At 47.1% G+C, this 66441-nt stretch overlaps 4 protein-coding genes and 1 pseudogene across 4 annotated transcripts; 2 read left to right on the forward strand and 3 right to left on the reverse strand.

The window, feature by feature from the left end:
* Positions 1 to 313: 313 nt before the first annotated feature.
* On the forward strand, positions 314 to 7755 carry LOC120698773 (RNA demethylase ALKBH10B-like). The gene is made up of 7 exons (XM_039982505.1): positions 314 to 1096; positions 3914 to 4059; positions 4216 to 4333; positions 5352 to 5453; positions 5605 to 5720; positions 6378 to 6532; positions 6654 to 7755. The coding sequence occupies exons 1-7, from the start codon at positions 490 to 492 to the stop codon at positions 7177 to 7179; spliced, it is 1770 nt and encodes a 589-aa protein (XP_039838439.1). The 5' UTR covers positions 314 to 489; the 3' UTR covers positions 7180 to 7755.
* Positions 7756 to 8355: 600 nt separating this feature from the next.
* Positions 8356 to 12468, reverse strand: LOC120698774. The gene is made up of 7 exons (XM_039982506.1): positions 12035 to 12468; positions 11853 to 11932; positions 11617 to 11677; positions 11007 to 11064; positions 10376 to 10433; positions 10191 to 10263; positions 8356 to 8791 (listed from the first exon to the last, which is right to left on the reverse strand). Exons 1-7 carry the CDS (start codon positions 12338 to 12340, stop codon positions 8699 to 8701), a joined length of 729 nt encoding a protein of 242 aa, XP_039838440.1. The 5' UTR covers positions 12341 to 12468; the 3' UTR covers positions 8356 to 8698.
* Positions 12469 to 13701: 1233 nt separating this feature from the next.
* On the forward strand, positions 13702 to 14945 carry LOC120698775 (UPF0603 protein OsI_019212, chloroplastic-like). The gene is made up of 2 exons (XM_039982507.1): positions 13702 to 14401; positions 14497 to 14945. Exons 1-2 carry the CDS (start codon positions 13795 to 13797, stop codon positions 14742 to 14744), a joined length of 855 nt encoding a protein of 284 aa, XP_039838441.1. The 5' UTR covers positions 13702 to 13794; the 3' UTR covers positions 14745 to 14945.
* A 2477-nt stretch (positions 14946 to 17422) lies between these two features.
* LOC120698776 lies at positions 17423 to 21179 on the reverse strand (annotated as a pseudogene).
* A 412-nt stretch (positions 21180 to 21591) lies between these two features.
* On the reverse strand, positions 21592 to 22322 carry LOC120700791. Its single transcript, XM_039985015.1, has 4 exons — positions 22089 to 22322; positions 21953 to 22009; positions 21795 to 21881; positions 21592 to 21718 (listed from the first exon to the last, which is right to left on the reverse strand). Exons 1-4 carry the CDS (start codon positions 22241 to 22243, stop codon positions 21592 to 21594), a joined length of 426 nt encoding a protein of 141 aa, XP_039840949.1. The 5' UTR covers positions 22244 to 22322.
* Between the last annotated feature and the right edge of the window lie 44119 nt (positions 22323 to 66441).

Below are 66441 nucleotides of genomic sequence, written 5' to 3' on the forward strand. Positions count from 1 at the left end.
ACGGCATGGCTCCCAGGAAGGCCGGTGGGAGTAGCGGCCGAGCCGCGGCGGCCGGGCCGGTGTGGGTGGCGCGCGCGGTCTACACGCGCGCCCCGTAGGCCGAGTCGAGGCTCCCCACCCGATCCGACCCGACCCAGCCCTACCCCCGCAGGGCGCAAGCCGTAAAGCGGACCCGGCCGTAACTAACCGCAATGTGGAGCCTCGTCGCCGGATCCGCGTCTGCGAGGCGCCCCCGGCTCGCCGCCACGTCACCCGGCACGGGCGCCCGCCGAGGTATTTATACGAGCGGGGGGCGGGGCGAGGCAGACCCCCACACCGTCTTCCCCTGCTTCCTTCCCAAGGCCAGCGGGTCGAGTCGCACAAAAGCTGCGAGAGAGGTGGAGAGGCGGAGGAAGGGAAGGCGTGGGGAATTGTGAGGCTGTTAGAAGTGAGTGAGTGAGGGTGGGGGGGGAGGGGAGCGGGGAGCGTAGGCTGGCGATCGCGGGAGCGATGACGACGGCGGCGGCGGCGGGCATGCCGGGGTCGCCGGCGGACTCGGCCGCGGCGGCGGAGGTGGCGGCGAGGGACGCGGTGATCGGGTGGTTCCGCGGGGAGTTCGCGGCGGCCAACGCCATGATCGACGCGCTGTGCGGCCACCTCGCGCAGATCGGCGGCGGCGGGGCCGAGTACGAGGCCGCCTTCGCCGCGCTCCACCGCCGCCGCGCCAACTGGTTCCCCGTCCTCCACATGCAGAAGTTCTACCCCGTCGCCGACGTCGCCGCCGAGCTGCGCCGCGTCGCCGACGCCCGCGCCGCCGCGGCCGCCGCGGCCGGGTCGTGCTGCTACTCCGAGGAGGAGGCCGCGTCCACGGTGATCCACGAGCCCATGGAGGACCTCCCCGCCGAGCCGGAGCCGGAGCCCGAACGAGAGCCCGAGCCCGAGCAGGATCCCGTACAACAGGATCCGGCACCGGCGTCCGAGGAGGCCGACGGCGCCGCCGTCGTCAACCCCACCGCGGACGCTGAGTACCACGAGGCGGACGCTGAGGTAGATTCCTCGGGAGATTCGTCGGAGCGGAAGGCCGCCTCCACGGAAGACGACACCGCCGCTGACGGACGTAAGTACAGTCACCGCCACCCCGGGAATTAATTCCTCCCGTGCTCACGTCAATCAATTGCCTCCTGCATCCCATCCCCTCTTCTGTTCCGGCCGCCGCATTCGAATTCGCCCGAACCCGTCGTCGTTTCCGTTGGGGCCGCAAAATTTCTCAAAATCCATTTCCGCCCGCTTCACGATTCCTGGATCTGGTCGCCAGGTGTGGCTTCCTCCGCAAGTCGTCCCGCGCTAATCTCCGACCTTTTGGGCCTAACTAAAACGGGATTGGGACTAGCATGGGTTTTCCCGGCGATTTTTTTTATCTATTTTCGGATGAGCGAGATTATTTACTACTACTAAGAAGGCTTCCAAATTACGTACGCTTTTATCATGCCGCTATTTTCTTAAAAGCTGCTGCTGCACAGGCACAGCGCACGGCGGCATCGGCTCCGAAGTGAAACGGAGCTGGCTGGCTGGCGTACGGGTCCATTACGCCCGGGTGGTTAGTGGAAAACCGAGGTGCGAGGCCCAATAATTCGCCCTCGTGTCCGACGAGTCGCCATCCTCCCCGGCCGGGTCAATCCTGGCCGTCGGTCGTGGCGGCGGGAGCTGTGGCGCCCGTGAAGCTGGATCACGTCACGGGGGGCAAACAGAAACCCTACCGGCCTTTTTTTCCTCGCCCTCACGCCGTTCGCTGACGACGACCCCTCTCTCTCCTCGCCGTTCTTTCCCGGGCAGCTCGCTCCGCGGCCACCACCCCTTTTTGGTCAGGTGAGAGGGGTGGCCTGGTCCCGATGTAAAGTACTGGTGGCAGTACGGGCGGCCTCTTGGAAATTACGCGACGCGACGCGTTTAGCGGAGCTGCGTGGGCGTGGGGCCATTAATTAATGTTAGTTTACTGCTCCCGCACGCCGCCGCCGCCGGCCGGGGGGACTCGGGCGCCTCCGCCCGCTGGCTGTGCCTTCCTGGCCGAGGGCGGCCGCCGCGCGCCTGCTGCTCGGCTCCCAGCGACCTCGTAACCATCGCGTGGTTGTAGCGAGAGCGCCTGGTGACCCGAGCGCACGCAGGTGGTGCAGCGGCGCTGGGGTTGGCCGTTGCCTTGTCCGCACTGCAGACGGCGCGCGGGCTTCTAGAATGTCGCAGCTGGGGCATGTGTCGGTCTGAGATCGGCCCTCGACGAAACTTGTGACTTCATCGGTCCTCACTTGATGGAGAATTGGGGAGGGGGCGGGCCGTGATGGTGAGCGGCGCGGCCCTTGAACTCGAGCGCCCCGGTGTCGTGTCGCACGCGTGTGCGTGGCCTCTGACGCTGGGAAGGGAGTGAGTGAGCCGAGTAAATGGACCCACATGACCCGCGCCGCGGGGAGACCGACCACCTGGCCCCAGATCACCGGGGCGCCGATCGGATCGCCGCCCCGCCCAGGCCGGGCCGCACACGTGGTCGCGCGCGGGCAACTGCCTCGTGGGACCCCCCGTGCCAATCAGCCAGTTGCTGGGGGGGTACTGTACTGTCACGAGGGCGCAGCCGCTGGGCTTCGCGAAATAACTCCTTTCTCCGTATGGCGCCATCTCGTCGTCGAGGAAAGACACGGCCGGGGGGTTAGTCGTGGCCCGTGGCGGGACTGGCGGCCCCCAGTCGAGTCTTCTCCAGCCGCCTGCGGCCGCCGGGGCCTCAGGGGGGTAGGTGTGCGGAGAGCCTTTTGGACCTTCCTGAATCTCTCCGCACATGCACGATTGAGCTGTGCTGCGGAATTGATTAATAATGGGGTTAGAACAGCGTGGTTGGTGTATGCGCTGTCCATTGATGATGCGATCATGTGTCTAAGCTTTGTCCAGTTGCTGCTATAAAAGTCAGCTGGCCGTTTGTAACCGGTCTGGATTTTAGAAGATTTCAGGCAATCTCCTCCAAATTGACATCCGATGGACCATGGCCTTTTTCTTAAAAAAAAATAGATGCAAGAAAACAAGTCTGGTGGTCTTCTTGTGCGTGCGGCGGAAAATTGCAAAAGGATGGAATAAAAGGCGTGCTTTCAGTAGAGTGGTCTAGTGTATCTTTATACCCGTCTTCACCCAATAATTGAACATGTACCATACTCTGCTGGTCCCTGCTCCCGTTTGGTGCGTGCCCCTGCACTTTTGCCATGTACTAGTAATGCCCGTGTTCGCTTCTTTCAACTTGGTCGAATCTCTTGTCTAGGCGCACTCTTCTCTTTATCACGTTATTATCACGGAAGCCACCTTTTCTTCTCCATTCATGCTGTAGTCCGTAGAAAGTGACACCGAAAAGGGTCCTGCAGGTTGGGATTCCACAAAAAAACGAGATAATTTCTTCCTGCGATATGATGGATATATTTGAAGATCGAAAGGGCGGTAAAGCAGGAGATGTCAGAACGATATGTTAAAATTCGAATGGGCGATAGATTGGACCTGTTGGTGCTGAGTGACCGTGCCCACTAGCAAACTGCCAACAAGTGAAGATCAAAATTATGCCCTGCGTGAAAAGCACAGATCGAATATAGGTTTTATTTTTTGTTTTACTGAAAAGGATTTTTTGTTCTCTAGTCCATGTTCAAGCATAAAAGTGCAAGTGATGTTTTTATGTTTTGCTATCTCCAAATATCTGAAGTCAGTGGTGTACCTGTGAGTGCATTAGTTCAGTTTTATTGCTTCCTTTGGAATTAAAAGTTTTGGTACTCGGTAAAATAGAAGTTATATGTGAAACAAGGTATTTGAGTTATAGAATTTGGTGTCTATTTGTTTTCCTTTTGTTGCAACACGTAGTACATATCCAATTCCAAATAATGGTTGGGAAGCCTCTGAGATATATATTACTTAGCAGATCATACTGATCAAGGATCTCAAGGGGAACACAGCCTACCAGAGAGCTATCCCATCTGCTCTGACCATGAGGAGTGCATTGCCCGTCCTGAGAGGATCAAGATCCAGAAAGGTTTCGTGGCCAAGGAGTCCGTGAAGGGGCACATGGCGAGTTCCAACTTTACACCACTCGGCAATCTTTCTGTACAGAAGGACTAGGAGATGCTGTAGGAAGTAGTAGCACTTCTGTTCATCTTATTAAAGTTCGTTTCTTCTGAAGGCACTCTTTCTTGACTGACGTTCATGACCTTGTGTGATCACCAGGTTAATGTTGTGAAAGGCTTGAAGATATATGAAGATGTGTTTACAACATCGGAGATCATGAAAGTTGCCGATTTCATCACTGAAATTCGTCAGGCTGGCCGAAATGGAGAACTTTCAGGTAAGTTTTTTTTTTTGTTTCAGGAGTTTTCTTGTTGAATGTGTTTACAAGTCTCTAAAATTTAGTGTTTATTTTCATTGGTGTTGTTTAGTTTTTCTTGACCTGTTCTTCTGGTTACTTCTATTGGTATCCCCTAATATGTGGTATGTCTCTAAAAGAAATAAAATATCGTTGGTATCACATGATTGATGCTTTAAGATACCAAAAATGCTCTTACGCATAGCAGCTAACTGTGGTCCTAGTTCAGGCTTCCATTACCTTTTCTACCAGTGGTGATGGTTTTGTCTGATATACTTTCGTGCTAACTGGCTCAGAGATCTACAGGTCCTAGGTCCTAGCAATTATCACCTGTGCTTTATATTATAGAAACAGGAAAAATCTAAGACGTTGAAATTAATGTAACTAGATTACTAGTACTGATCTATCTTTCTATATATATAGCTGCTGGTCATTCTAATCTAGGTAAAGTAGAACTTGAATCTGACAAATAAGTAATGTCATCAACCTAGTGGCTATGACACCAACCGAGTTGATGCCTTACCTTAACTAAAGCTAACTTGAAGTTGACCTCTCTGAATCAAAGCAACAACTTTGAACTGAATATATAATTTAATACTAGTAACGTATTAGATCCTTCTGTTTTATTGGAATAGGTCGTGCCAAGACATGCTAACGTCCGTCCAAAGTCGTGCACTCATGCACAACAGAATGTTGATCCAAGTAAGACCTCAACTTCCCAGACTTCTTAAGTTCCTGAGTATGATTCCTCCTTATGAAACAAACATAGAACTGACAACCTTGGTTTGCTTATTGGGGTTTGGCCGAACATCACATCCAAGTAAGCTGCCTGAACATGAAAATGACTAATTTTCTGGTTATCTCAGGCCAGTGTGCCATCTATTTTATGTCTTGAAATGTGACCTTATGTGAAAACGTTTGGTGAATGACTATATGGTTCTATGCCTGGTCAATTTCTGTGAATCAGCTTGGTGCTTATCATTTTTTTTCTCAAATTTAGGTGAGACTTTCATATTCTTCAACAAGCAGATCAAAGGAAACAAGAGGGAGATCATTCAGCTTGGTGTCCCATTATTTCAACCTACCACAGAGGAATCTAATTGTATGTTCCGAGGACTCATACCTGGTTTTCTTCTACTTGCTTAGTCTGGCAAGAATATGCTTCTGTGGCATAACATATTTTCGCATCTCCAGACAATGAAATGCCCTCGTGAATGATGTCACAACTGTCCTCGTTTTCTCCTTGTCCACAGGCCACATAGAACCAATCCCCCTCGTCCTGCAGGCTGTCATTGACCATCTTGTTCTTTGGCGTTTAATACCAGAAAGCAGGAAACCAAACAGTGTCATCATCAACTTCTTTGATGAGGTAGGTGTTGCTGTTTACTTATAAAATAAGCATGGCAGTCGATGAAACCAAGTGCCCTTTGCTTCTTGTAAAATCATAAAGGTTCTGATCAGATCTTTGCACCACTCACTAAAATTCAGAGCTTTGTACCTGCCGTCACCTTTCAAAAACCAGCTAACTGTACAAAGTTAGAAAATTAAATTGGTGACCTCTAGTAGATCAGTAACCATAACCACTGATTGTACAAAGTTACAAAATTAAATTAGTGACCTCTAGTAGATCATTACCATAGACACTGAGGCCCTGATTGTAAAAATACTTGTTTACCATTCATTGCTAACCCTACGATAGGAGGAAAGAGAAGTGAAAATCGAAATTGCTGTTTACTCAAATGTTACAAAAATAAAAAAAATGGCATCTACTTCCCATGCCTCTACTATCTGATAACTTTTGTGGCCATTCTGAAAGGAGTTGTAAAAATGTAGGGCTTCGATTTCTCAGTTGGCCGAATACCCCCAACCTGTTTGTACACAATCGCTTTCATTGCAGCTCTTGATGTTAGGAACTTAGTTTTATGCATTTGAAATTTAACGCTGCAGAACATGTATCAGTAGGTCAATTTGATAAACTGCAAAATCTTTTCCCTCTAACACATTACTGATTTCCCTTTTTTGGCAGGATGAACACTCGCAACCCTACTTCAAGCCTCCTCATCTGGACAACCCAATTTCAACTCTTCTGCTGTCTGAGACTACAATGGCATTTGGCAGGTCACTCGTCACTGACAGCAACGGCAACTACAAGGGACCCCTCACACTCTCACTAAAGCAAGGGTATGCTTAACACTTGGAATATCTATTTAATCATATCAAGGATGAAATAAAAATCAATTATTTTAGTATTTCCAAACACGTGGTCATGGGTCATGGAATTTACGCTTCCAAAAATCTGCAGGTCCCTCCTAGTCATGCGTGGTAACAGCGCCGACATGGCGCGCCACGTGGTGTGCCCGTCGTCCAACCGGCGCGTGAGCATCACGTTCGCTCGCGTCAGGCCGTCCACGCCGGTGGACCTGAGCCCGCTCCCGTCGCCCACCAAGGCCATGACGCCCTGGCAGCCGCAGCCGGCCGCGGCCGCCCAGGTGGCGGCGCCCGCGTGCTTGGCGCAGAAGGCCCCCGTCAGCGGCGCCATCATCGGGTACGCCCCGGCGCCGCAGGCCGTGCTGGCGCCGGCCGCGTGGGGCATGGCCGTGCGCGCGCCCGTCATGATGGTGGCCGCGGCGCCCGCGAGGCCCATGGTGATGGCCTCCTCGGGCGCCGCCGCCGGCGGCGGCAATGTTGGCAAGCGGATGGGCCGCAGCGGAACCGGCGTGTTCCTGCCGTGGACGGTCGGGCCGAAGCGCTACAACAAGCACCTCCCGCCGCGCATCCAGAAGCGCCGGTTCTCGGCCATGATGTCGCCCATCGAGGCGCAGGGCTGAGAGAGAGCCCGCCCGGCGTCACCTCGCCGGCCGCTGAGCCGATCGAACCGCCGAATAGGAATCAGACAATGACAATGAGCCATCGTTCAATTCGTAGGCGTTCTTGGAGTGTTTTTTTCTTCTTCTCTCGTCTTCGAAGCAAAAAAAAGAAAAAAAAAAGAAAAATGAAAACAAAAAAGAAGGGGCGAAACGCGCGGGTAGTTGAGTTTGATCGGGTCGTGTTGAACGTCCCCCGCCTGTGTATTTTCGGTGACTAGCGTCGCGTCGTCGTCTTTGAAAAGTGGTGCTTTCGTGTGGGTTTTTGGTCTGCCTGTAATTTAGCCGGCTTTGTGGGCTTCTGAATGAGTAGTGGAGTTCAGAGGCCGTAGAAGAGTATTGGGTGTAGGGGTAGGTGAGGTCAGAATCAGGACAGGAGTTTCTTTTTGTTTTTTCATTTCCCCCCCCTTTTCGTGTTCCGAGAAGAACTTGATGGATGTTGCCGTGCATGCATGTCCTGCTGAGTTTGCAGTACTATATAGGTAAAAGATGCATCTTGTGTTGCTCACATGTTGAATGTTCCCGCTGATGTTATGTCAATCTCTTGGCTAGAAATGTTTGTATTCTTTTTTTTATACAAGAAATGTTTGTATTCAGAGATGAAGAAAAGTAACCATGGCTGGTTGGAGCCGAAGAGGACTGAAAACATATAAACGAATGAGGGAGCCGTAACTACAACTATTTGGGTTGTCCCAGAAAGTCATCAGGCTCATGTCTAGAGCCATTCACGAAGGGTCCAGGGCTTATGTGCGTATTTGTTAAATATGTCCGGCCTTAGGATTTCACAATCCAACAAGCTGGTTTGAGTGGATTGCACTTGTCACATGTTAGAACCGGGCCCACAAGTCCTCTTCGTACTAGCAATAAGCACAACTGAACTTGCGCTGGTAATTGGGGGAGACGTTCTCTTGCTAGAAGTGTGAAGTCTGAAATGCAAAGCCATATCTCCAGGAGGAAATCATGGCAAGTTGCCGATTAACAGGCCGCCGATCAGGGAATCTAGCAGACCTTCAGACGCTGATGCAATCCAGATGGAACGGACCATCTGATATCTGAAGATTAACTGAAGGGGATCAAGTGAAAATTATCTTTTTGTGCCACTCCTATGTCAGTATTGAAAAAAAATGTAGAGGCAAACAAGATTTAATAATCAAAACTCAATTATGACAGATGCTATTCGTCATGGCAATATATCTAGTTCCAATTTCGAAATATGTTGTGCAGAGTCTCGCCTACTCTCTCCATCCTAAATTATTAGTCGTTTTGGCTTTTCTAGATACATCGATTTTGCTATGCACGTAAATATGATATATATCTATATGCATAACAAAAATTATGCTTTTGTTGCTGTTGCCGACACTACAACTATTTACCTTCTCTCGATGACTAGGACAGTACAGCTCAGTAACGATCGATCCCTCTATGCATGCTGCTGAACCCGAAGCTGTAGCATAATCCTTTTCGGTGTCCTGTATTTGCAGAATCATGAAACGGACAGAGATACAGCGGCGGAACGTAACTTCACACCATCGTCATCCCATTTTGTCTCTGGAGCGGTAGCACCGGCGATGTATGTCTGTATCCACATGACAACGAAAGTTTAAGAAAACTGAAGCCAAAAAGACCAGAAAGTGCCGAGTAAAGCAATTGTGTAAGGCGATGAGTTGTACCAGAAATGGATACAGATTGGCATACGTCTTTTGTAAGGAAAATTTTAATGCTATACAGAATTTTAATTTGCATTATAGAGGATCAACATTTTTCATTTAACTTCCATCACGTAAAAAAAACTACATGTGCGCGGTATGATCCTTGCTGCTCTCCTAATCTATGGCCTCCGGCGATGCTCATGCTCTTCTGGCATTATTAGATGTCAAGCTGAATGAGCAGAATTACCACATATGGGCATGTACAGTCTGCATGCTACTCAGGGGCATTGGTATGGCATCCCATCTCACTGACAAGGCTCCAGATGAGGATGAGGTTGGCGCAGAGACTGTTGCGGACTGGCGGATGAGTGACGATATGGCCATCTTGTGCCTGAGCGTGGAGGAACCCGTGTGGCTGAGCTTCATTGGTCTCTCGTCGGCTTGAGATATGTGGGAGTATCTTAAGCAGTGCTATGAGCACAACTGGGCACTTAAGTGTCTCTTCTGGAGAGGCATCGTGTGCTGCGGCAGCAGGTCCATCGTCCATGTCCATCCAGGATTTTTACAATGCGTTCACACGCATCACATGGCAGCTGGACTGCATGATGCTGAAGACTTGTTATGCATGTGATTGTTCCGAAGCCAGGGAGAAACTCAATCAGAAGTTCCACTTGATGGACTTCCTCGTGCGCCTTTGTCCAGAGTTTGAGTCTTTCCCAATTGTTCTGATTCAACCAGGACAAGTGATCCAGTTGATCAATGACAAACTCCATATTTGCATGAGTTGTCAGAGTTGATCAAGCACAATAGCTCCTTCAGTCACCACAAATGTAACAATCAGCTATTGCCCTTCACTATGTACCATCTAAGTTTCAAGCTTCTGACATCAATAGTAGGGCTCAGAATTCAAAGCTTGTTTTCGTCTCTCTAAGCTCCACGAGTTCAGACTGTCTTGTCAATTTGGAGATGAGGTGGGTGTTAAAGTATATCATAACTAAGATTTGCATATATATATTGGGCCTATATGGCCCCATTGTATATATATTTATCTTATCTCAAAGGAGATTTTAAGGTCAGAATCCAAACTCCAAAGCCCATAGTAGTATTATAGAAGCGGAGAAAATAGTGATAAAAAATGCATGTAGAAAAGAAACAAATAATAGAAAGCAGCATAACAGACATGGCGTAGATGTAATCCAACTGAAAATGTAAATGCAATCATATGGGAGGAATATATCTCAGAATTAATCAGCTGACATAAAGCAAGACATTTGCAGGACTCAGTACTTGTTTATAAGAATGTAAATAGAAAGGACAACTCAATACCTTCCCACTATTCACGGTAGCCATTAGAGCAACATGTTGCTTGTCCAGACCAAATTCATAGAAGTAATATGTTCTGTCGAAAATTTGCTCAAGAAAAAAGTTACAAGGAATTTCCAAATTTGGATACCATTTATAACTAGGAACAAATATTTTAATTGGTTCTTCGGATAAAGATCAAATATTACCTAATATCCTCCTCGTCCTTAACTTTAATTGTTCGAGCTGAGAACACTTTTGCACCAGCTGCAAAATGAAACAAATATGTCAAATCTCCCCAGATTAGTAAATTGTGTCTATGCTTCAGAATTTAATAACTTCTACTGTAATATTTTCGCTTCATACTTTCTTGTAAATTTTTCCGTGTGTTGGAATTAGAATTAATTTTTCACTCCATATCTCTGTAATGGAAAGAAAACAATTTGACTAAATGAAGTTTAAGGAAATAGCAACATTACATCATCTAAAAATTATATGATGTTAAAGAAAGCTGTGAAAAGCACAATTGAAGCATGCAAAAAACAGGCCTATGCGTGCAACTCATCATGAAAGCAGTAAGTAGTGCATTTTTTGCTAGCTTTTCAAAACCTAGATGCATAGTAAGTCAAAGCTGTGGACATATGTCAAGCAGGCCATAAATGAATAATCAAATTTAGAATGACAAAACTACAATAATCTAGGCCCCACACTTTCATAATTGATACGTGAAAATTTGAACACTTCATGTTCATTGTCATCTCTCTTTTTTTAACAGTGTCCATTTTCATTTGCTTGTAAAGAAAACAGCCCAGCATCTAACTCTAAGATAACAGAAATCACCAGGTACAAATATCTTCGATGCCTCCTTTAGGGTGCCCAAGTCAGTTATGTCTTTTGCCTGCAGAACAATATTTGTGGAACATCATTCAAAATTTGTCATGCACCGATCATATAAAGTTCCTAAATTGTGAGTCTAGATTTAGGTACAGAGCAACGCAATCAGCAGCAGCTCCAGTGTGTCAGGTAATAGAGGCCATATTAATTGATTATTTTCTTTACAAAAAAGTGTTTTGGTCATTCATACCTATTCTGGAGTGCCTTTTTATTGCTCAACATTCAACTCAATAAACTTTGGAAGTTCAGACTAATAGCTCTAAACTGTCTATTGTGGGAGTCCTTGCATCTAAGTTTGAAGAAGTGTAAGCTAGTGAGTCTACAAAACTGCACTTGTTCTGACTCTTTTTCGCAAGGTTGTTCAGGCATAAGGACTTTTTTCAGAATGTTCTCAGCAGATGTGAGAGTGAGAAACGCTCATCACTAGGCCTGCTCTGAAATGACATGCCACTTCTGACTAGATGATGGTGCAGAGACAGGTAAATTCAGGGGCGATTTCAAATGCGGGTACAGTACAAGGAGACAAAAATTAAAATGGCAAAGCTCTTATAAGAACCTCTAGAAATGTGATCTTGAGCTGATTTGACGGCTTAATCACCACGCTTATGAGTTCCTCCCTGCATCAAACGAAGGATAGTACTCTGTGTTTAGCATGCAGTACAACACAGCAACCAGCACTAAAATTCATTCCTGACAAAATCAGTACAAATGCTACCGCAAATCAATGTACAAAACTGGAAATACCAGAGCTGCAGTTCATGGAGCAGAGCGAGGCCTTACCTACCTACCTACCTATCTGGAGACACGAAGCGGGCCGCGTACGCCCGGGGCTTGGCCTTATCGCCGTAGTATGTCATCCCGGCGTTGTAGTCCTGAGACGCGGAAGGAGTCAGCGTTCACCAATTCGGAATCAAACCCTAATCGTGTGAGGAAGAGGAAACCGAGGCGGGGAGGCAGTGGGTCGGGTTGAGCACCTCGGGCTCGAGGATGTCGTCGAAGGACGGCGGCACGCGGATGGAGAAGCCGCTGCCGTAGAACTGCGACCACGACCTCGTGTTCGCGATGCCGCCCAGCACCGGGGACCCCTGCTTGGAGGGAGACGCCTGCGCTGGCGGCGCCTCGGCCTCCGCGGCCGCTGCCGAGGCGGCGGCGGCGGAGGCAATGGCGACGGCGGTGTGGATGGTGAAGCAGCGGCGCGAGGCCCCGCAGCGGGAGAGCTGCCGCCGCTGGTTCGGGTGAAGCGGCGACGGGGCGAGCGGGAGGAGAGCGGCGGCGGGCATGGCGCCGCCCCGAGCCGCGGCGCAGACGATGTCGTCTGGACAGCCGTGGCGAGAGGGAGCACGGGGCGATGTTGGATAAGTGGCAGAGGCTTAGTCCATGACTGGACGCCGAGGCCACTCGTGAAACGGACGGGGGGGCACTCGGAAGTGTGGTTTTTACACATATAATAATCGTGAAAATATTGCTGAACCGCTCCAACTTAATTTGCAACTCCTTAAAAAAGATTAATTCTTAACGTGTAATATGGTGAAGCAAGTTCTCAACTGCCCTAATTTGCAACTCTTATAAAGAAAATTAATTGCAACAAAAAAGCAAGTACACATAGTTTATCATAACTGTCAATTTTATCTAATAGTTTATCATAACTGTCAATTTTATCTAACTCAAAATTCTTTTTATGTGTGACTTCTATATGTGTTCACTGCCAGTAATATATTCACCTACTGCTAATTTTTACAATGGTAACCCATTTTATTATGCTTTCTTGCCATCTTCATCGCTCATTCGCTCACACTGTTGATCCTTTCAACTTTATGACGGATGACAGCCGATCGTCCGGTCTGCTGATATCTTATTAGCATAGGGGCACAGAGACACCTCCTGGACCCAACAAACCCTCCCTACCACAAATATTACTGTACCTATTTACAAATTAGTTTTCATCTCACTATTTATTGCTCAAGGATGATCTCCCAAAAGGATAATCTAGGCAACCATTTGGGGAAGAGAATGGAAATTAGCAATGGAGGTTGACTTAAGATATGGATTTGGTTTTTAGTCCTAATCCTTTTTTATTGGTTCGTGAAGAGGATTAAGAGACCTTAAGAGAGAATTCTTATACATCATTTGAGAATTGATTGGTGGGAGGATAGATGTTTTGTGTTGAAATGGTGGGAGAGCGGGAGTTGCTCTTCTGGTCCTCTAAACTTTCATTTCCTGTGCCACCGAAATTTCCTAGCTAGGCTCCCAGTACTAATCACACTGAAAGGAATGCATGTTTGTTTCATGGTGATAGTGTAAATATTTTTGTGCCATAACATGTGGCTTGTCATGATTGTTATGCTGGACAAAATGTCCACCATAACTACGATAAATTTTGTCAAGGAAATTAACATGCCGATGAACTCCGTTATGATAGATGAGTCTGCTGCTAGAAACAGAGAAAGTTTGCCACGAGAAAGTCTGCTGCGTCCGGTTGGGTCCTTCACTTGCACAGTGAGACGCTGTGACCGTGGCGCATGTCAGCCTGACACGTGGACACACTAGTCATGTTTTCTGACATCCAGACAAGCATTATTGTCCAAGCTGGCACCTCACCTTATCCGGCTCCAGAATCCCAGCCACCCAATCACAATCCAGACCAAACGGCCGCAGCAGAACCCCTCCAGCGATCTCAGCCCGCACAAGCCAGCGCGATTCCTCCCCTCCTCCCCCGAGAGCTCCCGCGGCAGCCATGGAGACCCTCCTCTCCCCCTCCACATTGTTCGCCCCGCTCCGCGGCTCCAGGAGGCCGGCCCTCGCCGCTACCGCCACCGTCTCGTCGAGGCCCGCCGCCGTCTCCTGCGCGCTCAAGAAGCCGCAGGCGGGTGCGGGTCTCGCCGCCGCCGGCAGGAGCTCGGTGTCGTTCCTGCACCACGGCCTGGCGGCCGCCGCGCTGTCGCTGGCCATCAGCCTGTCGCCCGCGCCCGTGCCGGCGGCGGCGTCGGAGTTCGACGTGCTGAACGACGGGCCCCCCGTGGACTCGTACGTGGTGGACGACGCCGGCGTGCTGAGCCGCGTGACCAAGTCGGACGTCAAGCGTCTGGCGCGCGACCTCGAGGCCCGCAAGAACATCCGCCTCAACTTCATCACCGTCCGCAAGCTCACCAGCAAAGCCGACGCGTTCGAGTACGCGGACCAGGTGCTGGAGAAGTGGTACCCGACGATCGAGGAGGGCGGCAACAAGGGCATCGTCGTGCTCGTCACCAGCCAGAAGGAGGGCGCCGTCACCGGCGGCCCGGCCTTCATCCAGGCCGTTGGCGAGCAGGTCCTCGACGCCACCGTGTCGGAGAACCTCCCAGGTGCGCACGTGTAGGCGGCCGCCGACGAGCTACTTAGCTAGATCACCTCCCAGGTACGAATCATTAAACAAGCTGCTGCTGCCGTGGCGCCGCAGTGCTGGCGACGGAGGAGAAGTACAACGAGGCGATCGTCAGCACGGCGAGGCGGCTGGCGGCGGCGATCGACGGGCTGCCGGACACGGGCGGCCCGGCGTTCAAGGAGAACAAGCGGGAGTCCAACTTCAAGACGAAGGAGGAGACGGAGGAGAAGCGCGGGCAGTTCACGCTCGTCGTCGGCGGCCTGCTCGTCATCGCCTTCGTCGTGCCCATGGCGCAGTACTACGCCTACGTGTCCAAGAAGTGAGTTGTGAGCCATGGCGCGCTTCTGTACAGTAACTTTACACCGATCCAAGAGGAAGATGACTTCGTCGTCTCTCCCAGGATGAGCATCTTCGATCTGTTGGAGGAATTCTTAGAGGTGAACAGAGAATGGTTAATACAAGTGCACACCTGTGCACTCTTCTCTATTAATTAATACAAGTCCGGCAATGTGAAAATCTTAAAACTCTTACTAGACAACTTGGGCAATGCGATGAAATCACTGAAGTTGGATAACTCTAACAGGGATCTCAAAAAAAAAGATAACTCTAACAGGCAACTGAAACCAAGCTATATATGTGATTTTTTTTTCCACTACAGACTGTGCATGTTTGCCGGCAAAGTCCGGTTTACATTCGGCAAAGTGTTTGCCAAGTGTAACACACGATAAATAGCTCACGGCATACAACGGCCGGCAAAAAGCTTGTTTGCAGTGTGCTACATTTCGAGCACACGGCAAATACTTTACCGAGTGTAATTCTGGGCACACGGCAAAATAAAGTGTATCGGTGGCAAACCCGTTGAATAGGTTGTTTGCCGTGTGCCGTAACGGCTCGGCACACGGCAAACACAAACTGTTTGCCGTGTGCCCTGGCCCTGCACACTCGGCAAACATTATTAGGAAACATAAAAAAAAATCAAAAAAAGAGGGGCCGGCCGCCGCCGCCAGCTCGCCACCGCTGCTCTGGTCTGCGCCGCTCGCCCGCACGCGCCGCTGGCTGCTCTGCCGATGCCGACAGCGAGGCCCTTGCGTCCCAACCCTTCCTCAACCTCCTCGACGCCGGCTTCAACGACGACGTGCCCGCCGCGCTCTGGTCCGCACCGCTGCTCTGGTCCGTGCCGGCCGGCCGCCACTGCCGCCACCAGCTCGCCCACGCTGCTCTGGTCCGCGCCGCTGGCCCCTCCGCCGACGTCGACGCCGACGGCGAGGCCCCCGCGTCCCACCCCTTCCTCGACGCCGGCTTCAATGATGATGCGCCCGCCACGCTCCGTCCGTGCGCACCAGCCCCTCGTCCGCGCCGCTCGCCCGCACGCGCCCACACGCTTTGCACCCACGCGCCGCCGCCGCTCCTCTTCCGCTCGCCCGTCGCTGCGCCGCGAGCTGCTCTGCTGCTGCTAGCTGGCCGCGGCCGCCGCTCCTCGCCCCGCCACCCCTCCTCACCGGTCGATCTATTCCAGTGAGGGGTGAGCGGAGGGGGGAGGAGAGGAGCAGCGAGAGGGAGGTGGTCGGGGAAGAGCTGTCGCTGGCCGTCGCTGCCGCTCGCATCGCCGTTGTTGCCGCTCGCATCGCCGTCGTTGCCGCTCGCATCGCCGTCGTTGAGGAGGCCGAGAGCGAGAGAGAGCGTGAATGATAGAGATGAGAGAGATAGAGGAGGAGGAAGCCGCCAGTTTTGACTTCGGAAAGGGAGGGGGATGATCCGGCTCCAAATGTTTGGACCAATGGGAGAGCTTTATTTTGAAGTCTTGTATTGATGACGTGGCGTGTGTTTCTTTAATGGCCTTTCAATGCATTTTAATACAAGCAAATGAGTTCAAATGAAAAAGTTGTAAACTACAAATTTTTAAATATCGTCGAGCTCTACAACTTTGGTATAGAACTTATTTACATCCGAAGTCATTTGGAAATTTTAACATTTATAATTTCAAATTAGATAAATTATAATGACATTTTAAAGTATTAAACAATCTCAAATTAGATAACTTATAATTTTGGCATTAAGGAATCTAAATACCATATTGCATATAGAAATTTTTTTAATGTGAAAATCCATCTCGACCATCACTTTCACTTGAAATATGAGCGATCCCGTTCTGAACCACTATGAATCTTCTCCTCATATGCTTCGGTTATTAAGGAGTGTACGTCAAACATGCGAGAAATCTACTCAACTTTTTACCATAGCCTAAGCACAAGAAATTATTCTATCATGAAAATTTTTACAATTTCCAGACTTCATATGCTATTTATAAAATTTTAAAATGATTCGGCCTCATGTTACCGGTCAAGGTTCGGGATAAAGGGTAGTAGATATTGCCTCTGATTTTATGGATATTGCCTCAGATTAGACTCAACAACAAGAATATGATTTTTGGATGATTTTTTCTACATTGCTCAAGTCACTAGCAGTACAAATATGACTTAAATCTAAGAAATGTGGTTAATGAATTTAAATGATTAAATATAGCAAAGAGAATTGGAAAAATACCAGATGTTAACATCACGGTCCATACACAATAAGTGTATTCCTGAAAAATTTGGGAGTGCTAATTTCACATTTTTATTAATAGTTTGCCGTGTGCTACGGCCAAGACTCACGGCAAACAAGAAAAACACACGGCAAAAGTGTCTGTTTGCCGAGTGCCAAGGGGCGGCACACAGCAAACTTTTTTCCCGTTATGTGTTCCAAATGTTTGCCGAGTGTTTAAATTTTGCCGTGGGTTTAATCCGTAAGCACACGGCAAAGGTGGGACAGGTGTAGCGGAATTGAAAATTTTGCTGTGTGTCTTTTTAAACTACACACGGCAAACACACCTTTTACCGTGTGCCCTATGTTTGCCGTGTGCTTAATATGCGGCACACGGCAAACAATACTTTTGCCGTGTGCCCGACATTGGACACACGGCAAATATTATGGCGCACGGCAAATGTGATCTTTCCCGTAGTGTTCCCTTTTGAGATAGAGCTACATATGATTATTAACAAGTAATAAATACATCGTATCCGCAACCAATGCCGTTAAAGTGGTTGATCAAAGAGAAAACAAGTGTATGCTGCTACTTAGAATCTAGGTTTTATGACGAATGGCATCTTGTCGATGAATGGAGGGTCAGTATTTCCCGGTCAGTATCTGAGATGCAATGTGGAAATTTGCAGCTTCCGTGTAATGTATCCCATCCCAATTGACGAATTCAGTAGTGTCGCTGCACCCTTTTGCGGTCACCAATTTACCATTCAAAGACACTGTCTGTCCACATGGCACGTTACCATCATAGTTCAGGGGTGGACCACCATATCCGCAGCATGCTTGGGTGGCATGCTCAAACCCTGTCAAGAAGGAAAAGCAGATATTAATTAGAGTTGTTTCTTCAGTTATTGTTCACGAAAACAGCTGCTTTAATTTCTTGATGAGCTAGCAGCAGGCTGACAACACTAACATTTGAGTGAAATGTCACAATCCACAAAACAAAAGTCAACAACGGACAATAGTGCATATGTGTGAACAGAGCGATGCAAAATGCCCAAAAAACTAAAGCATCTTTATTTCCACCTGTTATAGTGGGGTTTATTATTGCAAGCACTTGTTCAGGATTGATAGTGCCACTTCATTATAAGACTTCTCTTTGAAGCATGCATAACACTCGAGAGATCTTTTTCATAGTGCTGCAGTATGACGACAAATCTTGTTGAATGATTTGGATGCATGATAATCACACAAAATAGAAGTGTATGCTGCATACCAAATCGAGAGTAGTTGGCGATCAAGTTGTATTTGATAGTGTGGATGTCCACGTAAGTGATGCTGGCTCCGGCGAATTCACCTCTCAACTTTGTGCAAAGTGCATGCAGCTGTAAGTTGAAAAGTTTTGCAGCACGGTTGTGCTTTGCTACACAGTGCAGCTCATCTAGCTGGGATGGGTCTTTACCAAACAAGGCTATGTTTTGAGGTAAGCAGCCAAGAGGGCCTGTGTTGTGAATCCAGAACTTCCTAGCACCTTGGTCATATAGTTTCTGAAATTAACAAGGAACAAAGAAAAAGAGTTAGATGTGAAGCACTTTCTTATCCAAAACAGCATATAGAAAGAAGGCAATGTACAGAATGAAAATGCAGAACTTTAGAACCTAAGTGGATTATATCAGAATCCAGCCTTGTACAGAATTATTAACAAAACTGGAAAAAGAAGGATGGAAAGCTGCAAGGATGAAAGTGTATATATTTTATAAACCTTAAGCCCAGTTTCAAATTCCAACAAAATTGTTGGAATGGATGCAATGACTTGATCCTCTGTTTTTTTAATAGAATTCACCAGCAAGATCATTTTGCCCAATATCAAACATGTAGAGTCCTTCTGAAAAGTAATCTTCCTGAGGAATGTATCGCCTGTACATATCTCCTGCAAAAGTAAAATAAGAAGTTACTTTCACCAACATTTGGTATCAATGAGATTTGAATTCTTAAATCTCCAGTTGATATATATTAATTCAAAAGCAATTAACATGATGGAACTATGGAAGGCTGTCACAAACCATTCAGATAGCCTAATCCTAGACCTATTACAACACCATGGAGTAAGATAATTAGTATTATGTTAAGTATAATATTCAAATGTGTAACTCTTTCCACGTTTTATTGGATTGCCTCATTTACTCTGATGAAATAACAGAAGCTTCTTTGGTCTTTTGACATATCTGAAGAATTGTTGTTTCTTTGTAAATACTCTACATTATGTTTGCTTATTTATAGTGACGATGCCCATTGCTTTGCTGAGAAGGTTATAATGTTGTATGCTTGTGAGATAGCAGAAGATATTACTATCTTGCTTTGCAATTCACAGTTCAGAAAGTGAAGCCTAAGAGGCAAACTGCCATACCTTCAGACAGGAGCTTAGTAACTTTGTCCTTGAAGGCAAAGGATTGCTTAATCTGAAGACCAAATGAAAACGGGCTGACAGATGTTGGTTTTGCTGGTGTGATTGAACACCCAGCTTGAGCAAAGTTAACACCAGTCAGGAAGTTTGGTGCACCAAGAGAATTCAAATATGCATTGAGGAGCGGCATATCCATTAGCCTACCCCAACTTGCTTGGGAAAAAAGGCTATGTTGTTGTTGTTGTTGTTGTTGTTGTTGAGCGGCATATCCATTGCCTCCACTGCAGAAGTTTATGAACAAGAATGAGATTGCAGACAGCAAAATTCTATGAAATGAAAAGGGAGAGCTGAAAACTTGGTGCTGATATTAAAGAACATTGATGCTTATAATGGAACGCTCTCAGCAAACTCAAATTTCTGCAAAGGGTAATGCATTAGCCCATCAAGCCCTTCGTAATATGAGTAGGCCAACTTATTCTGTTTGTAAACTATATACAGCTCTGAAAAGTTTTTTTTTGGCTAACAAAACTGATACTGCACTAACTGAGCGGCCAGCAACTCAACCTTTTGATGCTATCTGTACAGAAATCACTTTGTATGCCATTTCTGTACAATTAATATGCAGATGAAATTCTTTGCTTCTTGGTTACCCACTTACCCCTCGGAATCCTACAATTTATCAATGATTTCAGAATCAATGTAAAGCAGCTGTCAGCCATGGTCCGTTTCAAGTTTTTTGATGGAACAGGAGGGGCAAGCCCCTATGGTTCGTTTCAAGTTGCTTAAATGCAAGCACATGTGAGGGCTAATTCAGTAGACCCATGAAAGAAGGCAGCCTATGACAAACTAGTAAATCTCACCAGAAATTAAGCAGAAACCAACAGCAATTCTTTATAATTGCGACACTCGCTTTCCTGCAGATCTACCGAATCGTACGAAAATGTCGCGACGAACAGCAATTCCCCGTAATGGCAGGAACTGGACCACATACAACAAGCACAGTTCCTCAACCGGCGTTAGAACAGAGCATACAGCCACCAGGGAGGCAAGGACCATTTACAAGTTGCAATGATGCCTCAATGTCCACTTCTAACCACCGCACGGGGACGCACTTGTCGTGTCCGGCCACAGACCATCCTAACTAAATCGCCCTTTTCCCAACAACCGCCCCCGGACGAAATGGCCGCGATGTCATCAAGAATCAACGACAGGCCATATCGTTCGTACACCGACAAATTACTTGCTGCCAAGAACTGAACATGAACAGCGCAGCTTCAAGAATCAATGCCGCGTAACGACTGTATTCAGGCAATTCAAGTAGAATCCAACCTCCCGTGCACCGATTCTTTCGGGCGCAGTTCCAGATGGTTACATTTAATAGAATTAACGAGCTAATTCAGGAACATGGAGTTGGGGAGAGAATGGAAGCGAGAGGGGAGCATACTGAGGAAGTCGAGGATGAGGCGGCCGTCGCAGAAGCGGCCGGCGGGGCCGCCGAAGAAGGTGGAGCCGTAGGGCGGGAGGATGGACTCGAACCCCGCCGCCACGCGGCCGCCGGTGTCGGAGTTGGAGTCCCCGAAGTTGAACACCGCCGGGAAGTTGAAGTCCGTGGACGCCGCCACGAGGCGCCCGCCGCCGCCGCCAAGGCAGAGCAGGGCCACGACGAGGAGCACCACCGAGAGACGCATGGCCGCGGCGGGGACGGGGACGGTGGCTGGGGCTCCCTTGCCCAGCTCCCTACTCCACTCCACTCCGCTCCGCTCCGCCGTGTTGTGTTGCAGCTTGCTACTACTCCAAGTAGTGAGGAGGGAAAATTGGCTGCCGGACACCATTCAATTGTGGCTTTTGCCATAGGACATTAAGAAAGAAGGGTTTTCCCAAAACACATTGCTCAAACATGTCAATTTGCTGCTGGACATTATAGCTGGTATAATAACATATTTCACTCAAACAGGTAAGAAAACAACATTTCTGGACAAGAATACCCTTGCCTCTTCAAATAAACATTTGAACACCATAACAGGAGAATATTTGAACAACATAACATGACAATATGATAGAGCAATTCAACAGTATTTTATCTTAGAATAATATGACAGGTTAATGGAAGTAGCAGGTCCAACAAAATATCATGCTCCAGTCATATTAGGCTATCTAGTACAGTACCAGATCCAAACATTACAAGGCCACATATTACAAGGTCATGCTTTGAACAGCAACACTACATGAACATATCACTACATAGCTTATGTTTTCTTGAATCTGACAACCTTCAGCTTTTTTGGCTTTTCTTTATCGTTGATAGGAACTGGAGATAAAGCAAGACATTGAACAGGCTCTATAGTGTCTTCAAGTTCAAGTATCCTCTTACGGCTGTAAATGTAAATAGAGTTGTGTGAAATAAATATAGATAAAAAGCATAATGGTATAGAGAATGAAGCTGCAGTACCTTCTTGTGACAGGGCTTGGTGTAGAAACTAGTGTCATGGCTCTAGTTGGTGTACATAAGTCATATTCCAGCATTTTTCTTGACATACTACATATAGGTAGAAATCATGTAAAACTGTAGCTATGACAGTAATACCAACGATCAGGAAAATGCAATACCTCCTTGTCACTGGACTTGGTGTAGAAACAGTGGAGATTGCTCTAGATGGTGTAGCACTGTGAAATGTATATATATATATATGAGATATGTGCAAGCTAAGTCAAACACCATAAAGTTTGAGTGAAAAAATCTTACAATGGGTCAGAAAATGATGGTTGTTGCTGTGTTGGTTCAGCAGTACTAGATGGCACTACTGTGACATTTTTCTTGCCTCTCTTTCTCTTTGGTTTTGGAGGGGCAGGAGGTGGTGCATCAGATTCATAAACATACTCGTTACATGTTTTTTCCATGTGTCCAAGCTGCTTGCACCTTTTGCATCTTGTGGTTCTTTTTCCAGAGCCCCCTTCCGCTACTGATTTGTATCTTCTCACTCTTGGTCTCCCAACTGCCCTTTTGAGAATTGGAGGCCACAACTTGAACCCTGGGTTAACTTGAGGCCATTGTTTCCTATCTGTCATTGGCTTTACAGATTTTCCATAGGCTTTCTTGAACTTTGCCACAAAATAATATTAATGAACATAGTCTTCAATATTATAACCCCGAATTGAGGTTATAATACACAAAGCGTGTGTGCATGGCAGACCAGTGATTTGCCAACGCCTACAGGTGCACTTCCCCTCATGGAGATCAACAGTATGCCTCCAATGAACTAGATTCTTTGTAACACCTTCAACTTCACCTAACATCTCACCTTCTTTACCACCTTCTTTGTGTGAATACCTCCAGATATATTTTGTAACACCCCTGTGTTAATCGTCTCGCTAATCAAGAGTTAACTCGCTAATTGGGGACTCAAATTTGTCGTTAACGCTAATCGCGTTCGCGCAATAAACATCTACTTAGCTGTGTTCGATCTCGTTTTTGTCCTTGACCTCCGCGCGCACGCCGCCGGACCTCCCTGGGCGCCACCCCTCGCCCCTACCGTGCGCCCCTAGGCCGCTTGGCCTCCCTGGACCTCGCGCCGCCCCACCCCGTGACCGCCCTGCGCCGCCGCCGGCGGAACGCCGCCGCCGACGCGTGCCGCCGCCCTGCTCCGAGTGCGCTGCCGCCCTGTTTCCCCACGCGCGCCCTGCGCTCTGCCCCGCGCGCGCCCCGCATCCCGCGCGCCCCACAGCCGCCGGCCCCCACACGTCGCTACCCCGCCGCCTGGACGCCGCCTCCGCTGCCGGCCGGGCCGGAACGGCCACGCGCCGCCGTGCCCTGCCTCCGCACCGCCGCGGGCCGCGCTGAGTGCGTGCCCTGTTGCGCCGCCGCGGGCGCCGGCTCCGCCGGGCTACCTGGGCCGCGGTCGGGCCAGGCCGCGTCGCTGGCGAGCCGCGAGCGGGCCAGGCCGCCGCCGCCGCCGCGGTGTCTGGCCGCCCCGCCAGCCACGTCCTGGAGCGCGGGGAGCAGAGGAAGGGGGGCGGGCCGGGCTCGCTGACGGGTGGGCCCCGGCTGTCAGCCCCCCTCTTTTATGTTTTTCAATTTGTTTAATTATTCTATTTTCGGCTGAAAGTTTATAATTGCGTAGAAAATCACAGAAAAATGCAAAAAATGCCAAACAAATTTTGTTAGGTTTATATAATTATGATCTTCAGAGGAAAAATACATAAGCATGCATTTTATCACTTTTGCTCCAGGGAAAATTCAAATTGTGTTTAACCTAGTCTATTTTGTACCACTTGTTCTATAACTCTAAAAATTATGAAAAATTCGCAGTGGCTTACTCATTTCATGTGTAGTCCACTGTAAAAGTTTCATGGACTGTTGCTATGCTCTTTTGGGTAGATCTATTTATACTTCGTTTACTTGCTAGGGTTAGTTAATTGTTTCATGCATGCAAAGCAAACTCCTGTTAATCCATGCTAACCTAAGTCGTTTTAGTAGTTGTTTTCATTGGAAACACTTCAGGCTAAATGTTTGAACTTTGTTTTCGCATCGTAAGCACTTATGCATTGCTCTGTGTCCTATCTGTTGCATGACATATTTTTATTCGTGTAGACGCCACGAACGACGCTGTCCACGAGCTAGTTGCTGAGCCGGTCCAGGAGCCACGAGCAGGAGCGCAGTAGGAGGACGCCATTGAGCACGCCCCCGGAGACCTAGTTAACCCCGCTGACCTGCAAGGCAAGCCCCGGAGCATAACCTTATTTTAATTATTCAATGTTTATTTAAGTATTGTGCATTTATGTTCTAGGAGTTGAATGGAACCATAGTATGCATGTTTCCCTAGGTACCGTGGGCCTATACTAGTATGCAGGTGTCGATAGAAATGCTTTGCTAAATCGGATTTCGGTAGAAGTCGAGTGATTACTGTCACTCGCGAGTTTAGGATCTTGATCCCTTAGCTTTGGCTTTGAAATGAATTGTTGAGTAAAGAGAAATGGAGACCGGGCGGAAATGAGTTGGTTTTGGTATGGAATGGATGGAAAGTAAGCTCCGCTTGTGTCGATTGAGGACCGTTCCGTTGTTGGCAGTGCTGATCGAGGATTGAACAGTACTAACCACATACCAGAAGTAGGAGGTAGTCGAAACCGGTAAGCTATGTACCACCTTACAACGGTGATTTGAATTCCGCCATGCTACACTGGGCGTGGGAGTTGGCGGGTGTTGGATAGGATGCCGCCTCCGGGTTCTCCGGGAGTTCACTGCGAGGGGCCCATCACCTGGGTTTTAGCAAGCGTAGTTCAGATGCCGTGGTAATGTGGAAACAGTTGACGCGCGTGGCCCGACGGGGCTTACATGTGTCGTGTGAGATAGGTCCACCTTGCAAGGTTAAATCGGATCGATTCGCCGTGACTCGCGGTTATGAGAGCCTTGATCTCTTTGTCACATCGTAGTAAGAAAGTGGAACGAAAACGGATTGGAAAAGACTGGTTTGGAAGTTACTAAAAGATAATCTGTTCCACCATGTGTGTTTTAGATGAATAGGCGAACTTAGTAATACTTGGTATACTAAATGGAGCTAAAATATTGAAAGTAAGGATTCACTTCTAGCAGCTTTTCAGCAAAAGAACTCCAGAGCCAAAAAGCCTTGCATGTCTAGGTAATGGGCAAAGTATACCCAAGGTCGGGTAAGCCTTGCTGAGTATTAGTATACTCAGGGTTGTTGTTGTAACCCTTCTGAGCAGGTTGTGTCCCTGCGGACTTCGAGGAGATCTGTGCGTCCTGGATTGGACAGCCGCTTTCTCCAGGTTGGACCGTCGAGTGGGCCTCATCTTCCCCGTGAAGATTGGGCAGGTTGGCGTCACATCGGTGGGCAGGATGTGGAGCTCACCTTTTATCGTCGTCGTAGCTATCGTATTGTATTTCAAACTCAGTTTTAAACTTCCGCTGTGCGTTTGAACTCTGTTGTTTGTGTTTAAGACTTTTATGTAAAACTGGTGTTGTAAATTAATTTGAAGATTTCTGTATGCTGGTAACACCTGTGCTCGTCTTTGTACGGGTCTAAGTGCAATTGTGATCCTGGAGTACAGTAGTTTAATCGGGATTTACCCGACAGCCTGTCAGGTTACACCATTTTAAGTGCACAGTAACTTGATTAAGTATTAAGATGATGGTTGGTGCATTTAAGCCGGTTTAATTTGGACGGTGCTGCTACAGCTGGCATCAGAGCTCTAAATTGCACTAGGGTGATTACCTTGCAACGATTTCGGGTTTTCGAAAAGTTGACGCTAGATGCGCTAAGGAATAGAATAGATAGTTCGTATGCCCTAATTATGTTATATAAGTTAGGTGGCAACTAAGTATCTATTTTATTCCAGCACTTTCAGCTTTTACTTTTTGTTAAACCTTACTTCTGTAACGACGCACCTACGTTGAGGTAAGCAAGGTAAGCATTCTGGTAGTCCTTAGAATAGCCCACGTGTTTCATACGTGCGCGGGTCCCGTATGTTGAGCATACGAGGAGGTGATAAGGCTCAATTCAAATGAGCCTGTCGCTATCTGCCGCCTGATATGGAGTGCGGATTTCATGCCGTGTGATTGTGATCACGGCCATTTCCTAAGGCAATGTTACGAAATGTAAACCTGTCATGCGGTGGGCCATGACCGTGACCCTTGGGACACGTCTACCCTTGGATGTCCCGTAAGGCGAGTGTACGGGAAGTGAATACGTTGTTATGACGTATGCAGCGCTGCCCATTCAGCGTCGAACGTCTGGGTGCCATCTCTATAGTGGATGGTAATGTATGTGTGAATATGTGGGAAACTGCATATGCGTTACCCGTGTGGCGTAGGACACATGGGGGCCGTTCGTGTGTGCTGGCACGAAGGGTCCAGAAATAGATATTTATATCTGTCTCTGTGTTCTTCTGCAGGAAACTAACTCCGTAAGCGCGTTATAAATCCTTGATCGTAGGAACGACTAGTCTATATATATAGGGAGAGAACGTAATTGTGCCACCGAATATTCTCGTATACCATATTTTGGTACTTGTTTGGGTGAGAAACGGTAGAATGTGGCATGCATCTTGCTTACCCAAGTTGTGTGTTTGTTTTGTTACCTTCGGTTGCGCTTCACAAAAATTTATTTGGATCACCATGTTTTTACTATGTGTTCTTAAAAATTTATTTGTGTTGCGTTACCAAGTTTAAACCTGTTTCTTTTGAAAACTGTGACTTATGTTAGTGCTATGTGTTCTTACAGATGGCTAGCTTCACGCACGTGATCGTGGACGCTGAGGGTTGGGCGCACTCCAATGCCCTCCACACCGGCCACTTTCCTCGTCTGCTGTGGCAGATGCTCAGGGCGTTTGACTACACTGAGCCCCCACAGTACTCCGGACGCGAGTCTAGCTTGCTGGGCACCGAGCGCTGTCAGATGATTGTGAAGATTCCTGCTTGCCCCACTCGCTTGGATTGGGACTCGTGGCAGCTCACTGTCTATGGTAGGAAGCTGGCAGACTCCTGGGAGATTGCAGCTAGGAAGGCTATTGAGGAGTTCTCAGAGAAGCATAATGCAGAGGTGATAGATACTCCTTACAGTGTGTTTCCTCTGAGGGATGAGACTACTCAGGCCTATACAGATCGGGTGAACCGCAACCTGAACTACATGATGCCCGACTACAATGTCAGGACAGCACTCTCGTTCAGCTACTCCTCAGCTTTGAGCAACATGTATGAGCAGCTTCGCGAGGAGAATGCGATATGCATGAGCAAGGCTCGAGAGGCTCACCTCCATGAGCAGCACATGATTGGTACCCAGGACAAGATCAAGACCCTGAAGGCCAAGTCTAGAGCAAGGAAGATCAGGATTCAAGAGTTGCAGGAGGAGTTAGAGAACATGACTCAGATGGTGCAGCACCTTGAGGGGCAGCTTCAGCAGGCCCAGGAGTGGATTGAGGACGCCCAGGCTCAGGTGCAGGCAGCAGCAGAGATGGAGGCTGATGCAGCAGAGGAGGAGCCAGAAGAAGAAGAAGAGGAAGAGGACCCTGAGGAGATCGAGGGAGTGTCTGGAGTCGAGTCGGGACCTGGGACTCCGTGAGGACGCAGCGGGATAGTGTTGATTCTCCCCTTGCAGTGTAGCCTAACTGTAGGATAGTTGGGTAGGATCACCAACATAGTGTTTTAGGCTAACCTTGGGTTGAGAATTCTTTTGTGGCTCAGTAGTTCGAGTCATGTAGGATAACCCCTCGCTAGTGTGGTGTGTAGCCGGGTCATGTAAGACCCCGTAGTGGTGTGTTGTAGGGTCGTTTGTGAACCCTTCTCCCATGTTAGTTTGTTGCCGTAGCACGGCTTGGTTGTATGAACCTTGTTCCAGCTGAAGCAGCGTGGCTGCTTAATGTAAATTTTACTCCCGTAATGATCTTTTCTGTCACTGTGTGAAATTTCAGCCATGAGTTGCGCTTCGACCGTCTTCAAATCTGAAATTTTGTTGAGCGATGTTTAGTTTTGCATGCGTAGAACTACTCTGGGCGAAACGTGTTGAGTTGAGGCGGTGTCAATCGAAACAAGCCATTTTAATTCCCTTGGTGAACCATATCGCGAGAGAAATGATTCATGCCGTGTGTTCATATTATATATGCACATTCTTTACTTGCATGGATTAGTCTTGCTAGCGAAATGGCTAACCAGGGGAATGATTATTTTGCAGATGGGTGATAATCATGACAATGACAATCACGAGGCACTGCCCCAACAACCTCCATCTTTGGCTCAAGCTGTTGCAGCTCTTATCGCGGACCGCAACGAGCAGACGGAGTTGATAAGGTAATTGGTGCAAGCCCAGGTCAATGCCGGCAGAGGTCGACATGCTCCCCCACTAGCACCAGCAGAAACTGACTATGTCGGTTTTCTGGCCACCCAGCCACCTCTGTTCCATAAGGCCGATGATCCCCTTGAGGCTGATGCCTGGATTCGCACCATTGAGGATAAGTTCAGCATCCTCAATTGCACAGAGTTGGACAAAGCCGCCTTTGCAGCGCAACAGCTGCGAGGACCTGTGAAAATATGGTGGGTCAATCACAAGGCTCTACTTCCCGCTGGTATACGTCTCACCTGGGATGAGTTTTTGGCAGCTTTTAAAGCCCACCACATCCCGACAAGCTTGATGAGGAGAAAGATGGCAGAGTTCTTAGCTCTGAAGCAAGGGAACAACACCGTGCTCCAATATGCTCAGACCTTTAACCAGCTATCCCTGTATGGTGGTTTTCATGTGGACACTGATGAGAAGAAACAAGATTGCTTCAGAAGGGGACTTAGCACAAAGCTTCAGGACAAGCTAGCTCTCACCACGTGCAACAACTTTACCGATCTGGTTAATAAAGCTATCACTCAGGAAGATGCCACACTGGCACACAAAGCTGATAAGAAGAGAAAAGCACCTGCTGGATCCTCCAGCAATGCACCCCAGAGGTACAAGTTGGTTCAGACCGGGAATCAGCAGGCTTCAAACCGTCCTCCACAGCAGGGCCGTTGGGTCGCTAGACCACCCCAGCAACAGCAGCAGTGGGCACCCCGTTTTCTGATACAGCAGCAGAGGCCCTAATGCTACAAGCTCCACGCCCCAACAACTACCCCTGTTACAATTGTGGTAACCTGGGGCACTTTGCGCGTGACTGTCGTCTGCCACCTCGACAGAATAACTACAAGACTCCTACGCTGAGTCAAGGTTCCAGCCAGAAGGATCAGAAAAAGAAGGTTGTACCTGCCAAGACTGGTCGTGTGAACTACACTACTCTGGAGGAAGTTCCGGAGGGCACCCAAGTGATGACGGGTACGATCTCCGTTAATCACTGCCCTGTTACTGTGCTATTTGATTCTGGAGCATCTCATAATTTTATCAGTGAAGCATGTGTGGCACGACTTCACTTACAAGTAACATGCCTAGAGAGACCCTACATTATTCAAACACCTGGCACCCGGTTAAATGCTGGCCAAGTAGTTCGAAATGTTCCCCTTACCTTGGGTGGGAAAAATTTTCCACTCACTCCCATTGTTCTTCCAAGTCAAGGCATAGATATCATACTTGGAATGAATTGGATGAAGAAGCATGGCGTTATCATCAATACCTCTTCTCGTATCCTTCAGTTCAACTCTTCCATGTATGGTTCTATGGACATTCATCTTTCCCAGCATGTAATTCCAGCCACTGTCATATACCATCTGGAGGGGAAAGTTCTAGAAGTAATTCCGGTGGTTTGTGAATACCCCGATGTGTTTCCGGAGGACTTGCCTGGCATGCCTCCCGATCAGGATATTGAGTTTGTCATTGAGTTACAGCCTGGTACAGCGCCCATATCTCGAAGGCCATATAGAATGACTCCCAGTGAGTTAGCTGAATTAAAAATCTAGTTACAAGAGTTGCTGGATAAAGGCTATATCCGACCGAGCACCTCACCTTGGGGTTGCCCGGCTCTGTTCGTAAAGAAGAAAGATCACGGACTGAGGCTATGTGTGGATTATCGACCGCTGAATGCAGTCACCATCAAAAACAAATATCCACTTCCTCGTATTGATATTCTTTTTGATCAACTAGCCGGAGCTAAGGTATTCTCAAAAATAGATCTACGATCTGGTTATCATCAAATCAAAATCAGACCAGTGGATATACCAAAAACAACTTTCTCTACTCGTTATGGTTTATACGAGTATTTGGTGATGTCCTTTGGATTAACCAATGCCCCCGCTTACTTCATGTACCTCATGAATTCGGTATTCATGCCGGAGTTAGACAAGTTTGTCGTGGTATTCATTGATGATATCTTGATCTACTCCAAGAATGAGGAAGAACATGCTCATCATCTTCACATAGTACTTCAGCGTCTGAGAGAGCACCAGCTTTATGCCAAATTCAGCAAGTGTGACTTCTGGCTGAAAGAAGTGCCATTCCTCGGTCATGTCATATCTGCTGAGGGCATCTCTATGGATCCCAGTAAAGTGCAGGATGTACTCGATTGGGAAGCCCCAACTTCAGTTCCTGAAATCCGCAGTTTCTTGGGTTTAGCTGGGTATTATCGACGATTCATCCCCGAATTCTCCAGAATTGCGAAGCCGATGACTGAACTTCTTAAGAAGGGGGTTAAGTTCTATTGGAGTAATCAATATGAGGAAGCTTTCCAGAAATTGAAAACACTTCTCACTTCTGCTCCAATCTTGGCCCAGCCAGATACTACAAAACCTTTCGATGTCTACTGTGATGCCTCGGGCACAGGACTCGGCTGTGTTCTGATGCAAGAAAACAGAGTGATTGCTTATGCTTCTCGATCACTCAAGAGGCATGAAGAAAACTATCCCACTCATGATCTTGAATTAGCAGCTGTGGTCCATTCACTGAAGATCTGGCGACACTATCTTTTAGGTTCATTGTGCAACATCTATACGGATCACAAGAGCCTCAAATATCTTTTCACTCAAGCTGATTTGAACATGCATCAAAGAAGATGGCTTGAATTGATTAAAGATTATGAACTCGAAGTGCATTATCATCCTGGCAAGGCGAATGTAGTTGCCGATGCGCTGAGTCGCAAAGCTCACTGTCATTGCATCTCAGCTATACCATTAAGCGAATCTCTTTGCTTTGAAATGGAAAAGCTGAATTTAAGTATTGTACCACATGGCACATTGGCTCATCTAGAGCTTACTCCTACTCTTCGCGATCTCATCATAGCGGCACAAAAGCAAGATAAAGGGGTGAAGGAAATTCAAAGAAGACTAATAGAGGGAGATCCTAAAGTGAATTGCTTCCACCAGGATACGGAGAATGTGTTATGGTTCAAGCACTGATTAGTGGTGCCTAAGAATTTTGAGCTCAGAAAACAAATTCTGGACGAAGCCCATACTTCACGACTATCAATTCATCTGGGTAGCAACAAGATGTACCAAGACCTGAAGCAACGATTTTGGTGGACTCGGATGAAAAGAGAAATTGCCAAGTATGTGTCAGAGTGTGATATCTGTCGAAGGGTTAAAGCCAGTCATCTCAGATCAGCTGGGACTCTTCAACCGTTGAATATTCCAGAATGGAAATGGGAAGATATAAGTATGGATTTCATCGTCGGCTTACCTCGAACTCAAAAGGGTTACAACTCTATTTGGGTTGTAGTGGATAGATTAACCAAGTCGGCACATTTCCTCCCAGTTAAGACGACGTACTTGACTAAGCAATATGCGGAATTGTACATGGATCGCATACTATGTTTACATGGTGTGCCAAAGACTATCATCTCTGATCGTGGAACTCAGTTCGTTGCTCATTTTTGGGAGCAATTACATGCTTGCTTGGGAACGCATCTTATTCGCAGCTCTGCATATCACCCTCAAACAGACGGCCAAACCGAGAGGATAAATCAAATTTTGGAAGATATGCTCCGTGCTTGCGTCTTGACCTATCCACAGAAATGGGATCAATGTTTGCCATTAGCTGAATTCTCCTATAACAATAGTTATCAAGAGAGCATCAAAATGGCACCATTTGAAGCATTATACGGTTGTCGATGCCGTACACCTCTCAATTGGTCTGAAACCGGAGAAAGAACTATCTTTGGACCCGACATGGTTCAAGAGGCCGAAGAACAAGTCCGTCTTATTCAAGCCAACTTAAAGATTGCACAATCTCGACAGAAGAGCTATGCAGATAAAAGAAGAGATCCACTCGTCTTTAAGGTCGGTGACCACGTCTATCTAAAAGTATCACCTTGGAAAGGCGTGCAAAGGTTTGGAGAAAAAGGGAAGTTAGCTCCTCGCTACATCGGTCCATATCAAATTGTGGAACGATGCGGTCCTGTGACTTATTGGTTGGATCTTCCGGCAAACCTTTCTGCAGTTCATAACATCTTCCATGTATCGCAACTCAGATTGTGCCTTAGAGTTCCGACTGAAGCTGTGGCAAGTGACTCGATTCAATTAGAATCTGATCTCACTTATTCTGAGCATCCTATCAAGATTATCGATCGCAAGGATCGAGTTACTCGTCGCACAACCAACCGATTCTACAAAGTTCAATGGAGTAATCACTCCGAAGATGAAGCGACTTGGGAGAAGGAGGAATTCCTGAAATCCAAGTATCCGGAGTTTTTAAATGCTCATCCAGGTACTACAACTTCGAACCCTTTCCGCCTGTCTTTATTCCTTTGTGCTTGAATCTCGGGACGAGATTCTTTTAAGGGGGGAAGGCTGTAACACCCCTGTGTTAATCGTCTCGCTAATCAAGAGTTAACTCGCTAATCGGGGACTCAAATTTGTCATTAACGCTAATCGCGTTCGCGCAATAAACATCTACTTAGCTGTGTTCGATCTCGTTTTTGTCCTTGATCCGAGCTCCAAATCAATTTTCGCCCAAAACGAAAGTTGTAGATCTTTTCTTCCTCTACAACTTTTATTTTGGCCAAATTTCAAGTTTCTATATGAAAATTTGAGTTTTAACTGGTCAAACTCGGACAAAAATCATTTAAACGAAGAAACAGTGCATCTCCTGCTCGGCACTGTGACGCTCGCCGGCCATACCGGCGACTGTGCTCGTCGGCGCTGCTCCACGCGTCGTCAATCGCGCCCGACCTCGGCGTCGGCGCCCTTATCCTCGCGAACTCCTCGAAGGTTCCTGTCTCGCCCCGTTCCTCCCTTCTCCTTCCTCGGAGCAGCGAGCGGAGGCGAGCAGAGCTCGACGTCAAAGTTTCACTGGCCGAGCTCCGCCCCTCTCCGCCGACGACCTTCCTCCGGCCTTCCTTCGCGCAAAACGAGCCCCCGGTGAGATTCCCCGCGACCTCCTCTTGCTCCCCGTCCGTTTCCCCTTTCGATTCGGGCGCTATCGCCGCCGCAGCACCGCCGCGCCACCGTGGACGCGCCGCCGCCTCCGCGCGCACGCCGCCGGACCTCCCTGGGCGCCGCCCCTCGCCCCTACCATGCGCCCCTAGGCCGCTTGGCCTCCCTGGACCTCGCGCCGCCCCACCCCGTGACCGCCCTGCACCGCCGCCGGCGGAACGCCGCCGCCGACGCGTGCCGCCGCCCTACTCCGAGTGCGCTGCCGCCCTGTTTCCCCACGCGCGCCCTGCGCTCTGCCCCGCGCGCGCCCCGCATCCCGCGCGCCCCACAGCCACCGGCCCCCACAGGTCGCTACCCCGCCGCCTGGACGCCGCCTCCGCTGCCGGCCGGGCCGGAACGGCCACGCGCCGCCGTGCCCTGCCTCCGCACCGCCGCGGGCCGCGCTGAGCGCGTGCCCTGCCGCGCCGCCGCGGGCGCCGGCTCCGCCGGGCTGCCTGGGCCGCGGTCGGGCCAGGCCGCGCCGCTGGCGAGCCGCGAGCGGGCCAGGCCGCCGCCGCCGCCGCGGTGTCTGGCCGCCCCGCCGGACACGGCCTGGAGCGCGGGGAGCAGAGGAAGGGGGGCGGGCCGGGCTCGCTGACGGGTGGGCCCCGGCTGTCAGCCCCCCCTCTTTTATGTTTTTCAATTTGTTTAATTATTCTATTTTCGGCTGAAAGTTTATAATTGCGTAGAAAATTACAGAAAAATGCAAAAAATGCTAAACAAATTTTGTTAGGTTTATATAATTATGATCTTCAGAGGAAAAATACATAAGCATGCATTTTATCACTTTTGCTCTAGGGAAAATTCAAATTGTGTTTAACCTAGTCTATTTTGTACCACTTGTTCTATAACTCTAAAAATTATGAAAAATTCGCAGTGGCTTACTCATTTCATGTGTAGTCCACTGTAAAAGTTTCATGGCCTGTTGCTATGATCTTTTGGGTAGATCTATTTATACTTCGTTTACTTGCTAGGGTTAGTTAATTGTTTCATGCATGCAAAGCAAACTCCTGTTAATCCATGCTAACCTAAGTCGTTTTAGTAGTTGTTTTCGTTGGAAACACTTCAGGCTAAATGTTTGAACTTTGTTTTCGCATCGTAAGCACTTATGCATTGCTCTGTGTCCTATCTGTTGCATGACATATTTTTATTCGTGTAGACGCCACGAACGACGCTGTCCACGAGCTAGTTGCTGAGCCGGTCCAGGAGCCACGAGCAGGAGCGCAGCAGGAGGACGCCGTTGAGCACGCCCCCGGAGACCTAGTTAACCCCGCTGACCTGCAAGGCAAGCCCCGGAGCATAACCTTATTTTAATTATTCAATGTTTATTTAAGTATTGTGCATTTATGTTCTAGGAGTTGAATGGAACCATAGTATGCATGTTTCTCTAGGTACCGTGGGCCTATACTAGTATGCAGGTCCACCTTGCAAGGTTAAATCGGATCGATTCTCCGTGACTCGCGGTTATGAGAGCCTTGATCTCTTTGTCACATCGTAGTAAGAAAGTGGAACGAAAACGGATTGGAAAAGACTGGTTTGGAAGTTACTAAAAGATAATCTGTTCCACCATGTGTGTTTTAGATGAATAGGCGAACTTAGTAATACTTGGTATACTAAATGAAGCTAAAATATTGAAAGTAAGGATTCACTTCTAGCAGCTTTTCAGCAAAAGAACTCCAGAGCCAAAAAGCCTTGCATGTCTAGGTAATGGGCTAAGTATACCCAAGGTCGGGTAAGCCTTGCTGAGTATTAGTATACTCAGGGTTGTTGTTGTAACCCTTCTGAGCAGGTTGTGTCCCTGCGGACTTCGAGGAGATCTGTGCGTCCTGGATTGGACAGCCGCTTCCTCCAGGTTAGACCATCGAGTGGGCCCCGTCTTCCCCGTGAAGATTGGGCAGGTTGGCGTCACATCGGTGGGCAGGATGTGGAGCTCACCTTTTATCGTCGTCGTAGCTATCGTATTGTATTTCAAACTCAGTTTTAAACTTCCGCTGTGCGTTTGAACTCTGTTGTTTGTATTTAAGACTTTTATGTAAAACTGGTGTTGTAAATTAATTTGAAGATTTCTGTATGCTAGTAACACCTGTGCTCGTCTTTGTACGGGTCTAAGTGCAATTGTGATCCTGGAGTACAATAGTTTAATCGGGATTTACCCGACAGCCTGTCAGGTTACACCGTTTTAAGTGCACAGTTACTTGATTAAGTATTAAGATGATGGTTGGTGCATTTAAGCCGGTTTAATTTGGACGGTGCTGCTACATATTTCAAGCCTCGACTCCTTGCAAAGAGGTCCTTCATGACATTAGGCAGTATCTTATCTTTAAGCTTCATAGCAATTTTTCTTCTCAAGAACATTTTTTGCATGCATAATTGTCTTATCCTATCCATAAGATCAACCACATGCAAGGATTTTTCATTCCTAATCCAGCTATTAAATGTCTCAGCTATGTTATTTGTGACATAATCACACTTGCTTGCTTCTGAAAACAAGTGCCTTGTCCAGAGGTGCTTGTGGTTATCATGTATCCACTTCATTGCTTCAGGGCAAGCTTCATACATGAAATTATAGTGCTCTTCAAATCTATGTATCTGGTAAGCTCTACATGCTGGCCATAAGTGCTTCTCAAAGACTTCACCTCGATACCGCTTCTGAAAGTTTGCAACTAAGTGCCTCATGCACTCTCTATGCTCAACCCCATTTTTGAAGATGTGAGTAACAGCAGAATCAATTCCTTTTCCTGCATCTGTTGAGATCACTAGGCCTCGAGGTGAGCCAATAGCTTGATGAAGTCTGCTAAAAAACCATGACCAATTTTCAGTTGTCTCTGATCCAAATACCCCATAACACACAGGAAACATCCAATTATGCCCATCAATAGCAGTAGCCGATGCAAGTTGACCATTCCATTTTCCAGTCAAGTGGGTGGAGTCCACACCAAGAAAAGGCCTACAACCATGTAGAAAACCATCCACACATGCACTTAGGGCAACAAACATTCTAGTAAATCTCTTCTTCTTCCCAACTTGCTCAAATTCAATGTCCACCAAACTCCCAGGATTTGTCTTCTCAACCTCTGCCTTGAAACTGAAAATGTGCTCGAAACTGTCATCCCACTTTCCTTTGAGTTGTTCCAAAGCCATATTTCTTCCATCCCACACTACCCAGTATGACAACTGCAGGTGATACTGCTCTTCTAATCTTGTCTTTAGTGCTTTAGCTCCAATTGTAGAGTCCTTTGCAAGCCAATCGAGAACCCTATCCCTCACCCAATGATTGCTTGCCATGCTATTTTTTCAACTTTCCCTGTGCTTTGACAAGTGTGTGGATAAGGTATTTTCTTTATCTGCAGAAAAAGAACAAAAAAATCAGTGCACAAACAAAAATGCAATTTGTTCATGCAAATTAATCAAATTTCTGCAATACCTTCCATGTCCTTTCATCCTGCAACCGTGAAGCATGTATCCGCCACTTGCACCGTTCCGCTTTGCAATACCCTCTATACCTTGTTGACTCAGAATAGGGAGCTGCAATTTCGAATTCACCCTTAATTGCATATTGCCTAATTGCTTTCTTAAAAGTATCACCATCCCCAAAAGTTACACCAACTGCTATTGTCGGGTTCTCTAAATCCGTTGCATGTATAAATGTTTCACAACCCAATGCATCATCCACAACTAATTCATCGTCCAAGCCAACACACTCGACATCATCCTCCAAGTCAACACACTCTAAAACATCATCCAACCCATCACATTCAGAATCAGAAAGTAATGTTTTGAAAGGATACTCATCATCCAGACCAACATACTCTACATCATCGTCCACCAAAGCTACTTCAACACTTTCCTGAACTAGAGGCTCCAAAAGGGATGGTGCAGTTTCAGATGAAGGTACCGCAATAATCTGGGCATCTGAGGTTTCTGTGCTTCCCTGCAATACACAAGGCATGTTTTGCTTCCGCCCAATTTCATGCACAGAATCTGAATCATCCTTTTTCATAACACATACTTACAATGAAAGCCTTCTTATCTCCCAATACATGTCAATTGCATCAATTAATTTCTGGTCAGAACTAACCTCCTCATAGCTACGATTTATTTTGTCCCAATATGTGACACGCAACTTGTTGTTAGGTCCTAGATTAATTTCTGTAGCAATATCAACTACCAAATCTTTCCAATTGGTGCGATCCCTATCTAAAACCTTTGGAATATTACATGCATCACAATAAACACGGTTGCCATCATCAGTCAATTTCACATAAGCACCGACATGCACAGCAAGCCTGTAGGACGAATTGGGATCCATCCTATACACAAATATTGACACAAATTGAAGCAGAATCAACACATGTTTTGGTCTACTGCGCAAAATCGAGGTCAAAGTTAAAACTAACCCTAGGGGAAATTGGAAGAAGACTTACCCATCGGGAACCCATGAAAGATCGGTCTGATCCTGCGGGAAAATCTCGCTGAGAAATCGTGGGACCTCCATCTTCTCCCGACTGCCGCTGGAGGGGCCGCGCTGTGGCTCTGGTTGGCCAAGATCGCGCCCTAGGAGGCGCTTCCCCTGGGTGCCGTCGCCCGTCGGGCACGACCCCGCGCCGCGAGTGGGGTGGGTAGGGGGAGGAGAGCCGCCAGAGGGGCTGCGCGCCGGCATCGAGGGTGGCGCAGCCTGGGATGCAGCGGCGTGCTACCACCGCCGCTTGTATCGCCGGTGCAGCCAGCCACCGAGAAAGCAAGAAGCGATTGAGTTGGGAGGGGAACGATGCGTGCGTCTCGATCTGAAAAGGCAACAGGGGTAAAACTGTCATTTCGGGTGCCTTTACAATTTAATTAAGTAAAATATAGAGTCCAGTGTCTAGCAGCAAAAGGCGCGTTTGAGGAGTGTGTCCAGCCCAAACTGTTTTTTCTTAGTGGGCTGCAGCAAAAGCTCCCATCGAACGGTGTCCACGAGCTAATTTTGCCTAGTGAGGAAGGCTGGAGGGAGGTGAAGAGGAAGGAGGTGGAGGTCGCTGATGCTTGAAGCTGAAGCTTTGGAGCTGGGGCAGGGCAAAGGCAGATTTGATTTGAGTCTGGGGTGTCAAGGGGAGACCATAAATGATTATGGCCCTCTTTGGTAGAGCTCCGGCTCCGGCTCCAAAACGGGCTCCAGCCGGAGCTCTGCCAAATCGTGTATTTTGCACCAGCTCCTAGCGTGGAGCTACCCCAGGAGCCCCTCGCGGCTTCCACACGCGAGGAGGAGCCCCAAAACGTAGCTCCGCGTGGCTCCTCCGGCTGCTTCATCGCGACTGTCATCTTTGCCCCCGGTTTCGCTGCGCTCGCCTCCTCCTGCGTTACCCCGGTCACTTCGCACGATCCGCTTCCTCAAGGCGCTGCGGCTGCGGCAAGCTGGGTGGCGGATGGCACGGGCGGCTGTCGGAGGCCGCGTGGCGGCGGGCAGGGCGAGCTGCGGGAGGCGTGCGCGACGGGCGAGGCCAGTTGCGGGCGGCAGATGGCGCAGCCGGCTGCCGAGGCCGCGCGGCGGATGGCGAGGCCAGCTGCGGCCTGTGCGAGAGGCGCGCGGGGCAGCTGCCATGGAGGCGGCTTGCGGGCTCCGAGGAGGCCGGAGACGAGCATGGAGGCTGGTGCGGCGAGTTCGGGCGGCAGGGGGTGCAGGGAATCAGGAGGTGACTGTGAGCCCGTGAAGAAGGATAAGGTGGAGAGAGAAAGGAAGGAGAAAAATAGGAAGAAAATAGAAAAAAAGAGAAGAGGGTATTATGGTCATTTCATATTTCTTTTATATTTTAAAAGGTAGATGGAGCTGTTTTGTCAAACGTTTTTCCAAAACAGCTTCAGCTCCACCATAAAAGGCGCTCCACCAACGGAGCCAGAGTTGTTTTTGAAGGAGCCGAAGTCCTACCAAACAGGTCCTATAAGGTGCCTACCTTTTTGTGTGGTTGTATTGCTTTTGCATCTTGGACCTTGTCGTATTGAGATATTATGGATGTGGCCGTGTGGAGGATTTGGGTAGTAATTTGGATATTTGTTGGGGAGCATGTGGGGAAAGTTTTCTTTATACTCCCTTCGTTCCAAATTATAAGTCATTCCAAAAATTTTGAAGAGTCAAAATTTTTAAAGTTTGACCAAATTTATATGACAAGATAATAATATTTATGATATCAATTAAGTATCATTAGATTCTTTGTTAGATATATTTTCATAGTGCACCTATTTGATGTCATAAATTTTTATATTTTTCTCTATAATTTTAGTCAAACTTTAAGATGGTTTGACTCTCCAAATTTTTTGGAATGACTTATAATTTGGAACGGAGGGAGTATAATAATGTAGGAGAGAAAAAAGTTGGGTTCTCGGTCCCGAAGCTAGGACATCTGCTTTGCAAAGAGATGCAACTACGTCTTGCGTTTGCCTCCCAATTTAACATAAGATATCATCAAACTGAATCGTTTTAAATCTGTAGTATTTCCTCCGTTCTAATTATTAGTTATACGGAGGGAATACGTTCATAGTGTGGAGTTGACGATACTAGAACTGCGGCCGTTTGCCGCAAGCCAAAGGTATCGTATTTGGTGAGCCAGCCACTAGGTAGTTACCATTATCTTCCTTCTAATGGTTGGGCTACCTTAGGTCAGTCTTAATAGACATGAAGGATTTCATGGCATTAAATATCATCACTTTTGTTGACATAATAAGAAGAGAGAATGGTAGAGTTTCATGAGATGTGAGGAGAGTTTCATCACCATAAAACCCATTTGACACAGTTACCTGCTCATGAAACTCCCATTGAGGCTGGTCTAAGAAACATCACCCCTCTTTGCCTTGAAAAAAAAATAGAGAAACAAATTTCACATAAATTCCACGCGGCAGAACAGAAGAAATCACGCTCATGGCCAAATCAATTACCACATCTTGTTTCATGTGTAGGGAGTTCTCGCGCAGAGGCTGGCCGAAAGATGCGGTTGAAACATCACCTCGAGGCCAAAAAAAAGAAGAAAAAACTTCGTCCTGTTCATCGGTTCGAGAAAATCAGGTACCGGACCACACCGAACCCAGTTGAGACCGTCATCCTGGGTGCGTGAGCGGGTTGGATTGGAACGGTTTCAAACCCGGACATATTTGCACAGAGTAGATGGTCTGCGGTTTCGACCCGTTGAACCGGTTGAAACCTGCCTTCTTCCTGCGTCCTTCGCCAGCCACGCGTATCACAGCCTGCGAGGCTGCGACTGCGAGTGGCTCCCTGCTTGCTAGCACGGTGGCGAGCGGTGCGCACGTGCTAGCGTGGCGTGGCCATATTGCTGGTGCCTATAGCTAGCTGCAGGTTATCCATATTCATTAGGAGCTTCAGTGCATTGCATGCTTGCCTGTTGGCGGTAGTCTCTCGTGTGCGGGGTCGAGCGCGTCTTGTAAAGCGAACTGCTGCCGGTGAAACCAGCTGCCCAAACCAACCCAACATATTAATTAAGCCGTTACAAACCCGTCCAAATCCAGCCCGCACCGGACCATCATAATTATCTTGGTTTGGGTTGGAAATAAACCAGAAACCATTAAAACCGAACCATGAACAGGGTGGAAAAAACTGGTAACGAACACGTAAGGATGAGTGGCCGGGCCACAGATTTCACGGTTGCAATTGGGCCGGGCGACAAGAGCGTCAGGAAACAGCGGTAATTTCCCTAAAAAAAAAAGGAAACAGCGGTAATTTAAGCGGCGTCGGCGAGTGGTTCGCCAGGCGCGAGTGATTTGAGATCTGCTTTGACCACGCCAGACCCCACGCCGGTCTTGATTATCCCTGACGGGCGACGGCGTCGTCTTCCGCGCCCAACCACATGGCCCGCCGGGGTGCTGCTGTACCGGGACCAGCCGGTGATACAGGTGAAAACACTCAGAAAATAGCGGCTATTTATATACATACATATATACAAATATCTATTTTTTTGTGGTTTCTGTCTGTGACAAATGCAGGTTTTGTTAGGCCCGAGTGAGAGAGACAGGAACCGGGTGCAGAAAATGGTTAGGAATATGTCAGGAACGGTAAAAGAGACTAGCAAGCATAACGTCCTGCAATCATTATTACTCCTTCCATTTCAAATGCAAATCATTCCGAGAGTCAAACTATTTTTATATTTAACCAAAATTATATTTAATAAAGAATCTAATAATACTTTAAACTTGAAATATTTTAACTTTCTAAGAAATTTGAAATGATTTACAATTTGGTGGAGGGAGTAGTTTATTCGGTTATCATGCGTACAGTTCTACATTATTCAACGATCTACGATATGGTAGGTCACCAGCGAGGATCTCGCAAGCCGAAATCCGCAAAACAACATACACTGAATCAAATAGTGACACAGATCACTCTTACAGAAAGAAAAAAAAATGGTCATTAGCTAACCTTTACATACACATGAAGATACATCACTGTCCTGCATTCTAGATTTTCTCAATTATTTACAAGTAATTTTGAAGAAAATCCCTAACTGTCATGTATCCTCTAGAGATTTTTGGGCTATTTTTTTCTTCCTTAAAATTTAAAAGTTATGTTCATGTATAAGTATACACACTTACACAAACTTCAAAGATCTAGCTACACCTGGCAAAGAAGATTGCTCAGCCTCTCAAACAGAGACGAGGCGTGCTTTCCATCCCCTTCTTTTCCCGTTTTCTTACAAGCGGTGAGGCGGACATGTGGCGATGAGGTGTGCCCATTACTTTGTTTAGTTCACAAAAATATTTAAATTTTGATACTTTAAGACTTTTGTTGTCATTTGAAAATTAATATTTAATTATAGACTAATTAGGTTTAAAAATTTTGTCTCATTATTTACAACTAAATTATATAATTAATTATTTTTTCAACTGCACTTAATGCTTCGTGCATATGCTCAAATATTTGATGTGATAGGTACTATTGGAAAATTTTTGGGAACCATCAACCGGAGCTTCTGGAGTTGGGCCGGGGCAGGGCAAGGCAGATTTTATTTCAGTCTGGGGTGTCACGGGAGAGACCATTAATGATTAAAATGGGTGCCTACCTTTCTGAGTTGTTGTATTGTTTTTGCATCATGGACCTTGCAGTATTTAGGGTGTGTTTAGTTCATTTGGTGTAATGTTTTTGAGTATACGGAAACACAATTAAAATATTATATATAGGCTAATAACAAAACAAATTTCGCTTGTAAACTGCGAGACAAATTTATTAAGTCTAATTAATATGTTATTAGCAAATGTTTACTATACCATTATATTGTCAAATCATGACGCAATTAGGCTCAAAAAATCATCTCGTATTTATATGCAAATTGTGCAATTGGTTTTCTTGTCCATATTTAATGCTTCATGCATGTGTCAAAACATTTGATATGATGTTTTTTACCAAAATTTTTTGGGATCTAAACAAGGTAAGATATTACGAATGTGGGTGTGTGTGTGGAGGATTGAGCAGTAATTTGGATATTTTTTTTTTGATTTCTGATAATACGTCAAAGGAGTACAACGATCCAGAAAAGACCCAAAATACAAAGGATAAAAGAAGAAGAACAAGGTCTTGGATTCTATCCTCATCAAAGCTACACGCGGAGAAACACCATCCTTGCCCCTGGACCGTTCGTTGATGGAAGAAAGCAGCTCGAAGATGAAGATCTGCTTCACGCAATGCAGGAGCACGAACTCGCCAAACATGGCTACGATAGCCGAGGCAACTAGAACAGCCGACGACCTTAACTATTTGCCGGCGGCGTGGCACCATAGCCACCCCCGGAGTTTGTTCCTCCACGCGCATCGTCGACGGTGAGGAAAATAAAGATCTAGATATTAAACTACCTAATCTATTCAAAGCCGCACGATGATTTTCTGTTCCTTTTCCATCTTCGGCGCGGAACAGGCCACTGGACAAGGAAGGGATCGGCAGTAATTTGGATATTTGTTGGGGAGCTTGTAGGGAAGTTTTCTTTTAACAATTGGAGAGATAAAAAAAGTTGGGCCCTCAATACGGTCCCCAAACTATACATGGCCAAACAGGCAGCCGGATGGGCCGCACAGGACATGTCAATAAAAAACATGACAAACATTACCCGACACGTCAGTGCCAGCATGATATGACCGTAGTGTCGTGCATGGACTGAAATGTCGGCATACATGCCGGCACGAGCACGACATGATTAATGAACTGGCACGATCCGGCCTGTCAATAGCCATAAATTATTCATATATATAATCCCCACTTCCTCACCCTAATCCCTATTCTCACCCTCTCTCACGCGCGCCTCTCTTCCTCCTGGCCCTTTCTCACGCACGCCAGACGATCGATGTCTCTCTTCCTTACACGATGCATCCCATCGTTGCCACCCCCGCCGGCCTTCCTGCATCCCTCGTCGTTGTGGCCTCCCCCGTGCGCCCTTCTCAGTCAGCCCTTCCTCCTCGCGTCGCGCTCCGCAGCCCTTCCGCCTGTCACACCCGGTTTTCAGAGCAAAACCGAATGTATCTCATATGTGCGCTAGGATTAAGTTTACACACATACATAGACATAATAAATAAATATATCAAAAGACAGTATCCAAAACATAAGTAAGAAAGAGTAAATAGCTTTATTACACTCCGATAAATAGACACGAAGGTCTTTAATAGTTTCACCGATATCCTAAACTAGTACAGTAGCAGCTTCCTCCACAGGCAGTTGACTAGTGAATGCACGCCTAGAACTCCTCGAAGTCATCGTAGTTCTCCACTTCATTGCTCTCTTCTGAGCAGCAATTAGGCAAGGGTGAGTACTTTTATGGATGGTACTCAGCAAGTGGGAGAAGAATGCAAGGCCATCCAAGAGAGGCTAGGGTTTATAGCGGTTAGCATTTTAAGTTGATCATATTTTTTAGCAAGCACCTATTAACTAGGTAAAAGTTTATACCAACCCACTTAAGCATAAAAGATGCATCATCATAACAAAACATAAAAACACAGATTAAATTATTCTTCAAGTTCGATTATCATGTGAGGGTCCAAGCCGCTCATAACCATGAGCATGACTGATATATCAGTTTTCACTCTGTAGAGGTTGTACATTTTCCCCACAATTTGTGTCTTCCGATTTGCCCGAGGTAGCTAGCCTTTTAAACACTTCCTTAGGTCAGTGGCAAAGGATCCACTACGAAGCCTTTACAACGACACATGAAAAACTATGGCCCGCTAGAGTTTCAGTAGCGGAGTGGACCATAGCCCTCTTTTATAGTCAGCACTTCAGCAAAGGCCGCTACCCCAAGAGGATCGGGCTATACCCCATCACCGACCCCCTCCTTGCTCTTTCGGTAAGGCCACTAGTCAACCACATGCCTAATTATTCCGCTAAAGTCAGAGCCATGTGACATTGTAGTTGTATTGTTTTCTTGAGTAGTTCTTCATGTTCCAATTAAACATCATGATCTTGTAAATTAACAAAGTATAACAACATAAAGCATGTTTATCATTCTCAAAAAGTTCATTATATTACCATCCCAACATAATCCATCTATGCATTTCTACACAACATATTAAACTCGGTGTTCAAGTTTTCAGGAGTAAAAGACTAAGTAAATCCTCAATAGGTGTCAGTCAAGTTTATGCAAGGAATAAGTCATAAAGTAAACTGGATTATCATGCTATTATTGGAACAAAGTAGAATATGCAGGGGGAGAAGTCCACTTGCCTTCTTTGCCAAACTGATGTGTCTCTTCCTCGTACTGTTGCTCTTGATTTCCCTCGAAAGACGCATTATCTACACGATCACACAAGAAAAACATGCACAAAAAATAAGGAACAGTACAAAAATAGTATAAACAAAACCAAAAAGGATGAAAAAGGTGTAGAGCATATTGCAAGGATCGTGTGAGCACGAGAATCGATGAAAACGGAGTTAGAACGAGAAAGATATGGCTAAAACAAGGTTTTAGGGGCTTATTTGCGAGAGATTTAAACTTCCAGGGGATAGATCTGAAGAAACCAAGGACTAGAACATATTTAAACATATATACAAAGGGTCCAAGGTGTAAAACAAGGGTCCAAGGATGGTGGGTTGAATTTTACAAGAACTCAGGGGATTAAAACGGAAGAAAAAGGACCTTTCTGGAATTACTTTTGAACTGAAATGTACTGTAGGTTGATTTCGACAAAACACAGGGGCTCCTTTGCAAAGAGACGTAGCTAAGCATTTGCCTCCCAATTTAAGATAAGAGATCACCGAACTGAATCGTTTTAAATCTATAGTACGTGCTAGTGTGGAGTTGACGAAACTAGAACTCGGGCCGTCTGCCACAAGACCCAAAGGAACCGTACTTGGTGAGCCAACCACTAGCTAGTTGCCATCATCTTCCTGCTAAAGCATCTCCAAGAACCTCTGTAAAACTAGTTGATGATGTAAAAATTGCAAAACTAGACTCAAAACTTCATCCAACAGACTCTTTTTTCCTCAACTAGCTATCTCACAAGCCAAATCGCCCCCCTCCCTTGGCTTTCTTTGACTAGCGAGTGCAGCTCGCAACCTTGATTCGCGCCCCTCCCCCCTCTGCTCTGTGCCTCTCCCTCGCCTATGGCCACGTCGCTCCTCTCCCCACCGGTGACGCCCGTCCTCCGGCCGTCGCGCCGCCGGCGCACTGGGCTCGCCCGCCAGGACCCCACGCGCAGGGCCCCTGCTCGTCCGCCGCCGGGGCTGGAGGCGGCGGCGAGGCCGAATCAACGACGCGGCGGCGCTAGATGCGGCAGGGCGGGCATAATCGACGGTGCGGCGGCGCTGGATGCGGCGGGCCGGGCCGGGCCGGGCCGAATCGGCAGCGGCGACAGCGAGCTCGGCGATGAGGCGGGCATTGGCGGCGAGCTCGGCATGGAGGCGGGCGGCGAGAATGAGCGGCATGCGGTGGAGGCCGCGACCAAAGGCGAGGAGGAAGGATGCCGACGGCGGCGAGCTGTCGGAGGGAGATGCGGTGGCCGGTGGTGGGCTGTTGGTGGGGGCGAAGCGGATGGACTTGGCCCACTGGTTAGCGGGAGAAGGTGATGGAGTAGAGGGGAATGTATAGAGAAACTGTTGGATTTCTCACCTTTTGGATAGTTAAATGGCTAGCTAGATAGCTAGCTAAATGGGATTTGGCTAGTATGATTTGAAGAGGCTTTTGGGGATGCTCTAAGGGTTGGCCAACCACTAGCTTCAGACTCGGGAGGGGGCGCCGGAGGCAGAGGGGTTGCGAGAGGAGGGGAGGGTAAGACCTGGCGGCGGACAAGGCAGATGAGAGAGAGAGAGAGAATGGGGTGGGAGAGCGTGGTGTGAGGGAAAAAAGAAAAAAACTAAAATATAGGTCCCACTTCCTGGTAGTTGGTATAGAGTAGAGATATAGAAGATGGATGAGTGCGGGAAAACTGGATGCAGAGAAGAGAATATCAAACGAAATATTTCTTTTAGAGGATGAATTTAGAGTATGACGAGTGAGTATAACCTAAAAGAGGCTTGCAAGCGTAATGTCATGCAACAATTATTAGTTCATTCGGTTATCATGCCTACAAGTTTCGCTTTTTTCAATGATCTACCGTATGGTAGGTCATAAGACTCTACACACTTACTCTATTTTTATCCTGAATAAGGAATATTCTGTTATGGTCATTGAGATTCTCTTCTCTGTACTATATTTTCCCGCACCCATCATACTGTATATCTCATTCTCTATGCTAACTACCACGAGTGTGGGCCATCTGCTAGTTTTTTTTCTTTTTTTCCTCTATTTTCTTCTCTCCTTTTTCTTTCCCCTGTCTTCGTTCACTCCGCCTCCCCCTCTCTCCACGCCACACCACCCCCACGCCTCCTCCCTCCGCCAGTGAGCCGCGCTGCCCCCACGCTTGCTCCCTCTGTCGGCGAGCCGTCTCCTCGTGCACCTCCTACTCCGTCGGCCGGTGAGGCTCTCTCCACGCTGCGCCGCCCCCTCCCCTGTTCCCTCCACCGGCGAGCCACCTCCTATCGCACCTCCTGCTCCCTCCACCGACGAGCCTCTCTCCACGCCACACCGCCCCTCCTCTGCTCCCTCCGCCAGCGAGCCTCTCTCCATGCCACCATGCCCCTCCCCTGCTCCCTCCGCCGATGAACCTCTCTCCACGCCGCACCACCCCCTCCCCTTCTCCCTCCGCCAGCGACCCGCTCTTCCGTCCCACCGGCCAGATCCGCACGCCGCTGCTCAAGTCCGGCGAGATGTCGCATGTCCCGCCTGCTTGAGCTCCGCCGACCCCTCCCCCCATGGTGGCGGCACTAGCAGAGGCACGACTTCCTCCAGCGCAGCTTTGGCGTATGCGGCGGCCAAAGTGGAGCAGGACCTCAGCTTCCTGGCGACGACGGCGAGCGCGGGGCAGCAACGTCCGAGCCAAGCCCCACGCCACATCCATAGGGCTCCTAGATTCTGCTCGATTTGGCGGATGGGGAGTGTTGACGCAAAATCTGGTCACACACTCGAACGCGCTAGAACGTGCAGCAAGATCGTCAAAACGATCAACACCAGCAGCCTCCCTGTGCCGACCAGTGAGACCGGTATAGCAGACCGGTCAGACCGGTACTCCAGGAAGACGGCGAAGACCTAGAACCAAGAGCTCGGGAGGGACCCTGTCGGAGTTCGTGGATCTAGGGTTGCTCTGAGGTCGGCAGGCCACTCAGAACATCCTCGAACGTCGTAGAGATGAGCGAAGAACAGTAGATGAGATTGAAAAAGTTAGGGCTTGGAGGTAAAAAGTAAAAGATAAATGTGTGAATCAATTGGGATTACCTCAATCAGCCTTAGCCTTTATATTTATAGGCCGGGGAAGTCGTACCCCTCTCCAAGTCGGTTTATACAAGAATTTCCAAAATAAAATGAAGCTACTCGGATTACAACCGGTCTGACCGGTCGGCCTGACCGGTCAGACCGGTCGGCCTCTTAACTGCCAGAATTGGCTGTCAACATATGCCCCCCTGTTTTTTGGTGGGTTTCACAAGCCAAAAAGCAAGAACAATCCTGATGTACATGTTTTACACAGAGCATACAAGTCTAAAAAATAAAACTAAGGGCGATATCCAATACCGGCCATCTTCGTCCTCATACACTTTGTCATACATTAGGATAGAACTTCAAGTACCTCCCATTGATAGCCCTTGGTAGACGCTCACCTTGCACCGTCTTCACCATATACAAATTACCGGAGATAATTTTGATAATCTTGTATGGACCCTCCCAACTTGGCGACCATTTGCCAAACTTATTGCTTTTCATCCCAAGAGGCAAAATTGTCTTCCAAACCAGATCCCCAACCTGAAAAGATTTAAGTTTTACCTTTTTGTTGTAAGCTCTGGCCACCCGAAGCTTGTCTTTCTCAATCTCCTTCAAAGCCTTCAAACGCTTGTCGGTCACCTCATCAATATTATCCATCATCAAATCATGGTAATCAACAGCAGAGAGGTCATTTTGCTTTGCCAATCTATATGCATCCAGATTTACCTCAACGGGTAAAACGGCCTCTTGACCATACACAAGCTCAAAAGGAGTAACCTTAGTAGCACCATGTCTAGATATACGATGAGCCCACAATGCTTCAGATAACACTTCATGCCACCTCTTAGGATTTTCTTCTATCTTCTTCTTGACAAGTTTGATCAAAATCTTATTACTAGACTCGGCCTGCCCATTGGCCTGAGCATAGTATGGAGATGAATTGAGCAACTTAATCTTATAAAATTCGGCAAAGGCACGCACCTCTTTTGATATAAATGCTGAACCTTGATCCGTTGTCAAAGTTTGTGGAATGCCGAATCTATGAATAATATGCTCAGTAATAAACTCAATTACCTCCTTATGTGTCATATTCTTCAAAGGAACCGCTTCGGTCCATTTAGTGAAATAATCCGTAGCAACCAATACGAAGCGATGCCCCTTTGAATATGGAGGATTAATTTGTCCAATGAAATCCAACCCCCAACCTCGGTACGGCCATGGTTTAATAATAGGATGCATTAACGTAGCAGGCACCAATTGCAAATCACCAAACCGCTGACATTCTTCACACCCTTTATAGTATTTGAAACAATCGGATAGCATGGTGGGCCAATAGAAACCGGCCCTTCTAAGTAACCACTTCATTTTGGGTGCCGATTGATGAGTACCACAAATACCTTCATGAACCTCAACCATAGCAACCCGGGCATGATCCGATTCTAAACACTTGAGAAGCAAATCTTCGGCAGTTCGACGATAAAGCTCATCATCAATGAAAATATACTTAAAAGCCAAATGCCGAATATTTCTCTCCACTCCACGACCAGGATCTCTCAAATATGATATAAGAGGGACCCTCCAATCCTGAGCTTCGGCCGAGACAATTGAATCGTCTTTCTTGGCCGAATCAGAACCAACAGCTGCATTACCAATCAGACCGGTCTCGCTAACCGGTCGGACCGGTGCATCCAAAACTAGACACTCGGCTTTCTTTTGCATCGGCTTGTGAATGTTGAAATATTTTTTCGTAATATTATAGCCAGATGCTTGCTGAGCCAGAGTATTTGCCTTTCCATTCTCTTCCCTCGGAATATGTTTGATAATAAATTCATCGAAAGAAGAAATAATATCGAGGCATTTATCAAGATATGCATTTAGAGAACCATTATAGCACTGGCATACCTTAGATACTTGCTGCACCACCAGAAGAGAATCACCAAAGGCTTCAACATGTTTCACGCCCGTAGATTGCAAAAATTCCAAGCCAAATAAGAGGGCTTAATACTCAACTTGATTATTTATGCAATCCTCCTTTGATCGGTTTGAGAACTCAGAATACCACCACTTGGAGAAATCAAGACAACACCAATTCTTTGACCATCATCACAAACCGATCTATCAAAATATAATTCCGTGGTGTGCAAGTAACATAGCCGATTCCCAAAGCATGCTTATCATTAATCCGATGCTCAACAATGAAATCCACTATGATTTGGCCTCTCATAGATTCCAAAGATTCACAAGTCAAATCATATTCAACTAAAGCATAAGCCCACTCGCCGATTCTATCACTTAAAATCGGCTTTTGTAACATGCGCTTGAGCACATTGGTTTGACATACTACTATACAAGTACTAGATAGTAGATAATGCTTCAATTTGGTACAAGCATAATAGATAGACAAACATAACTTCTCGGTAAGAGTATACCTTGTCTCCACATCAATAAGTCGTCGGCTTATATAAGTGATGACATACTCCTTGTCTTCGGTTTCTTGAGTCAAAACAACCACAATGATCTTGTCTGCACCTGTAGAAGAGTCTGGACTCTCTGTCCGCCGCCAAGGACCGTGGCATGCCCAATATATAAATATTGGATGCACGGCATACTGTAAACTTATCACACCATCAATCAACAAATTCTACTTTTTCAGCACTTTATTATTCGGCAACTTCACCTTGCATTAGTTGAAGTCGATTTTCTCTTTCTCTTGACGAATCCTTCGATCCATGCAGGGCTGCATCGCTTGACCTCCAGCTTTCTCGTAAGTTCTTTTGTCAACTTTTATCGGGTGCTCTCTAGGCTTTAACTACCGGACGTATCGCTGTGGTTTCGTCTAGATTTCCTAAGAGTTATCGAGTAAATTACGTCTTTGATCTAGTTTATTCACCATTTATCGATATTTGCTAGCTCCATAGGTTTTACCTGTTGTTTTAGCTTTTATGAAAATCTATTTAGCTTGGAATACATTTAATCGGCAGCTTATCGTGCTATTTTATTCAAAACATCATATAGTCGATTAGATCTATTCTAGTGATTAGATCTATTCTAGGTGATTGTCTGCTAGCCCTGTTTAGGTTACACATTCGTAGCCTTTACACTACTCCTTGTGCACATCGGCCGACCTAGCTGATCGTCTGGTTCAAGTCGGTTGACCTAGCCAATTTTGCCGCTTTTTGTGTCGGCATCGCCTGCCGATACAGCCAGTGAGGGATCTTTGGAACTCCAGCTGATACTCCCTCGAATTTAACATTTTCCTTGTTTCCTTGTCAATCAACAGGTCAGATTGACTGGCACGCTTGGTCTATATTCTGAAGCTTGGCGAACGGTGCCTTCAGATTCCAGTGTGTTGATTTTTTGCATCAACAGACTCAAAATTAATCACTGCCCACATCAACAAAGCCAACAGAGCATTGAAACCTGAGTTGGCAAAGTACCTAGCAGCAATCCGAAGCATGGAAAAGTATTTCCTGGGGTTCAGCATACATAGCTTCCTAAGATCACAGAACAAGCATGCTGATCAATTGGTGAAAGCAGTAGCACAAAATGACCCCCTGCCACCAGACGTTTTCTTTGAAACACTAAAGCAAGGCTCCGTCAACTGTGCCAAAGAGTGATATGCACACGCCTATGCGACGCGTGCAGTAAGTTGTGTGGCCCGATCTTCTCGTAGGATCCGCGAACTTGATAACTTGTCGCTTCGTGACCTGGTGAAGAGGCTGTGCACCGCGAGGCTGTCCACGCGACAAACTACCGAAACAATCACCCTTCCATGTACCGACGAACAGCCCACGCAATCATGCCCTGTAGACGTGAAGGCACGAACTGGGTGAACCGCAGTTCGGGGTTCTACAATTCCCTCAGGGATCGAAAGAACAAGTGTTGTAAGCCTCTCAAGACTCACGCATAAACAAAACACCACGACTTTGTGTATTCTGAGTTCCGTCAATCAAAAATCTGTCTTTTCATTATCTAGTACAAGATATATATAGAAATAGGGGCGTTCAGGTTTGAGTGAATGGCAGCAGGCGCATGCACTAGTGGATTTCGTGGCTGGTTCGCGTGTCTTTTCAGCTCCTGGCAGCAGTTACTAAAATGAGCATAACTCTTTAGTGGGAAGTCCAAATAATGAGCCATTTGATGGGTTGGAAAGTAAACTTGAAGATGCTTCCATCCACATATAGAACACAGTCTAACTCTTTGTATTCTGTCCATGGTGAAGCTTGGAATTCGTACCATGTGTCAGTCATCTAGCTTCTAGTTGCATCACCATGCAAAAGTGATGAACTACCATTTTATTCTTGCACACCATAGGCTTCTTGGTTCAGATGTCCAGAGGCTTGAATCCATCTTCATCCCATGCTAGTTCATATACTCCATCATTCCTAAGAATATTGGAACAAGAACTCAAAAGCATAGATTCATTCAACATAAATTGATTATTAAACATAAGGTTAGCATTCACCTGAGAATGAATTTCCTTCTCCAATTATTTAGCTCTACTCCTTGTAATTGGACCAGCTATATCAAGTGTAGTTTCATTTGGAGATGAGTGAATGCTAGGAATTGTCCCCATTAAAGAGCCCCCTCTTGAGAAGGAGTCGTCCTCGACTCAGGCTTACCAGCAAATGGAAGCAAGTCTTTGACATTGAATGTGGTACTCACATTGGAATATTCAGGTGGCAGTTCAAATTTGTAAGCATTATCATTTATCTGTTGGAGAACCTTGAACGGACCATCACCCCGAGGAGATAACTTACTCTTACGCTGTTGGGGAAAGCGATCCTTGCGTAGACGCAACCATACAAAATCTCCTGGCTGATATGTAACCTTCTTCTTACCTTTGTTTGCTTGCTTTGCATATTGTGCTGATTTCTTCTCAATATTCTTTCTTGTCTCCACATGTAACCGCTTGATAAAATCTGATCTTTTCGTGGCATCCAAGTTAACTTGTTCCTATAATGGTAAAGGCAAAAGATCCATGGGAGTATGCGGTTTAAACCCATAAACAATTTCAAATGGACAAGAGTTTGTTGTAGAATGGACTGCCCTGTTATAAGCAAATTCAACATGTGGAAGGCAGTCCTCCCAGAGCTTCAAATTCTTTTTCAACACAGCACGCAACATGGTTGACAAGGTATGGTTGACAACTTCAGTTTGCCCATCCATTTATGGATGACAAGTGGTTGAAAATAACAACTTTGTGCCAAGCTTAGCCCACAATGTCTTCCAAAAGTAGCTGAGAAATTTTGTATCCCGATCTGAAACAATAGTCTTTGGAATTCCATGTAAGCGAACGATCTCCCTGAAAAACAAATCAGCAACGTGTGAAGCATCATCGCTCTTATGACATGGGATAAAATGTGCCATTTTAGAAAAGCGATCTACAACAACAAATATAGAATCCCTCCCCCTCTGAGACCGAGGTAACCTCAGAACAAAGTCCATAGATATATCTTCCCAAGGTACATGTGGAATAGGTAATGGAGTATATAAACCATGGGGATTGAGGCGGATGCAGCACCCAACATGCCACTGGACATCACGTCGCATATGTGGCCAAAAGAAATGATCAGAGAGCATCTCCAACGTCTTTTTGACACCAAAATGACCAGCTAGTCCACCTGCATGTGCTTCCTGCAAAAGAACTTGACGAATCGAACAAGCTGGAATGCATATTTTGTTAGTCCGAAACAAGAAGCCATCATGCACATAATATTTATCCCAATCTTTTCCATCAATGCAACAAGAGAAAGGTTCTTTAAAATCAGCATCAGCAGCATAAAGTGTTTTAATGGATTCCAAACCGAGCACTTTTGTATCTAGTTGTGTAATCAATACACATCTTCTAGACAAGACATCGGCAACAATGTTATCTTTACCACGCTTATGTTTGACAACATAGGGAAGCATTTCAATGAACTCAATCCATTTCGCATGTCGACGGTTCAGTTTGCCTTGGATTTTGAGATATTTCAAAGCTTCATGATCAGAATGGATTACAAATCCTTTAGGTAATAAATAATGTTGCCAAACTTCCAAAATGCGGACTAAGACATAAAGCTCTTTGTCATATACAGAGTAATTCAGATGTGGACCATTTAACTTTTCAGAAAAGTAGGCAACATGTTTACCTTCTTGAAGAGCACACCTCCTATGCCAATACCACTTGCATCACACTCAATCTCAAAGGTCTTACCAAAATCTGGTAGTTGTAGCAGCGGTGCTTCGCAAAGCTTTATTTTCAACTCGTTGAAAGCTTGGTCTTGTTCATCTCCCCACTTGAATGGAACATCCTTCTTTGTGAGATTGTTAAGGGGTGCAGCGATGGTGCTGAAATCTTTAACAAATCGCCGGTAGAAACCTGCAAGACCATGGAAACTCCGAACTTGGCTCACATTTTGAGGTGTAGGCCAATACTTAATTGCTTTAATCTTCTCTTCATCAACCTGAATGCCATCTGCAGTCACAACAAAACCAAGAAAAACAACGCGATCTGTGCAAAAGGTGCACTTAGCAATATTTCCATACAATTTCTCTGCTCTCAAAATAGCAAGAACTTCACGGATATGATCAAGATGTTCATCAAATGAATTACTATAGATCAAGATATCATCAAAATAAACAACCACAAATTTTCCAATGAAAGATCTTAAAACATGATTCATTAAACACATAAAAGTTGAAGGAGCATTTGTCAAACCAAAGGGCATCACAAGCCATTCATATAAACCAAACTTAGTCTTGAATGTTGTCTTCCATTCATCACCAATTTTCATGCAAATTTGGTGATAGCCGCTACGTAAGTCAATCTTGGTAAAAATAGTTGAGCCGCTCAATTCATCTAAATGTCATCAAGTCTTGGAATGGGATGGCAATATCTAACAGTTATAGCGTTGATAGCACGACAGTCAACACACATGCGCCAAGACCCATCTTTTTTTTGGGGACCAAAAGAACTAGAACAGCACATGGTGATAGGGATTCACGAACATACCCTTTGTCCAAAAGTTCTTTTACCTGTCGCTGAATTTCCTTTGTCTCTTCGGGATTGGTGCGGTAGGCTGGACGATTTGGAAGAGAAGCACCTGGTACCAAATCAATTTGAGGCTCAATTCCACGGAGTGGAGGAAGTCCAGCTGGTATCTCATCAGGAAAAACATCTTCGAAGTCCTGTAAGAGATCAAGAACAACACTAGGCAGTGATGAAAGTCAATCGTTAGTTGAAAGTAGGACCTCCTTGTGCAAGAGAACAAAGAATGGGACTGTGGTGTTGCTCACTTCTCTCAAATCACTCTTGCTCACAAAGAGACACTCAGTGTGGCGTGGCTGTTTAGCATTGGCACGAGGCTTTATGTGGCTGGATGGGTTAGAACTCTCAACCTTACTTGGGTTGGGGATCTCACTCAATTTTCTTTTGTCAGATTCCTCTCTTTTCTTGCGAGCCATATCTGAATTATGTATCTCCTCTGGAGATAATGGAACAAGATCCATCTTCTTGTCATTGTGAATGAAAGTGTGTTTGTTAGACCGTCCAAAATGCACCGAGTCCACATCAAATTGCCAGGGCCGACCAAGCAGCAAATGGCATGCTTGCATGGGGACAATATCACAATCAACCTCTCCATGATAATCACCAATGAAAAATGACAAACAAATCATGGCTGAAACCTTAACCGTCCCAGAATTATTCAACCATTGAATATGGTATGGATGTGGATGGCGATGTGGCTGCAAACCAAGCTTCTCAACAAGCAAAGTACTAACAATATTATTGCAGCTCCCACCATCTATGATGAAACGACACACTTGTCCTTTCACTTTGCATCGGGATTGAAACAAATTATGGCTTGTCCTTGTTCAGCAGCAACAAATTGAGTGGAAAGAACTCGCCTAACCACCAAAGAAGGAGATGGTGCGTTCATTATAGAAGGCTTCAAATCAGGAAAATCAGCAAGCAACTCATCAAAATCAGCACTACTAATCTCATCGGAAGATGGAGAGACTACATTGTGTAATATGTCATTGTGAGCAAAAGTTGGAATAGGTTGAATGGCTAAACAATTCAGACCTAGCTCAAATATACCATCCTCTACTAAATACTCACAAGTGTCAAGATTAAGATCTGCAAATACATTGTTGAACTCGTCCTCCTCTTCACTTTGTGAATCATAAGAACCATCAGCAAGTGCAATAATTGTACAACGATTGGGACATTCAACTTGCTTATGCCCATGACCACCACACTTAAAACACTCAATCGTGCTTGTCTTGCGTTGGGTGGCTGCAGTAGAAGAAGTTGGCTGATTTGAACTCACAGCTTTACCTTTCACATCCAATTGTTTGGAAGAAGTTGGAATAGATCTATTTGCTCCACGAGATGAGGATTTGGGCGTTGCAGCTCCTTGCTGTTGGAATTGAGGCATGACATCCCATTGCTGTTGGGAATGACACCATGAAGCATTGTATTTGTAAGCCATAGCAATTTGCCTTTCAGCCTTCTATGCAAAATGAACCAACTCGGTGAGACATGTGTAATTTGTCATATCCACTTTGTCAGCAACGGGTTTATTGAGGCCAATCAGAAACCGAGCCATTGTTGATTCCTCATCCTCAGTTATTCCTCATCCTCAGTTGTTGCATTCCTTGCATCAATTGACGCATTTGTTCACGCACCTCCTGAATCTCTTGAGCAGAAACAATATGGGAAGAAGAGCCTTCATCACCAGCCATATTAGTAATAAGGAGACAAAAATAATAGGACAATGAATATGTGGAATCACTCCCTCACCACTTACAAAACTAGTTCTTTCTCTCCCTGAAAAGAGGAAGAACCGTGGCTGCAATCTATAGTGGAAGAGTGATTGTAACAGCGACGACGGTGCAACAACTCACGGTGCTTGTAAGTGGAGCTTGGTGGGATAATATGTAAGTGGAATGCGCTGAAATGTAGTGATGCAAAACCGAATAATAATCCAAGAACACAAGTCTAAGTTGCTGAATATAAAGGAAAACAAGGGAGTGGAAACAAGATGTAGGAAGTGGATAGATGAACACCAATTGCACCAACCGAAAATTGTTGCTGCCCAAACCCCTTTGGGTGTGCTTAACACAATTCTCTCTTTTTTTTCTTTTATTTTTCTTTTCTTTTTTTTTGAGCAAGAACTCGTTGTTTTCAGTCTTTCTTTTGACCCTTTGTGATAAACGCAGCACAACTTTCAACTAAAGGGGCTCATAAGGATCAACTAAGATGGATGGCGCAACACAAAAACAAGAAACTCGGGTGGGGAATTATTGGCGTGTAGAAAACAAGGGTGAGATGGGTGGGTACTTGCAGCAAGCGATTTGATGATTAGAACAAAGATAACAACTAGAACGATGTGGAAAAGAAAAAAAAATTCAGCAACTAGTCAAATCTTAAAGGATTAAAACTCAATAAAGCAAACTACCGAAACAATCACCCTTCCACGTACCGACGAACAGCCCACGCGATCACGCCCTATAGACATGAAGGCACGAACTGGGTGAACTGCAGTTCAGCGTTCTACAATTCCCTCAGGAATCGACAGAACAAGTGTTGTAAGCCTCTCAAGACTCACGCATAAACAAAACTCCACGAGTTTGTGTATTCTGAGTTCAGTCAATCAAAAATCTGTCTTTTCATTGTCTAGTACAAGATATATATAGAAATAGGGGCGTTCAGCTTTGAGTGAATGGCAGCAGGCGCATGCACTAGTGGATTTCGTGGCTGGTTCGCGCATCTTTTCAGCTCCTGGAAGCAGTTACTAAAATGAGCATAACTCTTTAGTGGGAAGTCCAAATAATGAGCCGTTTGACGGGTTGGAAAGTAGACTTGAAGATGCTTCCATCCACATATATAACACCGTCTAACTCTTTGTATTCCATCCGCGGTGAAGCTTGGAATTCGTACCATGTGTCAGTCATCTGGCTTCTAGTTGCATAACCATGCAAAAGTGATGAACTACCATTTTATTCATGCACACCATAGGCTTCTTGGTTCAGATGTCCAGAGGCTTGAATCCATCTTCATCCCATGCTGGTTCATATACTCCATCATTCCTAAGGACATTGGAACAAGAACTCAAAAGCATAGACTCATTCAACATAAATTGATTATTAAACATAAGGTTAGTGTTCACCTGAGAATGAATTTCCTTCTCCAATTGTTTAGCTCTACTTCTTGTAATTGGACCAGCTATATCAAGTGCAGTTTCATTTGGAGATGAGTGAATGCTAGGAATGTCCTCACTAAAGAGCCTGCGAAGTTTGTCAGTGCGATAACCAGCGAAGACTGGAGAGCAACCATCATGGCCTACCTTTGCGGACACTTCATCCCGGAGGACGAGAAGGAAGAAAAGAGAATGACACATCACACCCGAAACTACAAGATTATTAATGAAGACCTTTATCGAGGGGGAGTTTGCGCGCCTCTCCTCAAGTGCATTTCTCGCGACGTAGGCAAGCAGTTGCTGGAAGAAATACAAGCAGGGATGTGCTCATCGCACATCGGAACAAGAGTGCTGGTTGGCAAAGCCTTCCGTGAAGGTTTTTATTGGCCTTCGGCGGTAGCCGATGTGCATGATGTTTCGCACGTGGCCAAACTGCCAATGGCACACACCTTACAGCAAATTTCCCCCAGACGAAGCGCAATTGTTGCCTCTGGTATGGCCCCTCGCACGGTGGGGCATCGACATCATAGGCTCAATCCCCACAGCACCAGGAAACTACAAGTACACTGCAGTTGTAGTAGAATACTTTTCAAAGTGGATCGAAGCCAAGGCACTTCGGGACATCACCGCCGGAGCCTTGCAGAAGTTCTTTTGGCAGAACATTGTCTGCCGCTTCGGCGTCCCAAAAGAGGTCACAATGGACAATAGCAAGCAGTTCGACTGTGTAACTTTTAGGGATTTCAGTACTCAATTGGGCACAAGTCTGTGTTTCGCTTCGGTTTACCACCCGCAATCAAATGGTGCGGACGAGAGGGCCAATGGCATCATCTTCGCAGGCATCATGGAAAATATCACTGAACTGCCGAAGGGCAAATGGGTCGATGAGCTATCAAGGGTCATTTGGTCACACAATACGACAGAGTCTAGAACCAGAAAATTCACCCCATTCAAACTTCTTTACAGCGAAGAGGCCGTGACCCAAGAGGAAATAAACCTCAAATCATGGAGGTCGACCGAAGGAACAAAAGAAATAGAAGAAGACATAAAGCCTTCGATCGACACAATCGAAGTAGGCAAAATGTAAGCCACGATCAACCTCGGCAGATATCAAGAAGAAACGCGGAGGTGGAAGAACAAGAAGGTGAAGCCCAAAGAAATACAAGAAGGAGATCTAGTGCTTTGGAGAATCCCGACGGCCAAGCAAAAGGGAAAATGTACAGCAAATAGGAAGGCCTATTCATCGTCGCATCCATGGAAAGACCGGAGGTCTGCAGGCTTCGCACATTGGAAGGGACCGAAGATCCTTACTCCTAGAACAAAGACATGCTACAAAAGTATTTTGTGTAGGACCTTTGTAAGGGCCACCGGAGGGAAATGACCGAAGGGGCTCATAGAGTAGTTTTTCTTAGGAAATTTTTCTTATGTTTTCTCCTTTACAAAGAATCGCATGATGTATCCAAGGGCCCGTACTCATATGATCAAATTTGTCATCGCAAGAGTGAGGTTTTTAACGAGGTGGAACCCTATGATACCCCTTGTGAAATATAAATAAGACCCCCAGAAAAAGAAACTGGTAAGCGCAGGTACACAGAAATGTAGGAGGCGCCGAAGCGTCTATCCCTCTTCGTCAGGCGAAGAGGGGAGTCATCGGCGCAAAATGCAAGTGAAGACGCTTGAAAGAAGTAAGCACGGGGCGCAATCTCGGAATGGATCTCGCCTCCCCTTAGCTTCACTTCCAGCAAAGAAACCAAAATCCCTTCGCGCGATCCGCGAAGGGTAGGCAAGTCCTGTCGCGCGAAAGCGGAAGGCTAGGCGTGCTCTTCTAGTGCTAAAGAGCCGGAAGCACCCTAACTCAAAGACCTTACATGCGAAAAGCCTAAGGCAGGAAAGTCCTGTCGCGCGAAAGCCGAAGACTATGATTTTTTCTATCGCGCTAAAGAGCCGAATAAACTTCCTAAAAGAGCCCTGGCGTGCATGGGGGCAAAGGCCACCTCATCATTACAAATACAACACAAGAAACTGAGAGGCAATAGCCTCTGCACAACAGTTTGTGGGCCTCGCCTGTCGAGCGAAGGGGAGGGGGTGGCGCTTCGCAAACCATATTTCGCACGACAGCAGTACCAACGAACAAAGCAAGAAATGACATCGCCCTTTCGCCCGTACAAGAAAGGGGGGTGGCGCTTCGCAACACAGCCTTGTACAATCGAAAGGGAATCATAAAGAAAATATCTTTCGTTACATTACACATTCACGAAATTGTACACCCTTGTTACAGTACATTCACAAATTATAAGAAATGATTACAAGACTCAAGATGTTACATCTGAGGCCTCTTCCTCGAAGACAATGTGGTCCACCTCATATATGAGTTCACGGACCGCATGATCTATAATCTCTTCGGCTATTTGATGAAGAAACGCCTCAAAGTTGACCCCTGCAACCGAAGGCAGTGCAATGTTAACTGGTGCCCTCATCAAAAATGCCCTTACGACAGTACATAAAATAATGAGGGGTAGGTTCTTCATCCACGGGCTCCGGCTTCAGCTCGAGAAGACTCGCGGGCACACTATAAGGCCTATCAGTATTGAGGATCCGTTTTATTTCACGGCGAAGAGCACGGTCAGCGAGAATCTTCGCGTGCTTCTCCGGATCATGCTGGAACTCCGCAAAAAAGCACTTCATATCGACATTTTAGTGCTCGTAAATACGATTCCTATCAGACCAAAAGTCTTCGAAAGAAAGCCATGGTCGCCGAGCATGAACCTTCGCCCAAGACGCACCAGCAACATAGAAATTTCCGCGGTTCATATGCCAAGGAATAATACCTTCAGTAATCTGTGCACAGGGGCCAATGCAGGGTCCTGCGCAGATACTGAAGGTGTTAGTCTACAAAAGTTATTTACATCAATTTTTAGTCATACAACTACAAGACACCCTAACTCTCACACCTCGACGGGCTCCGGGACAGCACCATCCCAGCCTCCGTCGACGGCTCCGCCCTGGCTTTGGCTCCCATCGCCTCCACCGCACAAGTTGCCAGCATCCGCATCGCCCATGCCGGCCGGCCTGGGGATCATGCCATCTGGCACCGACCTTCCTCTGGATGGCTTGGATTCTCTCCTGGAGTCGGTTGACAATTGCTTGGGTGTTTTGCACGTGGTTAATAGGCCGGCCGGCTTCACCTAGGCCGGTCGGTCTGGCTCTGGCACATCTCGGCCCTCCGTTGCTCTGTCATGTTGATCAAGGGTCATGTGTTGCTCCTCAAGTCGGTTCGGGTATTGGTTGATTTGTTTGTCACTGAAAGTGGACCCAATTGGACTTGGTGTTCGCCTTTCGGTCTTGACTTATGGCACTTGTGTAGGACATTTGGTCTTTGCTTGGTCTTGTGTTCAGGACCATCACCGAGAAGTTGCACGACGAGATGCCGCAGTGGTAGGCCAGTCGGCCTGGCCTAGGCCGGCCGGCCTAGGATTTCTCCTATTTTGGCTCAATTTTGTATATGTTGTTCCTGAAATTGAATACTCACCAAAACTTGTGGAACTTGTCAATGATAGTGAAAATCATAGTGTTATGGTCCTGAAAGTACGAAATCCGAAGGAATGTTGGCGGTAGAATTCACTGAAAATGACCACCAACAATCATGCAATGCAACCATCGAATGATAACGCAACCAGATCACAAAGCATATATCCGATAACTCGGAACATACTTCAAACAGATATCTGTAACCATAGTCTAATTCTATTATAAATGATCAAATATTACAAGAGAGAACTAGAGATGAACCCATACTAGAACTCCTGAGCAACTCCGAGGACTCAATGACTCCTAGACTTCTCCTAAACTCCACTAAGCCCATAGACTAAGTTGTGTGTGTGTGTGTGTGTGTGTGTGTGTGTGTGTGTGTGTGTGTGTGTGTGTGTGTGTGTGTGTGTGTGTGTTCTAATCTCTACCCCAACCCCCCCCTTGCATTTATAGGAGGGAGCCACAGCCTCTTCCTCCAAGAATTGACATGGGGAGCCAATGGGAGATCTCCACATGGCTGAGCTAAGGTGGTAGGGCCCATGGGCTAGTCGGCCGAACAGGGTGGTCGGCCAATGGCCCATGGCCACCAATCGCCCCCAGCTTCGGCTGGTGGGTTGTACTGGGCCTCCCCTTATCTGAACACCGAGGTAGAGCCCGTCCTAAGTCGGTTTGGGTTGGTCTTTGGACTTCACTTGGTCCATTTGAGCCTGAATCAGCGCTCTGATATTTTTTGTGATTTTATGTCGGGCCAAAGTGTGCTTACAACCTGCATATTAGCCCCAAAAACACATCTTGCATATTCTAAAAGTAAAGAGTGGTTTAGGGATTTATTTAGATAAATATGCGTGTAAGAAATACAAACTCTCATGATTTTCTTATCAAGTTAACGCTTAGAAATGATCGTTAGTGAGTGTCAACAGTCGCCCTATGAGAAGAAAGTGAACAAAAAGGGGACCACGAACGCGGGGACATACCTGGTGCCCAGCAAAGTCCTCTATCGCGATTTCCGAGAGATGATCATCAGCCACTTTGGGGCTGACGCTTGCCCTGAGGCCGATGGGATAGTGGTGGCAGAGGAAGAACACCTCAGAATCGCCCTTCTAGCAAGCGGCGGGGGCGGAGGTGACGCTGACGAAGAGTCCACCAGGATGGGGGAAACCGACCGCGGACGCTTGGTCCCCACCCCCCTCGACTCGGCTTCGGCACAACCTCCTCTGCTCTGGGAAAGACACCTCCTCCGGGCGCCTAGCCGCCACCATCGCCGCCAGGAGGAGGGGGCGGCGGCAGCTGGGCTAGACCCCACTCGTCCACCACCGGGTGACGGCGGAGCACGATCTCCCTTTCTTGGTCCTCGCACAGGGGGAAAATCCCCTTGGGGAGAAAGGCCACCACAGGATCCTTCTCCGCCATCGCCAAGTCCAGCCACTGTGCCACTGTTGTGGTGTCTACGCTGAACTCCGCTCCGCATGCCAGGCAACCAGCGTTGTTGTCGCCGGTGTAGAACCACGCCAGATAAGGATGGGCCTGCAGCGGAGTCAGGCAACGGCGGAAGATGTCGGTGGCCACCATGGTTGATGTATGGCCGGCCTGCCGGAGCAATTCGAATCGCTCCAAAACTGGTGCCCACGCTGCACCCAGCACTGGCGTTTTGGTCCACCAAGAGTTGCCTGCCACAGGGCCTTGAGGAAGACAGAGAAGCGCAGAAGGGTTGTCCACCTCGAGGTACAACCAATGCCATTCCCAGTTCTCCCACTTATCCTGCCGAGCAGTGGGAAGGAAACTAGCGCTGTGCCGCCTGAAGAAGATTAACGGGATTGGCGGGCGGTGCCAGAACTAGGAGAAAGGGAGCCGAACCGGCAAGGGGTGAAGAAGTGCCAGAATAGCTCCACCGACGGCTGCACCACCACGAACATCTCGCAGGCGTGCGCGAACAATGGTAGTGTGAGGATGGCGTTGGGAGTGAGGTGCACCAGGTGGATGGCAAACTCCTCAAGGACCGCCACTAGGAATGACGAGAATGGCGAAGCCATCCCCACCACTAGGAACGAGAGGAAGATCACCACCTCTCAGGCATTGCGGGGCGCGGAGAAGTGTCCGCCTTGGCGCAACACGGTGCCCGCAACCACCATCTTTCGAGCCACCTCCACGCCATCACCTTCAATGACGGATGGCCCAAAGTCCAGAACACGGGGGGGGGGGGGGGGGGCTTGCTTGCGTACCTCGACGAGCCATGGCGGAAGTAGGGAGGAAGAAGAAGACTGGCGAGGTGGATGAGAGAAAGGGTCTGAGGGCAGCAAGGGAGCGTGGCGGCCTGTTGTGCTCCCCCCTCGGCTTCTATACCTATGGGGAGGAGAAGATGCGGAACGACAAGGGGATCAGCTATGGCGTCGCCTCGTCTTCCCCTGTGGATTCGGCACGACCCCCCAAGATGGCGACGTGGGAGGGGGGTCGCGGCATTGAAGGCGGCGGAACTCTTGGCCCCAACACCAACCCACATTCTGTGTTGACGATGGGCCTGGGGGCTACTGTTAGCGTAATGGGAACGGGGTACCCATAACCTCGGACAAAAATGTGGTTAAGTGGAAGATGGCCCACATGCCCGCGACGTCAGCCTGAGCAGGTCTAGGGGCACAAGCCCGAACTATCCGCCCACAGAAGTGGACGCCCATGAAAGCGGGCCAAGGCTCGGCCAGCCGCAGGCGGCCCAGGGATGTCCTTTCCTTCCCCACGAAGACACCCGCCCCGTAAAAGATTTTTACCGGCCGAGTATCCCAAGAGAATGCGGCGGTGCACTGCCGAGCTCGGTGCGGAGCCCGAGGAGGAGCGCGGCTTTCCCCGTAAAAACACCATGATTATGGGGGAGCTGTGTGCTCAGATGATAAGGAGAGCCGGCTGGGGGAGGCTTATCCCTGAGCCGCGTCCCATCAAAGTAGTAAGTGCGCGGTGTCCGGGGCCCACCACCATCTATTGCACGTCGCATCGAGGTAACTCCGGGGTGGCCCGGGCCACCTTCCCAGAGTTAACCTGGGGTCACCCTGGGTCATGGGGGGCGCAAGAGGCCGCCCCAGATCACCCCTGGACGCCTCGGGTGTGACATCCTATAGTTTTGAATGTTAGGCAAGAATGCTTAGCACGCTATTAACATGTAATACCAAGAAAAGATCGAAATAAATGCATTTCTTTTATACCAGCATGTGTAGTTTAAATATTGCTTTGTACTGCTAGTTTGAAATTCAAATGCATAAAAAAATGAAATGAAATGATCAATGGAACCATTCTTTGATTGTGAAGAACTACTTGTTCAAATAAAATAATAAAATAAGGCCACAAATATCCAACATACAAGTAGCTTTGAGACCTTGAAATTTCTTTAAAGAAAAGAAGACATAAAACATACTTACTACGGATGTCTAGTAAGAAGGCAACATATGCTATGCAAACCACCTTCGTATGCAAACTATGGAAACTCAAATCTGAGCCATCGGATCAACATCCAAGGGGCATAGGGGATGAAATAATTTTATAATCTGGATCCACCCTTGGATTGGGTAATCACACTTTTGCAAATCCCCCCTCCCATGTCTCTGCACCCCTCCCCTTGGATGTTGATCCGATGGCTCATATTGAAGTTTTTATAGTTTGCATACAAAGGTGGTTTGCATATAGCATACGTTGCCTAGTAAGAAAACTATTTAGATATTCAGTTCTTAAATGACAACTCGGAGTTTCTTAAATGACAACATTCCTTTAGCACTTCATAACAAATATTTATCTAAAACAATAACCCATCCTTGTATAGGATTATGTGTGAATATAAAACTTGTTCCTTTAATATTGTAAATTTTCATGCCCAACTTGTCATGAAAAATGTAGTATAAAAATACACTCATATTTTTTTGTGACACATAGTTTAATTTAAAAGACTTTTTGCAAATTCAAAGTTTAAACAAATTAAATAACTAGGTGTTCAGGAAGTTAAAATAACTTTCAAACCAATGCAAATATGCATATGAAAATGTATATTAATATTCTCCATGTCATGTTAAACAAAAGTCTAGTTGAAGACTAGGAGTAAAAGTGACAAAAATCACATGAAATGACATCCTTTAATTAGCAGTTTTTGAAATAATTAAATAACTTTGAAACCATTGCTTAAATGAAAAAGTGCCTGAAACAAACGTTGTAGGTCTTGAAAAACTGAACAATTTTGGTATTCAAAAGTTTTTCATTTCACTGCTAGAATAGGGACAAAATTCTAGTTTACAGTGGAGCCCCGAAACATTACTCTATTTACAAAACTGCCCCCGACTTCATCTCTCAACTCCCTCCTCTCTGTTTCCTGCGCCCTGCCTACGGCGGCGTCCGTACGCCGCCGACGCTGCTGGACGGCAAACCATGGACGCTCCCCCGGTTTCACCCTCGCGCCCTCGGTTTCGTCACAAATCCGCTCCGCCCTGGCTTCTCCTCCACGCGACACGCGCCCCCGGCGTCCCTCCATGCGACACGCCGCCTGACACCGTCGCAGCTCGCCATCGCCGCACCGTCGAGCCGTCCCAGCTAGATATTCCTCCCCAGGCATCGCGAACTCGCCCAGAATCGCCCTCCCCTCACCCTTGTCCTATAAAAGGAGGCACGCCCCTGCAGCTCACGCCCAGAATGCCGCCCGAACGACGACGTCCGCCGCCATGGCCGCCGGCCGCACGTGGAGGCATGGAGCACCCTTCTCCGCCCTAACCCAGCCCAAAACGAGACCCCAGCCACATTTCCCTCCACCTCCTGAAGCTCACACACCCCACCGTCGCCGCCCTC

Source organism: Panicum virgatum, chromosome 3K (genome assembly GCF_016808335.1).
Source record: "Panicum virgatum strain AP13 chromosome 3K, P.virgatum_v5, whole genome shotgun sequence".
NCBI lineage: Eukaryota > Viridiplantae > Streptophyta > Magnoliopsida > Poales > Poaceae > Panicum > Panicum virgatum.

Bases quoted from the DNA above. Each gene is read 5' to 3' on its own strand.
- LOC120698773 (XM_039982505.1), top strand. From the start codon at position 490: ATGACGACGGCGGCGGCGGCGGGCATGCCGGGGTCGCCGGCGGACTCG. The intron at 4,060-4,215 runs GCGAGTTCCAAC...TGTGATCACCAG, and splicing joins AGTCCGTGAAGGGGCACATG to GTTAATGTTGTGAAAGGCTT. The intron at 6,533-6,653 runs GTATGCTTAACA...AAAAATCTGCAG, and splicing joins ACACTCTCACTAAAGCAAGG to GTCCCTCCTAGTCATGCGTG.
- LOC120698774 (XM_039982506.1), bottom strand. From the start codon at position 12,340: ATGCCCGCCGCCGCTCTCCTCCCGCTCGCCCCGTCGCCGCTTCACCCG. The intron at 11,933-12,034 runs GTGCTCAACCCG...TCCGCGTCTCAG, and splicing joins ACGACATCCTCGAGCCCGAG to GACTACAACGCCGGGATGAC. The intron at 11,678-11,852 runs GTAGGTAGGTAG...CGTTTGATGCAG, and splicing joins CGCTTCGTGTCTCCAGATAG to GGAGGAACTCATAAGCGTGG.
- LOC120698775 (XM_039982507.1), top strand. From the start codon at position 13,795: ATGGAGACCCTCCTCTCCCCCTCCACATTGTTCGCCCCGCTCCGCGGC. The intron at 14,402-14,496 runs GTGCGCACGTGT...GTGGCGCCGCAG, and splicing joins CGTGTCGGAGAACCTCCCAG to TGCTGGCGACGGAGGAGAAG.
- LOC120700791 (XM_039985015.1), bottom strand. From the start codon at position 22,243: ATGGAAAAAACATGTAACGAGTATGTTTATGAATCTGATGCACCACCT. The intron at 21,882-21,952 runs GTATTGCATTTT...ACCTATATGTAG, and splicing joins CCAAGTCCAGTGACAAGGAG to TATGTCAAGAAAAATGCTGG. The intron at 21,719-21,794 runs GTACTGCAGCTT...TTACATTTACAG, and splicing joins CCAAGCCCTGTCACAAGAAG to CCGTAAGAGGATACTTGAAC.